The 71,916-nt window shown below is 44.7% G+C and overlaps 1 protein-coding gene across 2 annotated transcripts; it reads left to right on the top strand.

The window, feature by feature from the left end:
* The first annotated feature begins 27,152 nt into the window (after positions 1-27,152).
* Positions 27,153-36,164, top strand: PDCL3 (phosducin like 3). 2 transcript variants are annotated; one of them, XM_004435856.3, is made up of 6 exons: positions 27,153-27,251; positions 29,448-29,580; positions 32,020-32,110; positions 32,384-32,527; positions 33,306-33,514; positions 35,785-36,164. In XM_004435856.3, the coding sequence occupies exons 1-6, from the start codon at positions 27,246-27,248 to the stop codon at positions 35,925-35,927; spliced, it is 726 nt and encodes a 241-aa protein (XP_004435913.1). In that variant the 5' UTR covers positions 27,153-27,245; the 3' UTR covers positions 35,928-36,164. The 2 variants fall into 2 exon arrangements, with proteins under 2 accessions (XP_004435913.1, XP_087282354.1); XM_087426228.1 differs by lacking the exon at positions 27,153-27,251 and adding an exon at positions 28,124-28,189.
* Positions 36,165-71,916: the final 35,752 nt, after the last annotated feature.

Below are 71,916 nucleotides of genomic sequence, written 5' to 3' on the forward strand. Positions count from 1 at the left end.
GAGGCAATGTAGGGAAGAGGTTGAGGACACCGGCTGTGGAGCCAGACTAGCAGGGTTTAAATCCCAGCTAGGCTACTTAGCTGTGTGACTTTCAGGAAGTTACTAAATGTCTCTGTGCCTCAGTTTTCTCATCTGTAGAATGGGCTAATAGCACCTTCATAGATTATTGTAAGGATTAAATAAATGATCACACATAAAGCACTCATGGTGCCTCGAACTCGAAAATCGTTAGCTGCTATTATCAAAGGCACATACTTCTGAAAGAAGTCGTAATTGATCAGTTTCCACTTTAGAGAAAGTCCACGCGATCTTTTCCTGAATGTAGGTTTGAAGGGAGTGAAAGTAAGGGCCTTGGGCATATGAAGCCTCTAATGCAGGGGTTCTCTAACTTGGTGTGTTTTGGAACCCCCAGGAGGGCTTGTTAAAATATAGTTTCTGATTCTGAAGTTCCGGGGTGGAGCCTGAGAACCTGCATTTCAAACAAGTTCCCAGATGACACTGATGCGGCTGGCCGGGGACCATTCTTTGAAAGCCTGCAGCCATATCCATTTCCTCTTAGGATTCGGGGGCTGCTGCAGTGGACTTGACCAGGAAGGTATGCAAATCCTGTGGTGGACACAACCCGCAAAGAAAGATCTAGAGGAGGGACAGGGAAGTGCTTGAGCCAGGCCACCCTGCAGCCCCTCTAGACCACTTCTGGAAAGAACTGGTCTCTTCTGGAAAGAACTAGTTTTGCAAAATGACCCTGAAAATCTTCTCTGAGGCTGGACATCTAATTTTGGGTTTCCCTAGGCTTGTCCTAAGGCAGAAAGGAGAAGCACGGGGCAAGGCCTCTGGCTGTTAATATTTCACCTCCAGTCTCACAGATGAGTGACCTGGGGCCATTTGCTGCTTTCTCCGGCTCAGGGGCCCACACGGCAGTTGCACAAATTTGGGAAGACATACTGCAAGTGCTCACATACCAGTGCTTCTCCAAGTTGGCCGTGCACCATAAACACCTGGGGACCTTGTGAAAATTCAGATCGCTGAGCCCCCACCCCAGAAATTTTGATCCAGTAGGTCTGGAGTGGGGCCCAAGAATTTGCATTTCTAACAAGTTCTCAAGTGATGCTGATGCTGCTTGTCCAGTGACCACTTTGAGAACCACTGCTCCAAGGTAAGCAAAGGTTGTCAAGGGAGACTGGCTGGGATGACGAGCTACTTCCTGCACAGTCCCTCTGAGGGCCGACCTCGTGTAGCAATACTACCTGAGAAATGCCTGGCCTTTTCAGGCTTACAAAGTGCCTAAATCATTACGTACCTTGTACTATGAAGCAGCTCAAATCCAGAAAGCAGTACAGGCCTCTGACTTCCAGCCCAGCTCCTGTCCGTCACACCGCACACCCAGGGGTGAGTCAGGAACTGTTCAGTCAAGCATGAGCGACGTCGATAGCACACCAACATGACAACTGTTTCCAGTATTTATTTTGCATAACACTAATATATTTTCCCCTACACTTTGTTCCTCGGTTGCTGACCTACCTGAGAGAAGGCCAGCATCCCAGAGGCAGGTTCCTGTGCCTTCTGGTGTGAGTCTTTCCAAGTAGCACGATTTAGGGCAGAAAGTCGTTACACTAGAGGAGGATGGCAGGCTCCGAGACGGTGGCTCTCAACCCTGGTTGCACATTGACCTCATCTGAGAAGTTTTAAAAACAATGCCAGGCTCCATCACCCCCATAAGCCAATCAAATCAGAATCCCTTGGGGTGGAGTCCAGACATTGTCTATTGCAACCTTTCCAGGTGATTCTAATGGACAGCCAATTTTGGGAACTACTGACTTTGCTAGTCACAGTGTGGTCTGGATGCCAGCAGCGTCGTCTCACCTGGGAGCTGGTTAGAAATGCAGTTTTAGGCTCCACCCTAGACCTGCTGAATCAGAATCCGCATTTTAACAAGATCCCTAGGTGATTTGCATGCATATTATAGCTTCAGAAGCCCTGCTAAAGAGAGTAGAATTTGGCCTTAGAAAACAAAGAGGGTAAGGATGAAGGACAATTTAACTCTGATGACAAAAAGGTCCTGGGATTCAGAGGCAGGCCCACATTGGGCCTGAGACCCTTGCCTCGCTGTCCCTCCCATCTAGGCCCCCAGCCTCTTCCCATATCCCCTTCCTTCCAAAATAGCCCTTAGGTCAAGAAATGGAACGTGGGCCTGGAGGATATAAGGATGATTTGATTCAGTAACAAGAAACCTGGGAAGGGTTTTAATCAGCGGAGCTGTGTGGTGAGACGGCTGCCCTTTTTTTATTCTAAATATTATTGCCACTCCAAACTCTGGATAGGTCGCAAGATTTAAATAAATCAGATTTCAGTTTTTTAAAACACTGAAGCGATAGTATTACATCTTCACAAATACTAGTATTTTGGTACTTAAAAAACATCATAGTATAAATTCCTAAACTGATCTTTCTAAACTCTATCAATCCATTAACCCATCTTTGGAACATGGTTCTGCAAATTGCTCATAGCATTTCATCCTGCCCAAGAAATTCAATTTATTCTTTTCCTTCACTGCGTTAATTTGTAAGTCTTTGCTCATCTGATTAGATGAAACGTTTCTAAAACCCAAATTTGATTCATACTTTCCCTGCTAACCTTCCCCTCCAGCCCCCAACCTGAACAGCTCCTGATTGATGGCATGGGGGCACTTCATTTTCTGCCCTAGCTCTTCTGCCTTAACCATCCCTGAGCCCCCCTCACACTCAAGGCTCTCATTGAAGAGTATCTGGTAGCTTTCTGCCTGGTTCCCTCGCTCACCGTGCCTTCTCCTCCTGCAGTGTCAGTGTCTGCCTAGTCAGCTCCTCTTTTCTCTCGCTCTCTTCCTAGTAGCACCTCCTCCATAAAGTCTTTCCTGTCTCCTGCCCCTGCTGCCCCAACAGAACCGACTTCTTCATTTACATGCCCTATAAATTTCCGTGACAGCCCATGTATGAGAGTGCCAAAATGGTCAAAAATTATTCCTTTTCCTCCAGGCAATATCTCCCTCTTCTTCCTCCCACCTTCCTCTCCCTGCCACTGATTCTGCTCAGGTCCTGTGATTTGCTTTGGCCAATGCAGAATAGCAAACATGTCACAGAAGCTTGTAAAGTGCATGAGCACTGAGCTTAGTCTCTCGTTGCTTTTCAGAACCCTGTGACTCGCATGTGAAGAAGTCCATGTTAGCCTGCTGGATGATGAGCGACACATGGCCTATCAGCCACTTGTATCACATTGGTTGTGCCCGTCAATCAGACATCTATGTGATGTGAGAGATCTCACTCACATCACATAGGAGCTGACCCAGCCACCAGCTGACCATAAGACACACCGGAGCTCATCAGAGATCAGTACAGCTGGCTCAGTCCAGAACCATCCAGCTGAACCTCAGAATCATGAATTGAATAAATTGGGGGTGGTTTGTTACACAGCAAGTGCTAACTGATACAACATATGTAACACTTGATTAAACTTATTCGTTTATATGACTGCCTATTCAATAGTGAGCCCTTGAGAGTAGGGATTGTGTTTTATTCATCTTTGGACCTTTAGCACCTGCCACTGGGTATGAAACATGGTAGAAGCTTGACAAATGTTGAGCTCAGTAAATGTTCCTTATGTTCCTAAATGAATTTATGTAGACACATTCTAATCAATTAACTCTTGATTAGGTGATTTGTTATACAAAGATGAAAGAGCACTTACTGCTTGCTTTTTTTAATCCTAAATTTCCAGATTTTGTTGTTTACAAAAGACCTAAGAATTGAGGGAGAATGGCCTCCAATGAGTTTGGTTTTGTGTGTCTATTTTGTCTGGCTACCCATGCCTCATATCATTGGGTGCTCCAACATCATTGAGCAGGGACATCACAGAAAATTCTGCTGCAGTCATTGGTGAATTGGCTTAGGAAGAACATTCCTCCACTTACTTCCTTCAGACCCCTGAATCCTTCCCTAGTATTGGCTCCCATCAGTTCATAAGCTCTTTGAGCGGGTGCCATTGGCCTTGGCTCAGACCCAGTCATCCCATAGAGCACTGCTGCAGGCCATTGCCCATCTTCCCTGTGTACCATGGACCACAGAGTGGACTTGATGCAACAAGTTTCAACAGCTGGCTCAGGTCCTATCATGCTTCCCGCTGGCCCCCCGGTGGCTCGACCCAGCTGGTCAAGATAGAGAGATGGAACATCCCAGTTCTGGCTCCCTTAACTTCACTCACTTAAGAAGTCAGAAGCGGCAAACTCTTGTTTTGAAGATGAGCAAATTTTATCTTAATTCCTTAGAACAACTTTATTTTCAGTACTATAGAAATTAGCTTTAAGAATATTGAGAAAAGCTTTGAATTTTGATGTGATTAGTTCAACTAGTTTCCTTCCTTCACAAAGGTATCTAAACACATTTCCTTATTGAATATGCACAAATGCTAGAACAAATGACGAGAGACATTTAAGTAATTTTCCTGGTAAAATGGAACTTGCAAAGCAAAGCAAAGAACAGGTTTATTGTAAATGTTCGCAGTAAGTATGAACTTCCATTGATTTAAAAGCCCTGTCTGAGATGGCTGACACAAGGAGGAAACAGCTAGGTTATGTTCACCTCAAACAATGAAAGCATGTAGCATTCAAAACACTTTAATGGTTAACGGTCTCTTCCTCAATTCCTACCCTCACCCACCAGAGATCTCTCAGTCTTCCTTGGCACAAATGTTTACACTGGCAACCATATATTTCACCTCTTCAGTGAGCTTCCATCCTCATCTCCTTAATCCCAACATACCCTTCCAACCAACGGCACAGGTATTAGGTGCCAGGTGACAAAGCCAAGTGTCTTCCACCTGATTCCGGCTTTGGCTGGGCCAGGTGTCCAACTCAGTCACCCTCACAGTTACCTCTAACATGGGTTTTGGTTCCAGCCTGTGATATGCAAGACCCTGTGCTGTGTAGAGTTCTGAGCTAAGTGTGTGCTGGGAAATCTGATCTAGGAAGACAGCCATGGGGGGTTTAAAGTGTTTTCTAGGACACTCGTCTTTGATTTACAGACACTTGCTCTCTAGTTGTTAGCACATGTCTCCCACATTCAGGTTGTATAAGTTCTTTGATTCAAGGAGGGAGCCTTCCCATCCTCTACTTCTTCATACAACAATAACACAACAGATGACCACGTTTAATTAAAACTGTGCTGTCCAATCCGGTAGCCAATAGCCATGTGTGGTTGTTTAAATTAAAATTTAAATCAAATCAAATAAAAAATTCAGTTCCTCAGGCACATGAGCCATAGTTCAAGTACTCAACAGCCATCAGTGGCTATAGCTACCGTATAGGACATCACAAATAGAGAATATTGTCGTCATTGCAGAAAGTTCTATGGGACAGCATTGCTCTAGATATTTCAATAAAATACAGATTAATACAGCGAATTTGTGACAAAGGTATTGCAAGGGAAGAAGCAACAAAAGGTGGCAAGGTGGTATTACCCAGGGATCAGAAGCTGCTACCACCCCTGGGCTGGATTCCAGCCCACTAGCCCACTTTCCACTGATGGTGCTGGAACTGAGTGGGAGCCAGTGCCTTTAACACAATAGAGACACCACCAGAAGCAGAGGGCTTTTCTATTCTTCCCATTTTAGATTGGAGGATCTAATTAGAACACAGCTGGCAAGGGAGTTTGGGAAATGCAAAATGTAGTTTTCAGTCTTCCAGCCCCAGTGGTAAAGGCGTGATTGAGAGAGGGTAGATGGAGAGTCTGAGTATGGGTACAAAATATCTAGCACGTTAGTGTTCTGTAATTTCACTGCAGTAGCTCTGCGTGTGGATTTATTTTTGTTCGTCCTGCTTAGGACTCTCTGTACTTCCAAAATATGAGAGTTCGTAACTTTAATTTGGACAAATTGTCAATCTTATCTCTTGAAACATGTCTTCTCTCCTGTAACAGTCTGACTCCGTTTTTGATGTTTGACCACTAAGAGCTTTGAAGCCACACTCCTATCTCTTCCCCTTCTGCTTCATACCTGGGCAAGCTGAGAAGAAAGCCTGAGAGCTCTCTTCTTTGGTACCAGCAGGAAGGTCAAACCACACAAGCTATAGCCTGCTTACTGGAATCCTTACCCCACCCTCTAACCACCACGAAAACCTCCAATCAGTCTCCCTTCTCTCTTTTCTCCAGACATTTTTTCAGAATAGCTTGGGAAGCCTGCCCTGCTGTCCCAAGAAAGCCTCATTATAAGAGTAACAAACCTTTCACACCATCTTGGCATGTGTGTGGCATCAGTTTTAACAGCTGAACCAAAATTGGAGTGGGGGTCAGTCCGTCCTGCTTCTGTGGGGGGCCACAACACCCCTCTTTCTATTTTCTTCTGAAACGTGTATTAGATATGTGTTGACCTTCTCATTCTTTTCTCTATGTTTCTTAATCTCTTTTTGTCTCTGTGTGCCATTCTTGGTAATTTCCTCAGCTCTTCTAGCTTACAAATTCTCTTTTCAGTTGTCTCAGTTAACATGTTTAACATGTTCATTGAGTTTTAAATTTCAATAATTCATTTTTACTTAAAGAAATTGGATCCTTTTCCAAATATGCCCAGTCAATTTTGTAGTCATTCCTTTCTTATTTTTGAAAACTTTCATGTCTGTATTTTAAGCATTTATTTTATAGTCAATAGTTTAATAGCTGAAATTCTTAGAGGTCTAATTTTACTATTAGCTATTTAAGACTATGGGGACACCCTTTTCTCCTATCTGGGGACTGTGATTTAGATGAGTAGCGTATATTAGAGGAAAAATTTTATTTATTTATTTTTGAGAGGAAGATTAGCCCTGAGCTAACATCCGTCGCCAATCCTCCTCTTTTTGCTGAGGAAGATTGGCCCTGGGCTAACATCCATGCCCATCTTTCTCTACTTTATATGGGATGCGGCCACAGCATGGCTTGACAAGCGGTGTGTCGGTGGACGCCCAGGATCCGAACCTGCGAACGCTGGGCCACCGCAGCAGAGCGCGCACTTAACCACTGCGCCACCGGCCTGGCCACAGAGGAAAAATTTTGAATGGTTAATTTAAGCTAAAGGGAGATTTTTGGATAAAGATGTTCTTCCTTTAAAAACTCTGATATCCCAAACCTCTCAAGTTGGAGCTATTTAGAAACTTGAGAACAGTCTTTCCCTCTTTAAAAACACTATTTTCACCTTTGCAACAAATTTTATTATAACATGATATAAACTTCAATCGTTTCACATTAAAATTTCTGAAGGTGGTCAGCTCCTTATAAAAAGTTTCCAGGTGGGGCCAAGCTGCTTTCCACCTTCCCCTGGAGGGCCACCAGAAAGATGGAAGATTGTCACGGGGTTTTGGCTCCATATTTGGGGGAAGTAGCTTGGGATGAATGCTGGGCATGACTTTACCCTCATGGATGGTCACAGCTTGAAAGAGCTTATTCAGATCCTCATCCATTCGGGTTCCTAGTTGGATGTGGCAGGGCATGGTCAAGCTTTCTTGGTCTCACGAGCAGCATTTCCAGACAGATCCCGAACGTTGGCAGCCTGACATTCTATCACTGCTGCCTGGGAAATGAAAGCCAAACAGCCAGCGATCTTAGTGTAGTTCTCATTTTTCAAGTGCTTGTGAATAGCCCGAAGGAAACTGAAAATCAGTTCTGGAAGACTGAGAGCTCTTGGGAAGCACATTTATTTTTAAAATCCTCTTGCTTTTTGCCAACTACCAGACTACCAACTATCAGCTACCAGAGGTAAGAGAAAAAAAAAAAAAGTACAGTGAGCTTGGGTTGGAAGGAGGTATTATTTCAGAGCTTAGATTTTTCTGCAACCCAACATCAGCATTTCCCAGCCTATTCTAATAAACTTTTCAAAGTTGTAGCTTCTTGATGTGCTTGAGAATCAGGGAATCAAAACACAGCCTTTCTCACCCATCTAGTGTTGAGTCAGCTATGGTGTGATGGAAGAAGGGCAAGACCAGCAGATAAAGCTTGGGTTCTGCCACTTAATGGCTTAGGTTTGTCTCTTGAGGTGACCTTAAGTTTCCTTGTCTATAAAACAGAAATAGTACCACCATGTTCACATGGGTGTTGAATAAACAGAAGAGTGCTGTGCCAACATTGTGGTATGATCAAGAATGAGAAAGAATGCCATGTTTGGTAAGTGGGAAAGCTTAGGCATGGCGGTGGCTGAATATGGGCTCAATGGCTGAATATGGGTTCGAAGGCTGTCTGGGGTTTTTGCCAAGGCTGGCTCCTTAAGACCCCACAGTTCCTACTTCTCTAAAACAATCATTTAACATCTCTTTCCTCCCAAATCTTCCATTCATACCCTAAAGGTTTACAGCCTGCGAGATGCAGAACTTAGTCTGGGGCAAGGAGTGGGGGACACTATGGAGTCTTTGAAAGCAGACTAAATCATGGGTCCCAGCTTCTAAACATTGTCTCTGTTTACATCAAATAATACATTAAGTACATTCATGGAAGGTTGTGTGAATGTATATAGACATATTAAAAATCAGATTCCTTTAGGAGTGGTAATGAATTCATAGTAACTTCTGATTATTTGACATCTCCTCAGTTATATCCTTAATGTGCTAGAGGATTGGTAGAATTTCACTTTAGGGAGACATTCTTATACTCAAAATGGTTGGGAGCTACTGAGACAGTTTATAATTGAGGATTCCACTCAGGACAGGGTCTTTCCTTACCGAAAGTCTACACCCTTCCCAGTGCAGTATCAGTGAAGGTCAGATATCCACATTTTCTCCAGTTCTCATTTTCTCAGCTGTTAGAGAGGAAAGAGCAAGGGCTTCATTTAAAACGTGTTTCTTTGTTTTCCAACTATGTAACCTTGCGCACATTACCTAAGTTCTGATTATTTCTTTTTGCTCAGAATATGATAAGTACCCGCCTACCCCACAGAGGTGCAGTGAAGAATCAAGTGAGAACACATGGGAGGTGATTACCTCCTCAGTGAAGTAATCAATATTGACAAGGGCTAACATGCACGTCAGATGAACCCGACTTATTAACTCAGTTGAATTCAAGGAGAGAAATTGCAGCTTACTCATGGAATCTTCTTTGAGCAAGATAAATGCCTATCTCCTCTCAATCAACTTAGAAGTCAGAAGATTTCAAATGTGAAGGCCATCACTGTCATGGCCACGTCACGTCTCCAGTCAGGTGCTTCGTCGTCTGGAGGCTCAGCCTCCAACCAGCGTCTCCCAATTGCTTTCTACAACAGTGTTCTTGTTATTTTTCCTCTTTTGCCTCCCCTGCTTTGAAGGGGTTCTTTCACCAGAAAAACTATATTAATCATTCACTCCTCCAAATTGTTTGCCAGAAATGTCATATATATATATATAATCTGGATAACATTTGACATCCTATAAAAGTAAATAATGTGACATTTTGGTGAACCTCAGATACATTTTCTGCCAGGCTGTTGAAAAATAGGTAACAGCTTACTGGTTCCTATTTCTACCATTTTTACCTAAATGCTGGCTGCAAGCGAAGAGCTAGTTCTCACAACAGGCCGGGGATGGCAGGCCTCACCTGAGGAGCTCACTTCCCGCTGGAGAACCAGACTCTGAGGAGCACTGGGTAGGTAACTGTTACCTGCTCTTCTCCATCCCTTTCAACTTCTTTTTGCTAGGCAGCATGTGATCCCGTCTTCTGCCAGGAATAAAAGTCCCTGAAGGAGGCAGTCCACCCAGGATTGCTCACAGCTCTAGCCTTTCCAGAGGTACCTGGCGCCACTGCTGAGGATCAACATGTAGGTGTCAGTGTTAAATGTCCTAACAAAATTTTATATCAAACACTTGAGCCACCAAGCTCGGCCTAAGCTTGGCCTTCTCCTAGCCAATATAATATTTATGGTCCCTAGGTTTGGCTGAGAACTGCCATGTGGATTTATCTGAAACAGCAGCAAACAGGTATGACTTATATTGATGTGGGACTTGTTCAGTCTGATTCTCTTCCCACCACCATTCCCTAAAGTTTTTCTAGGAGAAAAACAAAAATTTAAACCACATAGAAATTTTTCTTAGGTCTCAAAACAAAGAGAAGCTAATGTCCTCCCAGTCAAATAGCTTGTTTTTTTTCCTTGGAGACATTGTGAATCTTGAAACTGATGGGACTCCCCTTGTTTTCTAGGAAGCTCGGAGTCAAGTGTTTAGCCATCTTTGGCAACTGGGTAAGACACTGCAGCACATGTTTTAAGTAATAACACTACTCCTGGCTTCTTTGTATTTCCCAACCTCTTATACTCCTTCAGTCTGGAATTTCTCATTTACTTATTTTTCATCGTATTGTGTTGTATATATCTTTGAAACCTATCTTTTGAGGATAAGGTGAGAGGTAGAAAATGATCCAAATAATAATTATAACAGTTAATATTTCTAGAATTTTTAAGTGCCAAGGACAGTTATAAGCATTCATTCAATGCTCAACAGTGCCCTTATGAGGAAGCTACTATTATCATTGTCCCCATTTTACAGATGAGGAAACCGGGGACCAGAGAAGTTAAGTAGCTTGCTCAAGACTACACTGGTAGTGAGCGTTTGAGCTGGAATATGTACCCAGGTGTTCTGGCTCCAGACAGGGGACAGAATCATGTATGCATGCAGGGAGGGATGGATGCGGGGTTGGCGAGGGAACACTAGGTTTCTAACAGAACCTCAGTTATCCGTGTTGTTGTTATTTGAAGAAAGACCAAAAGTATGCGTGTGGGTGTGTAAGTATATATGCATGAATATTTGTTAAAGTAGTTAAACAAAGACGCCATTGGGCTGAGGTGGCTCTAATACTCTGGCAGCCTACATAAGCAAACCAAACCTAAGCCAGAGTCAATACACTCGAATCTGAAAAAAATAAAACTCAAGAACAAGCAATCACAAACAGCCAAGTAGTCTTTCCCAAATAAGGCAACTGCTTAAGTTATGGCCAATCAAATAATTGCTTTGCTTTGCTTCTGCATCTTCTCTATAAAAACCTCTCCCCTAGCTCCCATTGGTGGAGCGCTCCTAGCCACTGTCAGCTTGGTGCTGCCCGATTTGAATGGATGTATGCTCAAATAAACTCTTGAAAAAAAAAATGTTAATGTGCCTCAGTTTACCTTTTTATAATAAAAGCCTGGTGTGATAGGATGTTAATTCTTTAAGAGATTCAAAATAATTTTGACTTCCACACATCAAGAAGGCAGCTGAGTTTGTGTTCTGTGCTCTGGGTTCTCCTATTCCATGTTGCACTGGGGGCAGGGAGTAGTTTCTTTCTGTTTTAGGAACTCCCCTGAACACAGTCTACAGGTGATGTTTGGGAGGCAGAGGCTAATAAGGAGAATCAAGGACACTGATGTTGCAAGCCAAAGACTAGTTGGGAGAGGAGAGGCAACTTCCCTGAGCTTGGGAAGGGGATAGAGATTTGAGGATGCTGGGAGTGGCGGAGACTTGCTCACGGGGTCCAGGTGCAGCAGGGCTGTGGGCTGCCTGTTGAGGCTGTGCAGAAAAGCTCTGTTGGGTTGGAAGCAGTGGGGTTTCAGGGACTGGCCTGTGGTCAGTTTGGGGACTCCTCTTCAGGGCATTAGCTCCTGTCCTGTGGGGCCAGGTCACCAGGAACATCATGTAGCATGGCAACAATGACCACTACGGTCTGTGGACTGAGACACTGGCTGCTCTCTGTGCATCTGGTAAATCTCCGGGGACAATGACCACCACGGTCTGTGGACTGGGACCCTGGCTGCTCGCTGTGCATCTGGTAAATCCCCGGGGACAATGGCCACCACGGTCTGTGGACTGGGACCCTGGCTGCTCTCTGTGCATCTGGTAAATTCCCAGGATTCTCCTCCAACCTGAGGCGGGCAAGTGTGAGAAAGAGGCTGAAGTCCCTCTACCCAGAAGTCAGAGTAAATATGACATGGAAAAACTAAGTAGGTGTCATTTCTTATACTGATTTTTTGTTGTTGTTGTGAGGAGGATCAGCCCTGAGCTAACATCCATGCTAATCCTCCTCTTTTTGCTGAGGAAGACCCGCTCTGAGCTAACATCTATTGCCAATGCTCCTCCTTTTTCCCCCCAAAGCCCCAGTAGATAATTGCATGTCATAGTTGCACATCGTTCTAGTCGCTGTATGTGGGATGCGGCCTCAGCATGGCCGGAGAAGCGGTGCGTCGGTGCGCACCCGGGATCCGAACACGGGCCGCCAGTAGCGGAGCGGGTGCATTTAACCCCTAAGCCATGGGGCCAGCCCTCTTATACTGATTTTAAAAAGAGAGAGAGAGTGAGCTATTTGTGGGGTTTCTTTATTTTTACTGAATTCAAAACTACAACTCAGTTTTGTCAATGCAAATAATCCATAATCAATCTATAAACCAAAATTTGGGGTGAGTTTATTGTGCACTAGGTCTCAGGACTATAGCCCGGGGCCTTCTTTCCCCAAGGAAGGAAGGCACCAAAGAAGTAGGGTGTACAGAGTGGTTACATACTGTCTTGGAACAAAGGCTATACATCACATATGATAGGAATGTTCCTTTTATAATAGACATGAGATTGCTTTGCTGGGGCAGCAGGTCAGCGGTCACAAGGTGAGGACAGCAGGTTGGAAATTGATCCTTAGTTCCCAGGAAGAGATGCTTATCCTTAAGGAAATGCCAATATAGGGGGGAAGCCACATCCCTGGCTTTAAGGGCATCATTCTTGTCTTTGGGACATTGTAAATGTTTAAAGCAGATGTGTGGTGCATGCTCCACAGGCCACGTCAGGCCCTTTTGGAGAAACAAGGTCAGGCCGAATTAGTTTTAAACCAAATGGCTTCCTCATGTACTCCAACACATCCTATTGCCTTTCATTTATTTGTCAGTTTGATTTAGAGGAATAGGTAATCAGATTAGATGATTTGGCCCTAAGAACCTGGGATGTGCCACCAAACAGAGAGGGAGGGGAAGGGAGAAGAGGAGCCTCTTCTCTTAAGGGGTTTCAGAGCAAGCTGGCAATGCAGGCGTGGAATTTTCCAATTTGATTCTGTTTAGAAGCCAGAGGAGAGGCTCCTGAGGGGTTTTCAACTGGTTGAGGCCGAAGCCCAGCGCTTGGCTGGGGAGAGGAGAAAGGCTAAGCCAGATGAAGGCTGAGTGGGGGGGCTTTCCTCAGCCAATTCAAGCGGATACGTGTCATGATGTGAAAGGGGAGAAAGGATTCCATTGTTAAAACCAAGCTTGAAAGCTGCTGTCACTTGGCATCCCCATCCACCAACAGGGTGTGCTGTGCCAAGTACTGTTCTAGGCTTCGGGGACACAGTAAACAAGACAGAGGTGAGACACAGATAATCGTTAGATAATAACGACAAAATATAGTGGCAGGAAAGTTCTATGAAGACAAGTAAAGAAGGGTCAGGAGTGATGTGGAGGGGAGGAGGCTGCTATTTTAGAAAAGGTCATGGAGAAGCCTTCTTGGGGGAGATATCTGAGCAGAGAACTGAGAGAAGTGAGGAAGTGACCCACACAGAGATCTGGGGCCAGGTTTTCAGGCAGAGGAAACAACAAATGCAAAAGCCCAGACAGAATCGTGCTTGGCATGTTCACAGAGCAGCAAGAGGCCAGTGTGGCTGGAGAATAGACATGGAGAGAGAGGCAGGGAAGTCGAGGAGGGGCCAGGGGCCTGAGTATATTAAGATTTTGGAGTTTATTCTAATTGTGGTGTGGAACCAAAGGAAGCGCGACAAAGGTAATATGATCTGATATCATAACTGGACGGGTCCCTTCTTCTCTAGGGAGAATGGACCATGGAGCAGGAGGGGGAGGAAAAATGGAGCAAGGAGTGGGGCGGCTCGGTGGCATAGTGGTTAAGTTCGTGCGGCCTGGGGTTCGCAGGTTGGGATCCCAGGTGCAAACCTACACACTGGTCATCAAGACATGCTGTGGCGGCGTCCCACATACAAAATAGATGAAGATGGGCACAGATGTTAGCTCAGGGCTAATCTTCCTCAGCAAAAAAAAAAAAAAAAAAAAGAAAAAAAATTGGAGCAGGGAGATCCGTCAGGACATTGCAGTGTCCGGGAGAGCATGAAGTGGCTTGGTAGAATAGAGGGGGTGCAGGAGGGGAGAAAGGATGACAGAATTTAATGCTGGATTACATATGGGGTGTGAAAGAAACCGAGGCATTGGATCTGAACTTAATGCTACCAGGATCAGAATACTGGAGGGAGAAGATTGGGGTAGGGTACCCAGGGCTGACATGTTAAATCTGAGGCACCCAATAGAGATCCAGGTGGGCCATGGGTCTATGAGCCTGGAGTTCAGGGGAGAGTCCAAGGGGGAAGTTTCATTTCCAAAGCCTTCAGCACATAGATGGCATTTATAATCATGGCACCAGTTGAAATCCCTCAAGAAACGGGGGTAGATAAAGAGAGCTGAGTCCTTGTGTAATCCCAAGCTTAGAGTTTAGGAAGAGAAGAAGGAACCAGCAAGGGGGCTGAAAGGGAGCAGCCAGTGAGGTAGGAGAATCAGGAGAGCATGGAGTTGGGGGTAGCCAAGAAAAGAAATGTTTCATGAAGGAGGGAGGGTGCGACCAAGTCAAATCTGCTGAGAGCAGAGGAAGTGCATAGAGAATGAGCTATTGGATTTCCCAACGTGGAGGTCAAGGGTGACCTCAACAAAAGCCTATTTAACGGGTGAACAAAAGCCTGACTGAAATGAGTTGAATAGAATGGGAAGGAGGGGGTGGAGACGATGAGCATAGTCCTCCAGAGCTTTGCTGGAAAGCAGCTCTGAAGAATGTGTCTGGAGCCAAGAGGAATGTGGGGTCATGGAAGGGTTTTTTGTCTTTAACATTGGAAATATTTCAGCATGTTCACGTGTTGATGAGAATGATCTACTAGAGAAGGGAAAGCCTACAGTGGGCAGAAGTGTGGGAGGAGGAATGAGTGCCAGAACAAAGTCCAGCTGCGGACAAAAGATGGCAGGGGGCTCCAACGCACAAGGGGTGAGGGGGTGCTTCCCTATCTCAGTAGCACAGACAGGACAATCTCAAGGCAGGAAGACTGTAGAGTCAATGGGGTCTGGTGCACATGGATGGGTAGAGCTGGCAGTGGGAGCATGGGAGTTTCTCTTCTGATTGCTTTTCTTTTCTTGGTGTGATGAATTCAAGATCGTCTTCTGAGAATGGGGAGAGGGAGAAGGCACGAGGATTTTGAGAAGAGAGAAACTATGAAATAGTTCTCTAGGACAAAGGGAGAGTGAATAGACTAGGGAAATGAAGTACTGGGAGCCCGCTAGAAATGTACAGTCATAAATTTAAAGCAAGACAAAGTCAGGTTGGTTGTATGTGTTTCTAGAGCTCAGTATGGGCCCAAAGTGGGCAAGGGATGGGATATAACTAGTACTGGAGTATGGTGTGCAAGTTGGATGAAAGAGCAAGGGAGTCTAGAGTGATCAGAAAGAAAGGTCATGAATTCATGAATCCTCACTTCCCTTCTTATAGCTTGAGGAGCCTGAGAAACAGTGAAAAGGTGACAGGTCAATGGGCCAAAAGTGGTTGGAGTGGAGAGAGTAGAGGAAAAGATAAGAGTTGGGATTCAGGGAGTGGAGCCCTGTGGGCCAACTTAGATCCTGCTTCAGTTTGGGGTGAGGTGTGGGTGAGGGAGACTGTCTTATCTGGGGCAGGAGAAGCTCTAGATGTGCCCTTCAATCCTGTCAGACAAGGTGAGGCCAAGAGCATTCCCTGAGGCGTTCCACTTCATGTTTATTTTATAGCAATGCAAGTCCTGTACCATGGCCTAATAAGAACATCGAACACTGGGCACCGACCACATGCTGAGCGCTGTTCTGAGTGTTTACATGAGTTAAATCATTGACTCTCTACAACAACCCCATGACGTTGTTGTCCCCATCTTACAGTTGAGAAAACTGGCAAAAGAGATTAACTGGCCTTTACACATGTTAATTCTTGTGTATAAGCCATGATCATTTTTGGCTTGAAGTGGTTTTAGAGTGTTGACGCTGCACAAAGCTGTCTCCCTGTGTGTAGCAGAGGGGTAGGCTGCTCATTTTGGGGAAAATTGCACCAATGAGATAAGGACCCTGTGCTTTGGAAAATACCACATCTTTTTTCTTACATTTTAAGAAATGCCCTCTTTGTTGGCCTTAGGATTACTGAGTTGATTTTGAATATATCAGCTTGACAAGGTTGGGTTATGGCACTGGTTTCCAAGGAGGGCAGGGATGGCCCCTAGGGGACATCTCAGAAATTAGTGGGAGTTTTTGGTCACCTCCGTGACTGGATGGGGAGACGGGCACTGCTGGCATTCGTGGGTTCAGGAATTCTAGCTGTTCTACAAGGCATAGGACTTTCACATAGCTGTAAAAACTCCTTAAATGTAAGCATACATTTTTGTCCAGTTTTAACTGAATTTTTCTAGGAATACACCAGATTTTCTAGGAGAACAATTCTCTTTTAAATTTAGGGAAGATTGTACTTTGTTTTTATTGGAATTTTACCAAGTTGTTCACTATTTTAGAAAATTGTCACTCTGCCTGTAATATTTCAGTTACCAAAGCAACATCCAGTATTAATCTACCTTTGTATCAGTTGTACACACAGTGATTCTACTTGTGTATAGACAAATATATTTATTTAACTCATATTTCAATGTGTCAGAAATAAAGAAAAATGAATGTTTTTCATTAGAAATCTGACTATTTGATTATGTATCCTAGTGTAGGTACATTGGAGGCTTTACATATTGAAAATATATTATTCTACTTTATAGTTAAGGCATTATGTCAATTTTTAAAAAATTGCTCTGTTTGTAATTATGTTGCCTACAAACTTCATTTCAGAATAGTAAGGAGGATATACATGATATCTGTTACCTAAGGGGTGTAGGGTCTGGCAGGGTTGAGAACCACTGTGGGAAAGAGAAACAAGGAAAGAGATTATTGTCACACTTGGGCTGAGGTGGTGGACTACTCCAGGAGCTTGTTGGCACAGAGAGAACCCAAGTGTGATTTGGAGCAAAAGAGAGAACTGTGCAAGGGAGGAACCCCAAAAAGATGGGCAAGACAGTTGGAATGCAGAGTTGGAGAGGCCGAGGGAGCTATGATAATAGAGAGAAGCGAGGACTGTCTGCTACAAGACCTTGTAGGGTCTATTAAAGGGTTTGGACCACCTTAAAAACTCATTGAGAGCCATTGATAGGTTTAAACAGGAGAATGATGAAGTTTTCATGCTAGGAAGAGCTCAATATGTAGAATGGACTGGAAGAGAATGAGATTACAGTAATTCCACAGGAGGCTGTGCAGGAATCTAGAAGTGAGATAATGATGGTTTGGATTAGGGTATAGGCAGGAGAAATGCTGAGATGTGCAAGAAGAAATTCCAGAAAAACTCAGGAGGTAGTGAGTGATGCCGGCCGTGATGTCAGTTCCCCTACAATACACTCAGAGTAGTGGGATTAAAGCCAAAAGAACTCGTTCCCTTTCCCTGCTTCTCTGAGTTACATTCACATGTAAACATTGGTTTTTTAAACCTTTGTATCCCTGAACTTCGCAAGGCAGATAGAAGTTACAAATTGGTAAAAGCCCAGGCGGCCTCATGCTGGGCTCACACTGATGTTTTAGCTAATTGCCGGTTCTTGAGGATTGTTACAGGGAAACTGATATCCAGAGAATATCAAGATGCTGAAGCCTCCCAGACCCCAACTCCTTGGCTTCCTGGCACCAGAATCCACCCTCCACCACGGAGGCAGATGACCAAGGACACCTACCTGTGGATTCCCTTATCTCGCCATCCTCCTCCCTGCCAGCAGCCTCACAAGGCCAAATGCAGGCTGGTGGGAAAGCGCCGACCAACAAGGCCACAGGCTCCCCATCCCTACAAGCAGCTTCATTCCTCGCAAACTTTAAAACCCCTTTGCCTACCATCTTTTGGAGAGAGGGGGTGGATTTGAGGGCTCGCTCTCGTCTCCTGGCTGATGTCGCCTGAACTAAAAACTCTTTCCTTGCCATAAGCCTGGCATTCCAGTTTTCATTTGGCCCCTCTTGTGTGGTGGGTAGAGAAACTGTGTTTGTATCTGGGTAATAGTAGAATAGGCAAGACTTGGCAATTTCTATGAGGAGAACCCTGCAACCTGAAGCTCCAGCTCCTTGTCTCTCAGCATAGCAATTCTTCAGAAAGAAAGTACAGACCAGCCAAATCTGCTCAAATTTGAGCACCTTTTACAATAATCAGATTTATTGAGATACAATATTGAAAGCAGATAATTGACATACAATAAACTACACATTTAAATGTACAATTTGATAAATTTTCACATTTGTATACACCAGTGAAACCATCACCGCTATCAAAATAATGAACACATCCATCACCCCCCAAAGCTTCCTCATAATCCTTCCCTTTTGCCCCTCCATATACTCTTCCCATCTGCAGGCAACCACTGATAGGCTATCTGTCATTATAGATTACATTGCATCTTCAAGAATTTTACATAAATGGAATCATACAATATGTATTCTTTTTGATCTGGATCCTTACAAAGATTCATCCATGTGGTTGTGCATAACAATAGTTCATTCCTTTCACTGCTGAGTAGTATTCCATTATATGGATATACAACAATTTATCTACTTATCTTTTTTTGTGTGTGTGAGGAAGATTGGCCCTGAACTAACATCTGCCAATCCTCCTCTTTTTGCTGAGGAAGACTGGCCCTGGGCTAACTTCCGTGCCCATCTTCCTCTACTTTATATGGGACGCCGCCACAGCATGACTTGATAAGTGGTGCATCGGTGTGCGCCCGGGATCTGAACCGGCGAACCCCGGGCTGCTGCAGTGGAGCACACGCACTTAACTGTCCATGCCACCAGGCAGGCCACTATCTACTTATCTTTTGATGAGTATTTGTGTTGTTTTTAGCTTTTGGCCATTGTAAGCATTTGTATACGAGTCTTTGTATGGACATATGCTTTTTTTCCTCTTAGGTAAATACCTAGAACAGGAATAGCTGTATCACATGGCAGCTAGATGTGTGTTTAACTTTCTAAGAAACTGCCAAAGTGTTTTCCAAAGTGGTTGCACCATTTTACGTTCCTGCCAAAAGTGTATGAGAGATTGAACTGCTTCACTCCCTTGTCAACACTTGGTATAGTCAGCCTTTTAAATTTTAGCCACTCTTAACAGGTGTATATTAGCTTGATGTGGTTTAATTTGCATTGACTTAATGAGTAATAACACGGAGAGATTTTTGTGTGCTTATTTGCTGTCCATATATCCTTTTTGGCGAAGACTTTTGGCCCATTTTTTCATTGGGTTTTTTGTTTTTGTAACAAGTTTTGAAAGTTCTTTATATATTCCAGATACAAGTCCTTCATCAGATACATGATTTTGAAAAATTTCCTCCTAGTCTGTGGTTAATCTTTTTGTTCCCTTAACAGTGCCTTCCAAAGAACAGAAATTCTTAATTTTGATGATTTCTAATGTATCATTTTTTTTTCTTTATAGATCCTGTTTTTGGTGTTGAATCTAAGACCTCTTTAACACAAAGTCACAAAAATTTTATCCTTCGTTTTCTCCGAGAAGTTTTGTAATTTTAGGTTATATAGTTAAGTCGATGATCCACTTTAAGTTAATTTTGGTTTTTGGTGTGAAGTATGGCTCTATATTCTCCTTCTTATTCCTTTTTTGCATATAGATATCCAATTATCCTTTCTACACTGAATTGCATTCTCACCCTTGTTGAGTATCAGTATATGTATGGGTCTATTTTTGAACTCCTCCCCTCCTCCCCTCCTCCTCTCCTTCCCTCCTTCCCTCCTCTCCTTCTCCCCTCCCCCTCCTCTCCCCTCCTCTCCCCCTTTCATTGAGCTTCCTAGGATCAGAACCTCACAGGCAGCCAGCTGGGAAGGGAGCAAGAGTAATTTGTTTGCAGATCCCAATCCTCTACAGCACAGCAGAGCTCTGAAGGGTGGGAATGGGGAAGGAGAACGGTCAATGACCGTCCACCACAAATCTGACACAGTTGTGGCTAACATCCTGGAATTTATCCTAATTTCATTTTTATGGTGAAACTGTTTTAGGTGTTGTAATAATGCTATATTTCCAATTTATACGTGCCTTTTTCTATATTACATTATATATGGTATGGAAAATGCTTATGATAGTCTTCATGAACACCATTTTTCAAGACTATATAGAACTCCAGTGAAACACTGAAGTAGTATTTCACAAAATGTGGTCTAAGGGCCACCAGTTTCAGGATCACCTGAAACAGTTATGCAAAAGATAGATTGTTGAGCTCTACCCCGCACCTACAGAACCAGAATCTTTGGGTATGGGATCTGGAATTTGCATTTTAACACTCTCCATGTAATTGTTTTATACACCAAGGTTGGTGAACCACTCCTTATGAAACCTAGGAAAGCCTAAATACTAAGTTATCCTTCAAATCAAAAGCTATGCTATCTTTCCATTTTGTTTCTTGTCCTAGAAAATCGTTGCTGAAATCCAATAGCCACCTAGCTTTCTGGGAAAACAGCTCTCCCCGTGATCATGGTAACCAAAATTTTCCCCTAAATGTTTCTTTCATAGCATATGCCTTACTGGGTTCTATAGTCCTCAAGGTTCCAAAACTTCCAAATGTTTTCACTGTAGACATCATCTCAGCATCTAGTCATACCTGCAGCTCCCACCTCTTAATCATCTTCCAGCTAGTCTCAAAATTGATAGAGGCTGGCAGCCATGCTGTTATCTCTTGTAATAACACCCCAGCACATTTTTTCTCTTCTTTCTTTTTAAGACAAGTAAGCAGGGAATGGGAGGCAACGAAAAGAAAGGAAGGGGAGATAAGTGCAGTTTCTCACTAACTGAGAAATCATACACAAGCACATCTTAGAAAGACAGTTGCCTAAAGATCAAATATAAACCAAATTTGGAATATGGAATTTCAGATTATTTGCCAGCAGCCATGGACTGCCAAGTTTAATAATAGCTCATTAAAATTGCTCTTTTAACCACTCAGCTGAATCTTTATACACAGGCCTTTGTCTTACAAAGAAATGAAATTTTGAGATTAGCCTATTATATGAATCTACTTGTCTGCTCCCCTGGGACAAGAAGAAAAAGTGGGTTAATAGCACCATTTCTATATTCAGATCCTATAAAGCAAAGACTCACACTCACCAAACTTTAAAGCCAGCTGTAGCTTTTCCAGCAATTTGTGCAAGAGTCATTAATATCAGGCATTTTGCTTAGAAAAATGCCTGGGTAAAGGGACGGTCATGTCGTATGTGGCAACACAGGGGAGAGCAGGCACAGCTCCGCTCATCACAAGAGCACCAGCCACAGCCCCACGGTGAAGGAGTCCAGGACATCTCATAAGTCAGGGGCACCAACATACAACTAGTTCTACAACTAGGAACTTCAAAGACAGCCCTATTACGAAGCATGTGGTAGAGAGGTGCATGTTGTGCTGAGACTATGGAGGGAAGCAGCAGTGAGGCCGTCCTGGGGCCAGCCGAGGGGACAGGGCTGGAAGCCATGGGTACCAGGCCATTTGAGACCAAAGAGACAGCAAAATTTGATGCCCAATAAACAGATATTCCCAGGGAGCAGACTCCAACTCACAGTGGACTTTCTCATGTCAACAAGGCTGAAGCCTGAGACCTAGTGTCCAGTTAAGCGGAGCCCCACGTCACATCAGAGCCCAACAGAACCAGTAGGAATGCTGCATCTTGCATCAACTGCTGTCACTTTTGGTTCCCCAGGGCTATGGCTGAAAGTCACAGTCTGTGGGCTAGGAAGTACCATCTTGCATGGACTGAATTGTGTCCTCCCTAAATTTGTATGTTGAAGCCCTAACCCCCAGTGTGACTGTACGTGGAAGTAACAAGCCTTTATGGAAGTAATTAAGGTTAAATGAGGTCATAAGGGTGGGGCTCTGATCCAATAGGGTTAGTGTCCTTACAAAAAGAGACACCAGAGAACTCGTCGCTCCACCACATGAGGACACAGCAAGAAGGTGGTTGGCCGTCTGCAAGCCAGGAAGAGGGCCTTCATTATGAACTGAATCAGCCAGCACCTTGATCGTGGACATTCCAGCCTCCAGAACTGTGAGAAAATAAATGTCTGCTGTGTAAGCCACCCAGTGTATGGTATTTTCTTATGGCAGCCCAAACAAACTAAGACGCATCTCTCTCTCCTCTTTTCCCTGCCCCCACCCACCAAAGATCCCTAAATATAGACATTTGGTCCAGTCCACAGACTAAGCAAGGATAGGACTCATATCCCTCACGGAAGGTAGGAGGGGTGCAGTAGCTTTTGCTGGCAATCAGAATAGGAAAGTTTATCTCGTCTGACTTAGCAATTCCATTCCTAGGTATACATCTTACTTAAATATACATATTCCAAGAGATGATGCTGAAATTGTGTATAGCAAAATAATTTGTAATAGCAAACACAGCCCAAATGCCCATCAATAGGGAAACTGGTAAATTGTGGTATAAACATATAGTAGGATATTATACAACAATGAAAACAAATAGTCACTGTACATATTAGCAGTGATGAATCTCATATAATATTGAGTTTAAAAGGCACATCCAAAGAATATATATGACATTGTTTCATTCATCCAGGACTTTAAGACCAAGCAACATATTGTATATAACTGCAATAATTGGAGAGAAACACAAGGGAATGATGAACACAATATGCAGGTTAGAGGCTCTTTCCAGATGGAAAGAAGAGATGGGTACACACAGGGCTTCAGTGGTGTTGGGAATTGTTCTATTTCTCAAGCAAGGTAGTGATTGTCCGTGTGTTACTGTTTTTTTCTTTTTTGCATTTCAACATCTCTGAAATTAGGAATCTAATAATCTTATAATCTCTGTCAGCCAGGTGACAATTGTCATGTAATTGTCATTTCCTTAGATATGCCTTAAGCAATTTATTTCCTTTTCATGTATGCACAAAAGTAACACGGAACAAAAATCTGTCTAAGTCTGAACGACTCCATTGAAGAAGTGAAAAATAAAAATTCCAAGTGACAAAAAAATATCCCAAGCCCCTCATTTGTTCAGGCTTCTCCAAGGCACTGGAAGGGGCTCCAGCAATGTGTTCGCATGTACTGTATGTCTTCTTGTGAACGTTTGTGAAAGTAGGCTATTTTAACCACAGTCAATTAAGATCACTGTTGCCTTCTACTGAGCTTCCCCTCAGTCACACTGATCCTCCACTTCTCTTTGTCAGATGGTATTGGAGCAGTCATGCATATTTTGGGAACCTGGCTAAGGGAAAGCTGAATGGGGGTGTATTATATACGTTTATGTGTCTGCGGTTATTTCCATGCATGGTATTGCTGGCCATCCAGGGCGGAAAGTACTTGCAGGAATACTGCCATCAGCCTCTCACCCAGCGATGTGACATGAAGTTGCAGGGCCAGAGAACACAATGTGATATGACTGTAATCGCTGGAGCTCTGGCCTTGGAATGAGGTTCTGGAAGAATAGGGGCTTGATGTACACAAGCCGGAAGTTAGTCTATGACAACATATAGAGGTGTCAGACAGGTAACACAAATATTATGTTATTTTTCTAGATTTTGTGATGTTTGTTGTATTTGTCAGCTTTTTGAACTTGGCAATTTGTAACTATTTCTTTTTCCATTCTAAATAAATGTTCATATTCATGCCTACTTTTATATTCATAATTTTGTATTTTTTTTAACTTTCTATTTTTTATTTGGTCAAAATGTCATCATAATATTTATACAGGCCAATCTCTATTCAACACAGAAATTATACTTTAGTTCTCCCTTTTTTGTATGTTTACATTGTATCACTTAACAAATTATAAGGACAGGAAATATAGAATAATAAAATTACTATTCTTGCCATATCACAGCCAATGTCATTTTAAAAAACACTTATTGAATGCCTATTCTGTGTAGGCATTATTCTAGGAGATAACATCTCATTTAATCCCTAGAATAACAGTTCTTAAAATCCGTCAAATGGGGTCTCAGGACGCCTTTACACTCTTTTTTTTTTCTTTTTCCTGATAATCTTTTTACTAGTTTTATTGAAAAATAATTGCCATACATCACTGTATAAGTTTAAGTCATACAGCACAATGGTTTGATTTACATATATTGTGAAATGATTACCACAATAGGTTCAGCTAACATCCATCTTCTCATGTAGATACAGTAAAAAGAAGAGAAAAGAAAAAAGGAAAAAAAATTCTCTTTTTGATGAGAACTCTTAGGATTTACTCTCTTAACAACTTTCCTATATATGATACAGTAGGGTTAGCCGTAGTCATCATGTACATTACAGCCCTAGTAGTTATTTATCTTATAACTGGAAGTTTGTAGCTTTTGACCATCTTCCTCCATTTCCCCCTCTCTCCGTCGACCTCCTCTGGTAACCACAAGTCTGATCTCTTATTTCTATCAGTTTGGGTTTTTTTTTTTTTTTTCCAGATTCCACGTATAAGTGATGTAGTCTTAAAGAGGACCTCCAAGATTGAATGTGTTTTGGGCCCCACAAAACTTATCTGCCCCTAAATAAAAGTTTATCAGAGGATTCTCACTCCCAATTTTGTCACTACCACCTCATCCCCACCCTCCTCTTCATCCCCACCCCACCACCATATTAGCTGTTTCATTAATTTCTGATTTCTTCTTTCCGTGATTCTTTTTGCAAAATTAAGCAAATATGAATATATACATTTGTGTTCTTATTTAACCCTTTATTTTACACCAAAGGTGGCATGCTTATATTCATTATTCTTACGCAAAAAAATTTTTTTAGGTTGTCAAATCTATCATTTTTTTTATTTGCTTTTCTGGATTTTAAGTAATAGTCATCAAAGTTTTTTTTCCATTTTTAGGTTATAAAGAAATTATCCCATACTTTCTTCTAGTACTTTTAGTTTTTAATTTTTAATCTGATATACACTAAGTATATATCCAATTTTATCTCTTTTCAAATGGCTGTCCAATTGTCCCAACACTATTTACAATAAAAAGCCCATCTCCTTCCCCCAGCACATTGAGATGCCATCTAGAGCATACACTAATGTTTGTGTGTACTTGGCTATTTCCAGACTCGTTCTGAACTTGCTGCTCCATTGATCTATTTGTCTATTCATGAATCAATACCACATTGTTTTAATATCTGGTAGGCCTAGCTATCCCCTCAGTTTGCCATTCTTGTTGTTTATTTTATCGTAACTTTAGAATCAACTTCCCTAGCTTCAGAAAATAACTTCTTGAGTTTTTAAACAAAGATTATGTTAATTTTAACACACTAATTTTGAGAAAATTGACATCCCTGTGATGTTGAGTCATCCTATCCAAAAATGAGGGATTTCTTTCCATTCATTCAATGTGACTTTTGTATCTTCAGGAAGGTTGTATAATTTCTCCCATGTAGGTTTTTGTGCATGTCTTGAATTTATTCCTAAGTGCTTTTTTCTTTTCTGTTATTACTGTAATTAGGGTTCATTATATCTTCTAATTTGTTATTGTAAATACACACTAAGGCTACTTTTTGTATGTTAATTTTACATCCTGCTCCAATACTGAATTCTCGTATTGTTAAAATGAATTTAAGACTTGATTCTCCCGAGGTTTTCCGATTACGCTATCATATCAAATCATCCACAAATAGAAATAATTTTTTCCATTTCGTTTCTTTTCTAATTCTTATGGCTCTAATTTTTTCTCCTGAGCCCTAATTACTTTCTCTCTAGAGCCAAGAGTGATGGAATGATGGCCAGAGGTCTCTGGGGAGGTGGGAGGGACTGTGATCTGGAGCACAGGAGGAAAGGGCAAGTCTTCGACAAAAGTAGGAGAGGCACATTTCTTGCAGAGAGAAGGCCATACAGTTTGAGCCTTTGGCTTGTTAATCTCCCTTGGAGAGAGGGATCATGTAATGGAGGTGAGTCTTGGTCTCAGGAAATAGCTAAGGCTGGGAATAAGCAAACGGTATAAGGGCACCTACACTACTGCTGTGGAGGACGCAAAGCTTAGCACAGGGCCAAATCCACCCGGAACTAGTCTGGGTCCTGATTTCGGTGGTGAGACCAGGGAAAACTCATTCAGTTCACTGCCAGATAAATGAATAAACAAATATTTTAAGAGGCCTATAATTCTATGGGCAGGGGTTAGGTAAATCTTAAGGAGCCTTATAAATTATTAAATGAAAGCTCCTTGCCCTCAAGGAATCATTTATGCATATTAGCAACACCAGAGGATCTTTAAGAAAATATCAGTTTCAGGCTCCATCTCCAGGCATTTAATTTGACCGGGGATGGAGCCCCGGGGTAGCTGCAGTTTTTGAAATCTCCCAGGTGGTTCTAATGCGTAGCCAAAGTTGGGAGTCCTAAGCGTACCCCACAGACGTCTGGCTCCCTATTATCTGTGTCTGCTTGGTTGCCAGAAGGCGCCAAGTTAGCCCAGGTGTCCAGGGAAGGATATTTCTTTCTTAACTCAAATTCGGAGTGCTCCACAGACAAAAGCCTGGAGCCCAGCACCTGCATTTTACAGTTCAGCCTCTGCTGATTTTCACTCAGCGCCTCCCTCCTGTGTGCCCCAGATAGCGCTAAGCACTTTTGCAAAAATGGATCGCCTCAGGCTCAACCAGGTGAAATGACTCTCACCTTTCTGGTGATTTTTCTGTCGTGATCCCTGTTGTACACGCAGAGCCTAGAAGAGTGCCTGGTACATAGTAGGCTCTCAATAAATATGTCTTCCTAATGAATTGCCTTATCGGATGCTGAAATGATAGTGAATTCGAGGTGGCCCTGCAACGTTTTTCATTGTAACATCGGATCACGGAAACACTCTACTTCTGACTTCCGGGGCCGAGACCTCTTGTCCACGCCCGGCCTGCGGCTGGAGAAGGCGCACGGACACCGCACACTCTGCCCCAGCCGGCCCCACCGCTCCAACGCCGAAAGCCTGCCCTAATAAGGCAGCGCCCGGGATTGGCTCCGGGTCACGTGAACGCCGAGGCTGGACACACGGTGGGCGTGTCCTGCCTCGCTCATGCGCACATCTCCCGCTCCGGCTCCAGAGGAGCCGACGCCGACTCCGAGGCCTCGCTTCCTCCCTGGCTCCGCCCCGCTCACTCCTGGGGGGCGGGGCGAAGGCCGCGCCGGGAGAAGAGGCGGGGCGGCGGCTGCGCGCGTGCGCGGAAGAGAGCTGAGGGGCTGCTGGGGTGCCGGCCGGCCTGGCTTGAGCGATTTGAGACAAGATGCAGGTGAGCGAGCCGGGGGCGCGAGGTCTGGAGGCTGCGGCCATTCGTTTACCCCGTTGGGTCCGCGCCGGCGGCCGACTGTCTGGGCCCGGCCCGCGGGAAGCGCCGGGCGCCACAGGCACTGGGAAGGCCACGCGGGTCGGGGCCGGGCGCAGGCGCAGTGCGGGAGGGCGGGCGTGGTCTTGCCGGGACCTGCGGGCTGGGCGTCCCCACCCCTGTGTGTCCCACCCTCGAAATCTCAGTCCTTTGGGGCTACCTCTCCTTGAAATCAGATCCCGTGGGGCCTGTGAAGGACTCGCCGATCCCACCTGACAAAGTTACTTCCTACTAGTAACTCTTTTAGTGAGCACCTGAGCAGGTGTGTTAGGGACCCATTGTACAGATGTGGGAGCTGAGGCTTGCAGGAGTGAAGGGTCCCGCCTGGGGCCCCCAAAACGTGAAACAGTGGCGGAGCCCGTGTTCCTGACTCGTCTTAGAGCTGGGTGAGGGGTTAGTTACACCCTCTTCCCCCTAACGTTGGTGTTCAGGTGGAGGTGAGCTCCCTTTCGGGCTCCCTGGCTTCCGGAGCTCAGCCGGAGGGTCCCTCTGCTGCTTAGTTACTTTCTGTCATAAAAGGGATAAAACCAAATCCCCTTTTGTCCTTTTATGGTATCTGGAATTTGCTAATGGAGTTTGACTAAAACGCAAAGAAAAGTGAAAGAAAATAAATGAAGACACCACGGAAGTGGATGCTTTTATGAGCAAAAATCGGTGACAGCTAAATTTTGTCACTGTCCAAAGACCCTCCTCTAAAGGTCATTCTGCTGCCTCCCAGATCTGGCTGTGGTCAGGAATTCCGGCAGTGACAGATGGCAAATGGAGTTAGTGTGGGTTTGTTGGGGCTGGAGAAGATGATCCTCTGCAAACGCAGTGTGTCGGCCTCAAGCCAGACACTCGTAATGGTAAGAGGGAGCTAAGGGCTGCCCTGCCCTCCTTTGCATTCTCTATCCTTCAGGTCCCTGTTTAGAAATGTCACCTCTTCAGAGGCCTTCCCTGACTATCCTGTTGAAAGGATTCTGATCATCTTTCTTTTGATATATCTCAGCAAGACCGTGACACGGAGCTGGGGCTGGAGCCGTGTTATCCCAGCGCCCTTTCCACATTGCTCTTTCATTTCATGTTCCAAACCAGGTCTATAGCGGTTCCTGCCAAGCCATGCAGACCAGTGTTCGGGCAGCTGGGTTCTGGAGCTGAGAGCCCACTGTGACATTTACCCTTCTGACATTTGGTCCTGGTAAATTTGACCTGTTCCAGCGTGGCGGTGTCTCTTAAATGCCATGTCTCTCTTACGCTGGTGAGGATTAACTGAGTAGATACAGGTAAAGGGCTGAGGAGAGTGCCCAGCACCTAGTACTCAGTGAGCGTTAGCTGTTGTGAGCTATTCCCCAGGCTCTCAGCTCTTCCTCTCAGATTTGGCCATCAGAGAATTTCTCAGCCCCGCATCGGGCTCTCCTCCCTCTCTCATTCTATTGCAGCCACTCAGAGCTTGAACATGCTCAGTATCCCTGCTCTTGGGTCCTGTACATATGCTGGTCCCTCTGCCTGGAAAATAACTTCCTAAATTCTCACTCCTCGTGTCTGATTCCTTCTCATCTTCCAGTGATGGTAAATTGTCACCTGTTCTGAGAGAACGTCCCTGCCCATCCTGTGGCATACAGGCTGCCTGTAACTATCTAGGTCAGCAGCCTGTTCCCACAATTCGTAATATATATCTGTTTGTATGTTTAATTGTTCATTGCCTATCTCTTCCTCTCGACTGTAAAAAGGTGACTCTGGTGTTCACCATGCTTCCCTACCGTATAGTACAATGATTTACATATAGTAGGTGCTTAATAAATATCTGTTGGATGAATCACTCCGAGTCATTAATAAAAATATTGAATAGACACCAGGTCAGAGCCCTGGTATCAGCACTGATGCCAATCTGCACATCATATCCTGATTTTTACCCTGAGCTAGCTCCTCGGTGGGGTGTGGAGTGGAGGACAGGAAGAATGGAGCAGGGGCCGTGGGTCTCTTGATACTTTCTCGGAAATAGGCCACAAAATAACTTGGTTTGAATTCCTCTTCCCACCGCCTTTCCCGTTTGACCCCTTGCCCACCATGGGACCCTGCATAGTGGACTTGGCACTCATGGTATCCTTGGTCCACCTGCCCTAGGACCCCAACGCAGACACCGAGTGGAATGACATCTTACGAAAAAAGGGCATCTTGCCCTCAAAGGAAAGTTTGAAAGAACTGGAAAAGAAGGCTGAGGAGGAGGAGGAGCAGCGAGCCCTGCAGCGGTCAGTCGGTGAGCTTGCTTTTATTCTTTCTTTCTTCCGTGTCTGTCTGGGTCAGGAAGCAGCTTTCTCAGCCGCTAACTGGTTTGATAGGAAGGATCCTCTGAGCAGGAGTCGGGAGCCGGGGATTGGAGTGCTGGAACGGGTGTCCTCTGTGGGAACTCAGGCGAGTCCCAGGATGTCTCTCTGGCCTTCGACTTCCTGGGCCACAGAATTAGGGGGACTTGCGAGGCTCCCTTCATTTCCACAGTTCCTTGTCTGTGTCAGATGAGCACATGATAATCCTGAAGAAAGTATTTCTGAGTCTTGACTTTCTGGTCTGCGATTCACTTTGGGTAATGTCATGGAAATTTGCTCAAAGTTTTTAGTGTTTGTATTGTCCTGAGTGTATACTTTATTGTCTTTGTGGTATGAGAATATTACAATAGCTTAATTTGGGGAAGCATAAGATGTTTGCAGTATGTAGGGTCTGGGAGAGGGGTTTTCTCAAAGGTAGCTATACTCTCTGAATTGGAATCCTTTGGGGTGCTTGTGAAAAACCCAGCCCCTACTGAATCCGAATCTCTGGGGGCGGGGCCCAGGAATCTGCGTTCTAAACACGTGCCTCAAAGGATTTCTGATTCACCCCAAAGTATGAGAACCATTGATCATAGAGGCTAGTACTTTTGTCCCCTGTGTACGTTAGAGCTAAGTTAGGGAAGGATTTATTACAAAGATTTATCCAGCAAATGTTGAAAGATTACTGTGTGCCAGGTGCCATTCTAGACAGTGGGGCTTTAGCTGCCTACAGGCCAGACAAAAGTCCCTGTCTTCGTGGACCTTACATTCTAGTGGGAGAGACAGACAGTAAACAACACATAAGTGAAATGTAGGAACATAAGGCAGGGAAAGGGCCTAGAAAGGGCTGGGGTGGTGAGTGTAATTCTAAATGGGATCAGAGAGGGCCTCACCGGGGATGACATTTGAGTAGACCTGAGGGAGGTGAACTGAACTACGTTAGCAAGTGAAAAGCATGTTGGAGAATCCTTGAGGAAGTCAGTATGAATGGGAGAGAGCAGTAGTAACTTCAGAGAGGCAATTAGGGGTCAAACCATTTAGGACCTTGTAGCTTCTAGGAAGGACTTTGGCTTTTACACCTAATAAAGTGGAAGTTGTTGGAGGTTTGATCAGAGGAGTGACGTGTCCTCCACGTTGACAGCACCATCCCGTTGCTGCCTTAGTGAGCATGGACTGAGGGGGGCAAGGCAGGAAGTAGGGAGACTAGTCTGGAAACTACTGCAGTCATTCAGGCAAGAGATGCCGTTGTCGTGGACCAGTGTGGTGGCCGTGAAAGTGGTGAGAAGTGGTCAGATCTGGATCAATTTTGAAGGTAGGGCCGGCAGGATTTGCTGACGGATCCTGTGAGGGGTGTGAGAGCGAGTCAGTCAGGGTGACTGTAAGGCTTTGGGCTTGAGCAGCCTGAAGGATGGAGTCACCACCAACTGAGATGAGGAAGGCTCATCTCCTTTGAGATTTTTATTAGACAAATAGAGATGGTCAGTGGGCGGTTGGGTATGTTTTTCTCTAAATCAGAGAAATGTGGGCTGGAGGCATAGACTTGGGAGTTGTCAGCACATTGGTTGTATTTAAAGCCATGAGATGCAAAATCACCAAGGGAGTGGGTATAGATAAAGAAGAAAAGGAGTCAAATCAGCAAAGAGTCTAAAGGAGGGGCAGCGTAGAGGAAGGAGGAGAGGAGGCGTCCTGGAGGACGCCGGAGGAGGACGGTCTTTCAAAGAGGAGGCAGTGATGGATTGGGTCAAATGCTGCTCATCAGTTAAGAAGTGAAGGTCATTGTTGACCTTGATAAGAGCAGTTTTGTGTAGTGATGGGGTGGGGGTCAGGGGACAAAAGCCTGATTTGATGTCAGGAAGCAAGTGTGTTTATGGCAATAAAAACAAAATACAGATTTTATAGCAGTTGGGTAAAAGCAAAGATAGAGCTGCCTACCACTCTCAAGACAAGACCAAGAAGTTTGCGTGCTAATCCCTTTAACTCTAGAAGGGGTGTGCTGAGAGGACACCCATGGTATCCTCTCGTCTCCTCGGAGAGGAGAGAACTGGTGATACACCAGTCCATGCCTGTGTGTGCTTGAAGAGCCAACCCGGGGAGTTCAGGCAAACACAGTTCTCTTCTTTTATAAACTTGGGAAACCTCTCGTTCATATCCTCATTATGTGGAGGTAAGAGAGTCAAGCCTGCAGGTATCCACGTAGTTCTGTCTTTTTAAAACACCCTCAACTTCTTATCTACTAGTGTAATATCTTAAGTACTTTTTATTTTGGTTTTGGTGTGCTGGGGGTCTTTTGGTGTTACATGTGCATCTTGAGGAGAAAAGTGAAGGAAAAAACCAAAATGTGTGTTCGTTCATCTTTTAAATTTTTTGGTTTTTGCTAACATAACTACATTCAGTGAAAACATATGAAGATATGACTTTGGAAGAACTGGAGGATCATGAAGACGAATTTAATGAGGAGGATGAACGTGCTATTGAAATGTACAGGTTAGTGCCGCCCGGGGGGCTGTTTGTTTTTTTCGTGTGGCATAAAAATGTATGTCCTTTGAAAAAGTAATTTTCTGACTGAGATAATGTTTGGAAAGAACTATAATTAAATAATAATATTATTGATTTCTGGTCTTAGACTTTTGCCATGGGGCAAATAAATAAACCTGGACCTTGATAAAAGTTGCTGTCTGAAAGGTGTGTGTGCAGATGCGTGTGTGTGTGTGTGTGTGTGTGTGTGTAAAATGTCTCTCTCCTCCTTCTGTTGTGCAGGCAGCAAAGACTGGCTGAGTGGAAAGCAACTAAATTAAAGAATAAATTTGGAGAAGTTTTGGAGATCTCAGGAAAGGATTATGTTCAAGAAGTTACCAAAGCCAGCGAGGGCTTGTGGGTGATCTTGCACCTCTACAAACAGGGGTGAGCTGATATTATCACTGTCTTTCAATGTTAATTCAAATTTATGTCTTGAACATCTCGGGCTTAATCCACATTGGAGGGGTTTTTTACTAGTGTTTTATGTGTTTTTGTTGCTGATTTGCCCAAACCTTAATGCCTGATTTTTGCCTTGAGACTTTCAGATGAGTATTTGTGACGAATAGGAATGCCTTTGTTACAGTGTAGCAGTGAAGACTTTGCTTTTATTGAAAAAGAATTGCTAAGTTACTTACCCCTCTAGAGAACTCTGGCATTTCAGAATCCCATGTGATAAATCACTCTCGTAGATGACAGGGGAGACCTTTATAATAGTTGTGGTGAGTGAGGCAGTGGTCCTCCAGTGTTCTCACCTCCTGTCTGTGCTCATCCTGTAGAGTCGAGTGCTGTGTGCTAGTTTCTTTAAAGCAGGAAATGCTTTCTGACCTGTTTCACACATTCTAAATCTTGAATGTTCTCTCATATAGAAGGGTAGAACAATTTTCTTTTACATTGAAGCTGTTTTCCTGACTTATTGTTGGATCAAATTAAATTAGACTTTGGATATTGAGTTCTTCACTTTCCTTGAACATATTAGAAAGTTTTTAAAAAATGTTAGTCCCTCTTGGCTAGAGTAGCAGAATCATTTGTGAAGCTATTGTGAGGTTTTACATAGGGTGGAGGGTAGTTGAGCTTTGTTCTGTATAAATGCAGAATCACAGTTGCTTCTATTTCTGCTGATAGGATTCCCCTCTCACCATTGTTTCCTATTTCTGTTTTATAGGATTCCCCTCTGTGCCCTGATAAATCAGCACTTCAGTGGACTTGCCAGGAAGTTTCCTGATGTCAAGTTTATCAAAGCCATTTCAACAACCTGCATACCCAACTATCCTGATAAGAATCTGCCCACGATATTTGTTTACCTTGAAGGTGACATCAAGGCTCAGTTTATTGGACCTCTGGTGTTTGGTGGCATGAACCTGACAGTAGATGGTAAGGGGCCTCTTTGACATGGTCCAGGGCACGTGAGTGATGCCGGTGCACGTCAGAGATGGCGAGGGGATATTTCTCTTGTAGAGGGTGACTGTTTCCTAGACATGTGTTACGATGATTTGTCAGATTCGCCTTTGTTCCTGTATGAGTGATTGTTAAAAGGGAAGAAGCACATTTAATCTCTCATCTTAGACGAATCATTGTGGCAGTTACAACTGGACTCGCCTAATTCTCAGTTGAAAGAGGGCACAATGGACTTTAAAACATGTATTTAGTATCGATGTCTAATATGTTTTATTTGTCCCGACAGTTCAGTGTTTTAATTTGTAGCTCGAGATCACATCATTCATGTTTTGTTTAATTCACATGAACCTATTATTGACAGAAGCTTATATGTATATATATGTATGTATATATAAATCTTCTCCATAGAAATATTTTCTCAGTGGAGTATCTTAGTAGCTTTTAAATTAAATTAAAATTTTATTTAATTCTGCCCCTTAACTCCTGAAGGGTGTGTCTTTTTATTCCTTTCCACCACCTGTCACACATGGAGGTGTCAAATGACGTATGCACACATAATGTGAAAGAGAACCTGAGGCCTGAGGGCTTCCTGCTAAGTGAAATTCTTTATCTCTTGATTGAAATAATATGTCCAGCTATGCTTTAGCAGTCTTTAAAAACATGTGTTAAAATATGACTTTATATACTACTTAATATAACTGTTTATATAAGGTATTCAGCTGGGAAAAGTGTAAACATACACACATCCGTACATACACGAGCAAACGTTACATCAGTTATGCACTATCCCGGTGTGCAAAGGCATACAGCATTTCAAACTAAATACGCATTTACATCTTAATTTGGTCCTTTGGAACGTACCATGAGGGGAGAAAGATAGGTATAGGATAGTAGTGACAGTCTTTATTTCTAGAAAAAGTCTTATTTTTAGGATTAGTGAACTTATAAAACAATGATTACATTGTTCACATATAAGTGAACAATAACATCAAATGCATACATGTGTATGTGTACGTATATGTGGATCTAAACATATTCTTGAGTCAAGAATCAGAAATTGTAAGATTTTTTTTTTAAGAAATTTCTTGAATTATAACATTCAGCTGAGGTACCTAGAGCTGAAACTACTAGTGTTATTCATGTCCATGGAGCACTTCAAATTAATATGACTTCAGTAAAATTAGTTGTCAGATTTGTGCAGAAGTACCTAATTAGCAGAGCATCACTTTTAAACCAGGCTCCTTGTTGTAGAGTCTCTCGTAGTCCCTTAGTTCTGCCTGGGGTCTTCTCTGCAGTGGAAAAATACATTAATTGATTTTGCTTCACAAGGTCTCACATCCGTGTGGAGTTTCACTGATTATAAGAGAGTGAAATATAGGAAATACAGTCACTCATTCTTTATTTTCTGGTCCTTTTTTTTTCTTTTTACTTGGAACAAATGTATCAGTTCTAGAATATCATCATACATTTATCCTTTGACTCTAATAGATTGAGATATTGGACATGAGGCTTAAGAATTTCCTTTTGTTAATTAAAATTAGATTTAATGATTAGATTGCCAGCAGGACTGTGAAAAGTATTTCTTTTAAATGTTCCATGCTGATTTCTTTCCTGGGAAATTGTGCAAGCTGGAAAACTGTAGTTGTTAGAAGACAAGTTTAGACTTTGTTTTTTATTTTAATTACTTTATGGTTTCAAATGTATGTAATATCTCATTTGATTTCATCTTGTGAAAAAGTATTAGAAAGTTTTTTTTTTCTTTTTTCTTTTTGTGAGGAAGATCAGCCATGAGCTAACATCCGTGCCAATCCTCCTCTTTTTGCTGAGGAAGACCAGCTCTGAGCTAACGTCTATTGCCAATCCTCCTCCTTTTTTTTCCCCAAAGCTCCAGCAGATAGTTGTATGTCACTTCTAGTTGCTGTATGCGGGACGCGGCCTCAGCATGGCCGGAGAAGCGGTGCGTCGGTGCGTGCCCGGGATCCGAACCCGGGCCGCCAGTAGCAGAGCGCGCGCACTTAACCGCTAAGCCACGGGGCCGGCCCTGAAAGTATTTTTGTTTTCCTTCCTAAAAGTCTGATTGTTTTCCTTCTGGGTACCTACCTTATAATTATGGCACTAAAATTAAATTGTCATCAAATGCTGATAATTGTAGTTTCTGCTTAGAAAAAGAACTGTGGCTTGATGGACGTAAGGGTGAGGGCCCGTGCAGACTGTCTCAGGCGATTTGCTTTTTCTGTGTCGTGTAGAGTTGGAGTGGAAATTGTCTGAGTCTGGAGCCATCAAGACAGACCTGGAGGAAAACCCTAAGAAACCTATTGAAGACGCGTTGCTATCTTCGGTGCGGTGCTCTGTCCCTGCGTGGAGGAACAGCGATTCCGAGGAGGACTGAGGCTGTGGCTGCGGTGACATGCCAAACTTTCTTGATGTGACACATCATCTGGAATTTTTAAAAAGGAAAAAGCAGAAATGTATCCTTTGGTTTTTAGCCTTTTATAACTATGTTTCAAATCTCATAGATCTCAGAAATAATCATTGCTAGGAATCCTGTTAAATTTCCTGGAACTCTCTTTTTAAATTAATAATGTTTCCTTAAAAAAAAATAAAAACCAGCTGTTAGTATGGCAAATGTCTATGTTTTCCTCACTTCGATTTTAACTAAGCTGTAAAACTATTCACTATTTGTTCACAAATAACTATATAAAAAGGAATATGAAGTTTTTTTTAATAATATGAGTAAATTATATAGCGGAAAAATTGCAAACTAAGCTTTGCAGTTACATTATTGTTTATTTTTATTCTTTTATAAAGGTAGCAGCAGGGTTATTAATTCAAAATAAAGGAATGATTGATAAGAAAAAATCTTATTATTTATCCTATTTAGAAGAAATAGGCAATAATTGTTATGAAAGAAACATTGTCTTATCAAAGCAATAACTGAAAGATTTCAATTTACTGCCATTTTGAGCAAAATGTTTTTTTCTAGTTAAAATAATTTTTTGTCTCAGAGTGTTGAGATGTTGCTTAACCTAAATTACTATAAAAGTCCACTTAAATTCTTTTTTTGGAAATAAATAGATACAGGCACACACATAAATAGATAAACCGTCTCTCAGTCAATCAATAAAAAGCATATCAAGATGTTTTCTGAACCAGAGTCCTCTTAGCATTTATCACTTCTTGTCAAATTGACATTAACAGAAAAATTAGGGGAAATGTTCCCTAATATTGGTGTTGAGTGAGGTAGTACTAAATGCTGGTTTGAGTCTTAAAAATATGAATCAGAGAGGGTACAGAGTTCCTTCAGATTATTGTAAAATTTATTTTTGCTCTAATTCAAAGGACAGGCAGCTGTGACCCATTTTATCCATCAGAAGTGTCTGTTGGTGAATATTTGTTTTCCTACACACATAAGAGCCACCACTGTTAATGAAAACACACTCGGTATAACAGTTCACCTCAAAGGGTTTTGCATGAGACTTTAGTTGCAGAGTTGAAACAAGCTCGGTCAGTCCTATCGGTTTTGTGCCAGGCTCCACGAGTTCTCTGGGAGAGCGGCCTTCTTAGCTTGTCTCTTGTTAGCTGGCGGTGAAATGACGTGCTGTGGGAAGAACAAAGGTGGAAATCTCGAGTGCTGCATTTGCCTGGGAGCTGCAGTGCGCACAGCTCCCAGGACAAGAGAAGAGCTGGGCTTGAACGTGGTGGGAGGCAGCGTCCACGGTGACAGAGGACAGCAGGCTGTAGGCCACTGTGCAGCCCGTACAGAATGTCGTTCTAAATGTTCCCTTCGCCTCTTTGATCCGTGTAACTGTGAAAACTGCCTCATAATCTTGCCTCCATGCCTGACTCAGGTGCTTAGTTTGAACTCAGCAAAAGCTCAGGCATCCGTGGACTTGGTTAACGAGCCCTGTCTGGCACCCAGGCCCCAGGCAGCTGTTCAGTCATGCTGACTGAACTTGATTTAGAAAAAGGGAGAGAGAAGCATCTTTATCCTAAAATTACGATTGTGGTTTAGAACCTGACCTGCAAATTTCTCCAGGTTAATTCATTCTGCGAGACTTCCCTGTGAGATTTACCATTAACTTCTTTCTGTTTCACTTGGAGCATTCATGATGTGACAGAGGTGATGCAGACTTGGCTCTTAGGCATTGAGTTCATCTAATTCGCCAGCAGAAATACGTAGTGACCAAGGGGAAGCAGACAAGAAAGATACCTGGAGTCTGTCTTCTGGTATTTGAAGGAAAGGGTTATGGGGAAGAGTGTTCAGTAAGTGCCAGGTAGCCCTTTCTTAAGTGACTGGTGAGAAATGCTTCCAGAAAGTTTGGATAATAAGTTATTGGGGAAAGTGAAATGGAGTGAGACTGTATAATCAAATACAATTGATTACTCCTTATTTTCTTATTTGTAGTGGAGAAAGAGGGTGTCGCTAGGTTATGCACCTATCTCATTGCAAACCTGAATTCACATTCTCGCTCACCAAGGTTGCAGACCACTGCTCAGGCAGAGACCTACCACAGAGCGGCTTCCTGGGGGTCAGAAATACTTCAGAGAAGTTGTACTGGATAGGAGAGGCTCTGGAGAAGAGATGTGAAAGGGCTGTTTAGAAAGGTGTCCTCGGTCACCGGGGCCTAAATTTTTTTGTCATTTATTACCTCCAGCTTTAAATTCAGTTTTCTTATATAACAAGCCCAGATTTTCACAAAGTGCTTTTCAAGTGTGACAGGCCAAATGTGTTGTGACTGTGTTACCTATTTTAGAAACATGTTCCTATGAAAGTGATTTTGTCCTGCTTTTGGAAGCCAGTTGTTACTTGTGAATGTAACCTTTTTGACAGGTGGCTTTCTTTTTTTTTTTTTAAAGATTTTATTTATTTATTTTTCCCCCAAAGCCCCAGTACATAGTTGTCTGTCATAGCTGCACATCCTTCTAGTTGCTGTATGTGGGACGTGGCCTCAGCATGGCTGGAGGAGTGGTGCCTCGGTGCGCACCCGGGATCCGAACCCGGGCCGCCGGCAGCGGAGAGCACGCACTTAACCGCTAAGCCACGGGGCCGGCCCTGACAGGTGGCTTTCAACACACATTCTTGATATTGTTTACATTCACACAGCAGATGGTCCAGACGTTCCCCCCTCTGCAAGCTGCCCCGACACTCAGCGACCTCCACAGGAGACCTTGTCACTTGCGTGCTACGAGGAACCTCGGCTTCTGGCCTCTCCACCCCATACCTGCACAGAAGCCTTGTCTTCTCTTTCTGTAACGTTCAGTCTCAAGTGAGGATGTGTCTACTTTCCAAGTCTACACCCTCCCTCTGTGCTTTTAACCCTGTTCTCTCCCACATTCTTCTTCTTTTTTTTTTTTTTGTGAGGAAGAGTGGCCCTGAGCTAATATCTGTTGCCAGTCTTCCTCTTTTTGCTTGAGGAAGATTGTCCCTGAGCTAGTATGTGTGCCAGTCTTCCTCTGTTTTGCATGTGGAATGCCGCCACAGCATGGCTTGATGAGTGGTGTATAGGTCCGCGCCTGGGATCCGAACCCACAAACCTAGGGCTGCCGAAGCAGAACGCGTGAACTTAACCACTACGCCACCAGGCTGGCCCCACTCCCACATTGTTTAGGACTTTGTTCCAGTAAATCATCATCTTAATTTCAGTCTCTCCCTATTGTGGGGCCTCAGGCAGTAAAAGTGTTTAGGTCCTGTGGTAGAGACTGCTACTTGCCTACCAAGTATCCAGGATTCTTCAGTTCTGTTCGAGCAGCAGTGGGACCAGCTAAAAGATTAAACTCCCAGCCTGCCTTGGAGCTACGGATTGCCAGGGGAAGGTGGGCAGAAGTTGGCTGGGAGTTCCGGGCAGCTTCTTAAGAGGGACAGACACCTCGCATGTGCCCTTTTGGGGCTTGACCTTCTCCTGCTTTCTGACTGAATGTATGTGATTGCATCCTACTGGGGCCATAGGGTGTCTTTATAGAAGCAAAGCAGTAAGGATAAACTTCCGGACGACATTGTGGAGCCACTGTCACCCAGCTCTTGACCGCCCTCTCTGGACTTCTGTTACTGGAAAGAAGTAACTTCCATCTTAGCTAACTGCCCTCTCTTAGTAGCAGTTGATGCATTTCCTGAAAAAGCCAACTGCCCATCGCCAAAGAAAACCTCAACCATTCTAGCTTTCTCCTCCCCACTCTCCAATTGCTCGACAAACAGAGCAGTCTATACTGCCTGCCTCTGCTTCATCATCATTGCCTTTCAGTAGCTTCATGAACCAGACTTTCGGACTTCCGTTTGAACATGTGAAGGACTAGATACTCTGAACAGCTCACCTGATAATAACTCAAAATGTTGCATAAAACTTTTATTTAACAAATATTTTAGTTAAATTGACCTTTTTTTTTTTTTGCAGGGAAAGACTCGCCCTGAGCTAACATCTGTTGCCAGTCTTCCCTTTTGTTTTTTTCCCGCCCCAAAGCCCCAGTGCATGGTTGGATATTCTAGTTGTAAGTCCTTCTAGTTCTTCTGCATGAGCCACCGCCACAGCATGGCCACTGACAGATGGGTGGTGTGGTTCTGTGACCAGGAAAGGAAACCAGGCCGCCGAAGCAGTGAAAGTGCCGAACTTTAACCACTAGGCCATCAGGGCTGGCTGTAAAACTTTTTTTTAGTGTTCTTAAACGTGCTGCTGAGCTGGCAAGAAAGGAAATTCTCAGAGGCCAAAAACAAAGTGAGAGCAAAACTCCACTCAGCTTGTTTTCTCCCCAGGGGCACATACCAAAGTCTTGGTGATGCTGAGCTTCTATTAGAATGGACTTGTGGGGTACAGGTAGCAGGAGACGATCCTGGGGAGCACCAAAGTTGGGGAGTCTTGATAAGACATCCCCTCGCAGACAGCTGGAATCTCAAAGGGCTGCCTTTAGTATTAGGGGGAACTGGCATTAGTTAGAAAGGAGAACACAGTTGTCCCTAGGAGGTCGCTTACAAGACTTCCCTCACGTGGGTTTGCAGTTTGAAGTCTCATGGTACATGTGGTCTAAAAATTTCTCAAGCCAAGTTCTTAAAGGGATCCTAAGTTGGTAATGCCCCTGAGCCAAAGCACCTGCATAACCACACTAGAAGAACACAACTTTAATTTAGTCCTCAGACACTCTCCACAGTCAAGCTCCAAGGAGCATGAGCTCATTGTCGTAAATCACAGGATGCCTCAAATAAGGCATCCTGAATGGAAGCCAGCAGAAAACGGATAATACAATCAGACCTGCAAAGACTTAGGGTAGTGGAAGTTTCAAATATAAAGTATAAGATGAATACATTTTAAAAAAAAGAGTAAAGGACAAGAGTTCTCTGTTCTTTAAACTATTTTTATAGAGAAAAATATAAAATATAGATAAAAAATAATAAAATATAGATAAAAATATTTTTATTTTATATAAAAATAAATCCTTTGTAAAAATAACCAATGGAAGAGAGAATTAATGACCTGAAAAGTAGAGCCAAATAATTACCCAGTAGGTAGCACACAGAGACAAATAGGTAGAAATGTAAGAGGTTAAGAGATGTGGAGGAGAGACTGAGAAGGTCTAACATGTCTCTTAGAGCTTTAGAAGGAGAGAATTGGAACTAGGAAATATTTGAAAAGATAAAGACAGTTTTTCCAGAACTGATGAAAGACACCAACCCACAGATTTAGAAAGCTATGCAAATCTCAAGTGAGTTAAATAAAAGAAATGCACACTCCTCAGAATATCAGAGAAATTTGTAAAAGTAGTCAGTGAGAAAAGTCAGATTACCTACAACACAATAACAATAAGGCTTACTGACATCTGAGCAGCAGCAATGAGCCAGAAGACAGGAATAGTATCTTCAATGGGCTAAGAAAAAACCATAACAAAAACTGTTAACCAAGAATCGTTAATACTCAGTGAAGCTATATTTTAGGAATGAGGATGAAATAGACATTTCAGACGTAGAATGAGTACGTTTGTCACCAATAGACTCTCACTAAATGAAACTTAGAAGATTAATTTTGTGCAGAAGGACAATGATTTGATGAAAGGTCCGAGGTTCAAGAAAGTATGGTGACCAAAAAAATACGAGTAAATCTGAATGATAATTGACTTGACAAAACAATACAAATAATGTCTTATTTGTGACTTTAAGAACAAGTTAGAAGTGAAAAACAGGACAAAATAGCATTCGATTGAAGAAAGCATAATTGGAGTTCAAATGTTCTTAGGCCCTTAAAAAATATTGAAGATGTTGACATTGATATGCATGTGAAAAATATTTTATTCACAGTAACAGTAAAAGAAAAAGAGTAAAACTTTTAAAGTAGTGGGGCTGGGACGGCCCCGTGGCTTAGCAGTTAAGTGCACGCGCTCTGCTGCTGGTGGCCCGGGTTCGGATCCTGGGCGTGCACTGACACACCACTTCTCCGGCCATGCTGAGGCCGCGTCCCACATACAGCAACTAGAATGATGTACAACTACAACATACAACTATCTACTGGGGCTTTGGGGATAAAAAAAGGAGGAGGATTGGCAATAGATGTTAGCTCAGAGCTGGTCTTCCACAGCAAAAAGAGGAGGATTAGCATGGATGTTAGCTCAGGGCTGATCTTCCTCACAAAAAAAAAAAAAAAAGTAGATAGTTAAAGTAATGGGGCTGAGGGGGGGAAACATCAGTTAATTCAAAAGACCAGAAGGAAGAATAAAAAGAAACAGAAAAGGCAGAACCATATAAAGTCCAAAATAAGATGTAGAAATAAATCTAAAACAGTAATCCCGGTAAAGGGATAATACTCTGAGTAGCCTTACCATATGATCCAGAAGTCATGCGCCTAGGTGTTTAACCAACTGATTTGAAACTTATGTCCACACAAAAACCTGCACGCAAATGTTGATAGCAGCTTTATTCATGATAGCCAAAAACAAAACAACCAACATGTCCATCGATAGAGGAATGGATAAACAAATTGTGGTGCATTGATACAATGGAATGTTATTCCTTGATGAAAAGAAATGAGCTATCAAGCCACAAAAAACGTGGATGCTAAATGAAGGAAGCCAGTCTGAAAAGGCTGTCTACTGTATTATTCTAATTATATGGGATTCTGGAGAAGGCAAAACTATGGAGATGTGAAAAAGATCTGTGGTTGCCAGGGGCTTGGGGGAGGGTGGGAGGGTTGGGTAGCTAAAGCACATGGGATGTTTAGGGCAGTGAAACTATTTTGAATGAACAATAACGGTGGAGATATGACAATATGCATTTGTCAAAACCCATAGAGCTTTACAGCACACAGCGTGAATCTTAATGTATGCAAATTTAAAAGTTTTCATTTAGGGAGTCGGGATCCCTGGATGGAATGCAGAATGTGTCAAAACCATCTAAGACAAATAATGTATGAAACAATCTAACGGGAGGGGTTGAGGGTAAGGGGCTGACCTAAGTAACCTTGGAAATGAGTGGAGTCTGTAAGATGAAAGGCAAAATAAACTGAACATAAGCGCTGTACTCTACTTGATAAAGTTGTTTCTCAACATGGGTAGGGGTGAACACTGCTGATACTGCTATAGTACGTATATACTAGAATTGAAGAAATAAACGGATAGCAGATGGTGGGAGCAGGTTTCGCACTGTTAGAGTGTGAGGTTACAGAGAAGAAGGGGAGGAGGTTGGAATGATCCATGTGGATTAGAGTTGGAGACATCGGTATGAACTCGTGTTTAGCCTAATATAGATACAGATGATTATATATTTAGATAGTGTATAGACAAAGGTTAGTAAACACACATATTTTGTTGTTCTGTCAGCTGAGGGGGCCTAAAAGCAAAGACATCCCAGTAGCAAAGACCACACTTACCACTCAGATATTGGTTTCTAATACTGTTCTCCAAAAAAAGGAACCAGGATTCTTTAGAGAAATGGCTGATTCTAAAACTGGAGCAGGAAGATACAAGATTAGCCTGGAGCATCTTGTAGTGTCAGAATGTAAAGTGCTAAAAACAAAACCCACAATGATAGGAATGTGTCAAAAGGATGCACGAGCCAACTGAAAGGTCTGATGGCTAAAGCTGTAACCCTTTGAGCAACAAAATAAATATAACCCAAAGTATAAAGCAAATATCCATGAGTCCATACTGATAAATGATTGGATAGACAAATAAGTGGGGAAGAAGAGACCATCTCCCATGCGGAATTCTAAATAATTGTAGATGCTCCAGACTTAAGATATTCCACTCCAAGTGTAGGTTGCACGTAGTGACTTCCTTCCAAAGTGTACAGGATGGGAAAGGGAGGAAAAAGAGTAACCTTGCTCTGCAGAAACCTGACAGACACTGTCTCAGCCTGGGGATCAAGGTCAAAATCAACAGTGATAAGTCACGTTGTGAGTATGGACCCTGGATACGATGTGATGAAAATGACATTTACCTCTTTGGTCTTCCTCACAAACCTCTGACAAACCCCAGTCGAGGAACATTCTACAAAACAGCTCACCAGAACTCCTCAAAACTGTCAAGATCCTTCAAAACAAGGAAAAATCTGAGAAACTGTGACCGCCAAGTGGTGTCTGAGGAGACGTGTCTACTAAGTGTACTGTGGTGTCCTGGATGGACTCCTGGAACAGAGAAGGAGCAGTAGGTAAAAACAAAAGAATTCTGAATAGAATATGGACTTTAATTAGTAATTATGTATCAATATTGATTTGTTAATTGTAACAAATGTACCACACTAATGTAAGATGTAGTAATAGAGGAAATTGGGTGCAAGGTATATGGGTACTCCGAACTGTCTTCTTAATTTTTCTGTAAATCTAAAACTATACTAAAAGATAAAATTAAAAAAATATGGTTGTTCATGAATCACATCAACATGGAAATTGTAACTAGTGTAAGAGAGGTGGTGCTGAGTTCCTGATTGTCATATGTCTGTGGTGAAGTGCAAGCACTCCAGGGCACAGGTCTGAGTTGGGGTCTGCCCAAAGCTGAGCCTGCACCAAGGATCTGAGTGCAGAGTTTGAGGGGACATCCCAGGATGCAGGAGTGAGGGGCTGAGAGAGGGAGGCAGGGAAGGAGAAAGGCCAATATAAGGGTGGGAATCTGAGGTCAGTGCCGTGGGCAGTGGGAACTCAATCCCCTTGGGTCCTCTAAGAAGCACATAGAGTTGTCCACTCACAGACGGGAGTCTGGGTTATTTATCTCCCAGTCCTGGCTCTCACTGCTCGAAGGCTGCTGCCAGGAGAGTTAACTCCCGTGCACTTCTGGGCTGTGCTGGCACAAAGACTGAGCGAGTGTCTGCCTGGGAGAAGAACCTGGGCAGACAAACACGGTGAGCCTTGGAGGTGGGATGCTGGTGGTCCAAGATGAGTCTGAACTTGCCTGGAAGTTAGTTCTATTTTATACATTTGAAAGAGCTTGCTTAGACACATTCAAACATAAGATTTTTGTCATATATCACTCTTGTGCATACATCGAAAGGAAAACAGAAGAAAAATAAATCAGCTAAGGTATTCCTAAAACGTCCTTTCATTAAGAGTCCAGTCCTGCCACCGTGTTCTGCTAGTTTTAATGCAGGCACTTCCTCGATCCAACCAGAAGGTGGCAAGCAATAACAACCTGATCCCTGTTGCCACCCGGCCCACAGCGACTGCAGGATGCACCCTGACCTCAGAGATGTTAAAAATGAGGGGGAAAGGTGCTTAGAATTGAGGAAATGAGGCAGCTCTTTCCTGCGGTGGATGAAGGTGCAGTGGGTTATTGTAACTTGACCATTCTAGCTTTTAATTTTGCAAGCAGATCATTAACTCTCTGATCTGTTTATTAACATTTAAAATGTTGAAAATACCAACTTCCTAATAGGAAAAGTGCTGCTATTATACCTTGTATACCTATTAAAGCAAATGCTTTTTTAAAAAATTAAAAACCAATACTTCTTTTTTTGTAACTTTCTCTGAGATTGTGATTAAAACATTTTAAAGATACGTTACAAAATACATATACGTATTTCATAAAAAGCTGTAGTTAGTCAAAAGTTGCATAACAAATCAGTCCTTTGCCTTTTAGCAAATGTTATAGAAAAAAAATTAAAATTTGCAACTTTTTGTTCCATCCTGGGACTTGAGATACCCAAATGAAATAGTGTAATAAACACACACAGGAAAGCAAGCTATACCATCCTGGCCTGTACTGTAACTGCAGGAACTAAATCAGACTCAGGGTGGACCTGTCAGCCCCACATTACCCCCCTTACTGACTTTGGGTCCCAAAGGCTTTCTGATTCTGTTTTGGTTTCCCAATGTGACTGGGAAGAAAATGAGAAATCCAGTACACTCGGCAGTTATATTTCTTACGGTAAATTAATGCAGTTTGCAAACTGTGCACTGAGGTACCGCATACCCCACGGCAAGTTCATGGGAGCAGGATACTCTAAGATTTCAAGGGAAACACAGCAATACTGCACATTTACTCAACACCACAGAACTGCCAGCTCCAGGTAGTTCACAGCTTCAACATGAGCTTGCACTACACTCCTTTTGATGATGTCGTATCTTCCCAAAGCTGGGATTTTGGCAGTTGCTGTGATAAAAGCAAGTACAGCTCAAAAATCAACATGGAGCAGGAAATGAGGATGGCAAATGCTAAGGTTGGAGAAAGTATGCAGTGTCCCACAGGCATGCACATCACATTAATAAGTAATAAACGAAGTGTGTTATTTTTCTTTCAATTTTCATATGTATATATACTTTTTCAAACAGCCACAAGTTTTTAGGACATAGTGCTTATTGTTTGGCCCTAACTACTTGATAGAAGAAACCGTTAGAGATTTCTTTTGGCTCAGGGGCACAGTCAAAAATTACTGAGCCGGGAACCAATGGAAGTTTAGGAACCTCTGATAAATTGGTATTCTAGTTTGTAATTAAATCTGAAATTATGGTGGTTGGTACAAATCCATCTCTGAGACTTGATTACCTCTGCGTTAATAAAGGGTATTCTTGAATGTGTCAAGCTGAGGACTACACCCTGAAACCTGGGGTGATTCCACATTCCCCCCAAGGACCCACCTTCGTGGAGCGAACGGCTACATCTTTATCATCACCTGCAGCAGAGCTGGTAGCTTCTCACGGTGCCGTGTGAGTCTGTTTAATCTCCCTGTGCCTCGGTTTTCTCATCTGTAAAAAAGATCAAACTCATATGGTTATTGTGAGGATTAAATGAGCTAAGGTTTGTAAAGTGCTTAGGACAGTTTGCTGATCTTTTCTTGTTGATGTTGTAATAATAGTAATCGTCACTGACAGCAGTAGCAGCATCCTATTTTTTGAAAGCATTGAGGCTTTGGTGTCATGATAGATTTGCTCATTTGAGATTAATTGCTTGGTCCTACGACTTACGATCATAAACTGGGCCTCACGTGACCCAGAAACTTGAAGGTAAGTTTGTCAGTACAACTTGGGAAGAATCTTAAATTACATCTTTTAATGTTCATATTTGGGAAAATTCCTGTAGTTTTCTTCCCTTTTATATTGCGTAATCCTCCTTGTATACTCTATTTTTTTTCCCTGCTCTTTTACATTTTCTTAGGATGAGAAGAAATACTCATCTCTCTACTTTCTTGGTGTCGTAGCGAGTAAAAGTCTCAGTATAAAGCATATGGGAATTTTATGTTCTCAGTGTTTCATTTATCCCTTTCCAAGACAGCTCTCCTCCACATGGACTAAATGCTTTTCTTGCATTGATTTTTCTCTGTCTGAAGTCTCTACTGTATTACAGTTGATTGGGTTCCCAGACTGTTCATCAGCCCTCTTCATGGATGAGTCCTGCAAGTTACGGGAATGGCATCCACATGGAAAGAGAGGGGGGCTTTGAGCAACATCAGGCCACCTGCTGGGCTGTGTAGCATCTGGGCTGTTCCTGTTCTCTTCCGGGATTCTAGATGTGAATTCTTTTAGAATAATGTATGGCTTGTAGAGGCATGTGACCACATTCAGAGACAGTAGGATGAAGATCATTGGGGTTCAAGGCACATTTTCCATTTTCCATTGTGTAAGAATGAGTCTGAGAGAGAAAAATAGAATCAGACAGCAGCAGGTCATGAAGAAGAATGAAAGTTCTCTGACTTGAGAACTCCCTCCCAGGCCTCTGGTTTCAGCTCTCCTAACTTGCCTCAGCAGGTCCTGCTGCCTATATTCTGCCCAGCTTAGTCTTGGCAGTGAGTTCTTGGGAGAACTTTCAGTGTCTGTGTATACATTTTTACGTTTCAATCAGTAAGCGGTGGGGGTGGGGGAGGTGAATCTCTGCATAATGAATTCTGAGTCATATCGGATCCGCTCGCGGTGATTTTGTAACCCGTGTGGCTTATATCAGACAGATGCAGTTCCTCCCAGCACTCTCCCAGCTTCCACCATATCTGTGACCTTCCATAGTTCTTACCCTAAACCCAATAAGCACAGAATTTAAGAAAAGAAAAAACGGAAGGAGGGAGGGAGAGAGGGAAAGAAAGATGGAAAAGAGGAGAGCTGGAAGGGGATGGAGGGAAGAATCAATGATATTTGGAGGCCATGTGTTGACAATTATTTTTAAGTTAATGAGTTTGTCTCTTCTCTTTTCCAAATAGAACAGTAGGTAAGAAGCTATGCTATTTTTGTTCAGAGTTTTTATTTATTAGGACAGGATCAACCAAAGGGAAGGTTTTGTTAATTTTCACTTGGTACCTAGAGTAGAGGAGACGTCTAGTGGTTAACATTTGGTGCTTTCACCAGCGCCTCCCGCATTCATTTCCCCCTCAGGGAACCATACCACTCGTCTGTTGGTTGTCATCCTGTGTCAGCTGTGTGTTGCTGTGATGCTTAAAGCTGTGCCACCAGTATTTCAAATGCCAGCAGGGTCACCCGTGGTGGACAGGTTTCAGCAGAGCTTCCAGGCTAAGACAGACTAGGAAGAAGGATCTGGCCACCCACTTCTGAAAAAGTCGGCCATGAAACCCCTATGAATAGCAGCAGAGCGTTGTCTGATATAGTGCTGGGAGGCGAGAGGCTGGTGCAAAAAGACTGTAGAGGGCTCCGCTCTGCTGTACACAGGGTTGCTAGGAGTCAGAATCAACCTGACTGAACTAACAACAAAAAAACCTAGAGCAGAGGAGACTTCTGCACAGGATTTTTGCGTGATCTGATGGCACCACAACCAGGGTTTGACTCCACGGTTCTAGGAAAAACTTTGAAATATAGCAGAAGTAGAGTTTAAGAGAGTTTCTGCTAAAAGACCACGAAGCATTATCCTTTATTGATCAGGATTTGCCTGTGGGTGTGTATAAATGTTTACAGAAGCAAAGAAATCCAACACCTAGGAGCTCCTGAAGGCCCTCCAAGGGCCTGTTAAGGCAGTGTCCTCTTTTGGAGACAGCAGGCCTGCTGAGTGAGCACATAAGAACTCAGGGAACTCAACATGTACCCAAATAAAACGACTGCTAAGCAGGGCCTTGCAGCTCAAGAAGCAATCTCTGGCTGCACGTGTGGCTGCAGCAAAGTAAATTAGCCCCTGCCTGGGGCCTGCAAAAAATCAGGTCAGGACCAGGAGTCACTGCGAGGCTGGTCTGAAAGGTGCACAATGAACTTGCCCTTTGCTAGAGAGAAGGGGTCTTTTCATTAGATTTTTCTCAAGGTGTGCAAAATAGGTGAGTTTTCCTGGAGCATCCGATAACAACTTAGCAAGGCAAGGCAGAAACAGAGGATGCTGAGTGGATGCTGGGGCTGTACGTGAGTGGATGCAAAGTCTAGGCTACAGAGATGTGGGCAGAACCAAAGCACCTACCGAGTGGTTTGAGAGTGTGCATTCTAGAGCTAGAGCACCACAGTTTGAAGGTTACCTTTGCTACTTGGTAGTTGTGCGACTTTGGGCAAGTTACTTAACTTTTCTGAGCTTTAGTTTCTTCAACTGTAAAATATAGACGGTAATAGTATGGACCTCACAGGCTGTTATAAATATTAATACTATAATTACAATACAAATTAATATTTGTATCTTGCTTAGAACAGGGCCTCGCACATAGCAATCACTAGGTAAGTGTTTATTAGGTTAACCATGTAGCCTTTTGTGATGGAGCCCCAGACATCACAGCGAGTCACTCCCACTGCATTCTTCTGGTTGAAGTTGTCACCAGCGGGCCGAGATTTAAGGGGAGGTGACAGACTCCACTTCTTGATGGTATTTGGTACAACAGGAGAGCCTCCACAGCCCCGTCTGCTGTGGAAGTCCACGTGCATTGCTTGAGTGGGCAGAACTGCCACCCCGGGATCCTTCCAGAGGAGCAAGAGCCTGGGGTTGACTTTGGTCCACCCCCGCTGGGTGGGCCTGCCTGAAAGGAATCTGAGAATCAGAGCCCCTTTCATGGGGACTGCAGCGCAGGACTTTGAAGTGACTCACAAGGCCACAAAGCCAGGATCAAACCTTGCTTTCCGTTTCCTGCCGTCTAGCACAGCGGCTGATAGATCCCGTTACCTGAATTCAGGGCTGACTTGCTATTCTTATCCCTCTGAGGTTCCCTGTGCTCCATTGTTTTAATTACAGGCTGTTATTTCATTTAAAAAATCAGCGATAGGATTAAGGGTACTGTCATTTAGAAGCCAGACTCCTGGCCTAAAAACTCATTAGTGAATCAGAGGACAAATGTTCCCATTGTGCTGGTTAAAAATAGGAGCTATGGAAAAAGTGACAGAATGAGATGAATGCCATTAAAGTGTAATTACATTTACTGTAAATGTGAGCCTTGGGAAGAGTCTATTCTGGGCAGAGGAGCTCTACCAGAGCCTGTGACATGGAAAATGCACAGCCTCAGCCGACGGCGCTGTGAGTGTTTTGAATTGCTATGGTCTGTATCATACTGGATCATTCTTAGTGTCCATTAGCCTTATTAGGGGTATTTGTAAGAACCGTGTCACTCCAAAGGAAAATAAGGACCATATAGCTCACCTTGAATCTCAAAAGGTAGCTTTTCCGTTCTCACAAGGCAATGTTTCCACATATCTATAAATCTATATACCGTATGTTTCTGTCTCTCTCTAGATCTCCTGCCTCAACAGTCGAGTGTAATAGCTGGATTGGACGTATTTGAAAGGCAGGGCTCAATTGTTTATTTGTTTTTTCATGAAAATAGCTTGTGTTTTTCTGATTTTAAGACAATACATTCTTGCCATATAAAATTTTAAAAAATATACGAAGAAAGTAAACTATCCTAAATCCAGCCATACACAGATAAGACTCTGTTAACATTTTGATGAGTGAACATCCTTTCAAGTCACAATCTTTTTGTGGATTTAGAGATAGCTCTAACTTTTTTGTTGCTCTTGTTAAAGCTCAACAATATATTCTGAACGTATTTTTGTGATAATAGAGAGTTACATTATCATGCCTAATGGCTAATAGGATAGAATTCCATAGGATGAGGATACCATAACTTATTTGTTTAATAATGACAACTAGGCATCCTAATGAGCCAAATAAAATTTTAGCTGATAGCTAAAAATTATTCTTTTACCTTATTGAAAGACAACTGATTTCAAGCATGTATATATACACCATGCTTTGATGAACATGTTGCATATGCATCTTTATGTAGTTAGCTGATTATTTTCTTAGTATATATTCCTGGATGTGGGATTGCTGGATAAAAGATACACACATTTCCTATTCTGATATCTCTTACCATATTTCCTTTGGGAAACGTACCAGTTTATACTCTCACAAACACCTTTGCCAGCATTAGGTATCATAAGTTCTATCAATCAAGCAAACAATTGTGTTGTAATTTTCATATAATTGGCCATTTGTATGTCTTTGAAAAATTACCTGTTCTTTACCCATTTTTATTGTGGTATTTCTTTTTTATTGATTTGTAACTGTTCTTTACATATTAAGAATACCAGCACCTTGTTGTGTTTACTGTTATTTTTCTCAGTTTATCTTTGCTTTGAACTTGTTTGTTTTTGTTTTGTTTTATTTCATTTTTGCCATATAGAAGGGTTTCAATGTTCAATGTTTCATTGTTTTCACTATGACTTCTGGCAGTACACAGAACTTACCTCGGCCCAGATGAAAAATGTCACCTATGTTTTTTTCTGGTATTTTAATGTCTTCATTTTGTTTTGTTTTGTTATTAGTATAAGCAACCTGGCTCTATTTTTGCTTCCCAAGTGGTTATCCAATTAGGATTTATTTTTTAGAGCTTGGTTGGAGAGGTAGAGGCAAAAGAGTCTGGAGAAAATAGAGGCTAAAAAGTTCTCTCTCAGAGTCTCCATTCCCAGCATCCTTTCTCCACATGGGAGGAGGAATGAGGGAAGCCAGGGCAGCTTTAGGTGTTGACTGCCCAGGAATGTTGGATAAAGCCAGGAATAAAATTGGGAGAGTACCCCTAAACTTGGAACCCAAATTACCTTTAAAGGGAAAGATAAACAGGATGGTGTTAAGAGGCAGCTCCTGTGATAGGAAGAGTTCCCACTTCCCTCAGAGGCCGCCCTTCTCCACGCTGAGTCCATGACCATTACAGCCTACGTGTCCTCACTCTCCAGACAGTGTTGTAGCATTAATGCCCATGCTGACCCTCTGTGGTGGTGAGCAGCAGTCAGTGCTTTGGCCTAAAGCCCCTCGAGGATAGGTACTCACCAACCCATCCATGTGGCCCCTGCGCTCACAGGGTCTCTGGCACATAGCTGGCACTCAGAAGGCCTTTGCTGGAAGGAAAGGAAATGCACTGATGGTAGTTATGCTGATTTTGTTGGGTCCACAATGGAGATTAGTCACCACTAGGTTTCATGATGAGTCAAGCAAAATTTGGGCTCACGGCTAAAAATTATGCCCACCTTCGCTCATCCTAACCCCTGACCGCCACCATTCTAGTTTCTGTTTCTGTGACTTTGACTACTCTGGTAGTCACTAGAGTAGTAGATGACTTTACTACCTCATGAAGTGGAATCGTGGAGTATTTGTCCTTTTGTGACTGGTTTATCTCACTTAGCATCATGTCCTCAAGGTTCATCCATGTTGTAGCATGTGCCATAATTTCCTTCCTTGTTAAGACTGTATAATTTTCCATTGTATGTATAGACCACATTTTCTTTATCCATTCGTTTGTTCATGGATACTTGGGTTGCTTTTACCTCTTGGCTGTTGTAAATAATGCTGCAATGAACATGGGTCTACAAATATCTGTTTGAGCTCTGCTTTCAGTTCTTTCGGGTATAACCCAGAAGAGGAATTGCTTGAAAATATGGTAATTATAAGTTTAATTTTTTGAGAAATGGCCATACCTTTTTTGACAGCAGCTGCACCATTTTACATCCCCACCAGCAATGCACATCCTCATCAAGACTTATTATTTTCAGTTGTACACGTGGTTCTTTTAAACGAGCTGAAATCCAATGCCCTTCAGCTTCCTCCCATTGCTCCAAGAGGTGAGCCCTGGAACTATGCAAGCTAAGTCTGGTCTTCACTTTGCAAGAAAGCCATTCATGTGGTACTGGAAAGTGCTCCAGATAGTCTGTGTTCTCAGGAAGATCCCTTAGGACTGAGGACAGATAGCCCGATGTAATATGACCCCCATAGAGTGATGGAGAACCATAGCTTCCTTTGTGCTGGACACTTTGCTTATATTTCTGCAAATTTGCATTTGTTTTGCCAACAACCTGGCGTGTGCTGGCTCATATGGAGCTGTATCAATTAAGATGTCCAGGCCTTTTAAATAGGAGCTGCTGGTAGACCAGATAACTCCCTGACTCACTTATACAATTTGATTCCTTTTACTTTATTAAGTAAAAATTGACACATACAGAGGTAGATATGTAACAAATGTTACATTCATGTAAATTGTGAGGCACAGTAATCAAAGGAATGCTCATGAACTTGCCATCAATATAAGAACTAGAACATTACCAGTATATTTGAAACTACTGTGTGCTCCTCCCCGCTCCCATCCCCATCTCAACCCTGGAAGTTACCACTTTCCTGGATATTGTTTTTCATTGTTTTGCTCATTTAAAACTAGCTTCACCATATATGTGTGTACAGCTAAATAGTGTATCATATCATTTTGCTTCCTTTTAAGCTTTATAAGAATGTTGTCTTCTGTGACTTCTTTTCTCACTCAACTTTATGTTTCTAAGATTCAGCCATGTGGTTGTGTATGGCTAGAATCCAGTCATTTTTCACTGCAGTGCACTATTCCTTTGTATGTCTCTGCCACATTTTGTTTATTTATCTTTTCTTATAGATGAGCATTTGCGTTATTTCCATTTTGGGGCTATTGCAAACCGTGCTACAGCCAGGTATCCTTTTATTGCCTCTTAGCTCCAAATCCACACTGCTCTGCCCTGCTTTGTGATCCTGGAGCTGGACCCTGTAAACATTTTTCTTTTGCTAGATTTGTCACTAGAAGATTCTGGAAGGATATTGCAGAAGGAAGGGCCTTCTCTTCCTGGTTCTGGGTGCTCTCCCCCTTCTGGCTTTATGGCATGGCTGCTAGTGTTGTGTGTGACACCCCGGGGCTCTCACTCTCCAACAAACTTTGTTGACACCCTGTGGTGCTCCCTGACACCCTGGGTCCTTCCTGCCCACCAGCTGTGAACCAGAGGTGGCCCAGAAAACCCCATGGACCCCCTCTCTGAGGTCTGAGTCCCAGTCAGTCTGCTCCTTCCCTGGATCTCTCCCTTAGCCCTAGGGTATTCTTTAGAGCTCTTTTATTCCTTCTCACTAGTAAATCCCTTGTTACTAGTTAATACACGTTTGTGTTACATTTTTCCTGCTCAAATGACTGGTGTGGTTCTGTCTCCTGTCTGCACCCCACCTGATGTTATTTGTACTCAGGTCCTTTGGTGCCCTATTGATGAGGCGAGGCTGAGGGAGGTGTGTGCAGCTGCAGGTGGAGGTGCGGTGGCCCCAGTGTACACGGTGTCACACTGACTCGTCTTGCTGCCTCTGTGCCATGGGAGCTGGTGGCTGGCCCCCTCAGGCTGGCTTGAGCTCCAAGCTCTCAACAGATACATATTTACTATTGCCTCTTAACTTCAGTCATTATTGCAAAAACTAAATCATTCCTGTGATCATTTTTGAATTTCCAGTTTTTAAAAATACCCTCATTCATAGCTAATCTCTGAGCTTCACCACTCACTGGGTTTTCATCAATTGGTAACAGTGTGATACACCATGAGAGGCTGAATTCTGGAAACATCAGCACGGGTGGCCCAGCTATGCTCAGGTTCCACCATCTTCTGAAAGATGTTTTACTCAATCTCACTTCCTGCCATGGTGGGGAGAGGGGAGGATTCCCAAACAAACTCTTCTCTCGGGAAAGCCAGGGAGATGTTCTTCTGGACAGAAATTGCCTCTCTTTGCTTGGGATAATGGAGCTCGGAGGTCACTGGCTGCTCTTGAAATCTTTCGTCCAGAGTTTTTGTTCCTTGTCAACTTAAGCATCTGGACATCTTATGTGTAGCCCAACATCCTTTTAGAAATTATCTCCAGTGCCCAGGCTCTGATGTCTGACAGACCTGAATTTGTATCCCAGCTCTGCCACTGACACCCGAACAAGTTGGTTCACTCTCTGAGCCTCCACTTCCCCCGAGCAGGGATAATAATAGGATGAAACTTCGAGATAACTGTGAGCACAGGGGACAGTGCACGTAAAGTACCTGGGGGCCCCAGTGCCTGACTAAGCCCTGGTTTGACTACAGGGGTGAGAGTGCCCGGTGTCCAGCATCAAGGAACAGAATTTGACCAGTCGGGAAAGTCTGCCTACAGGTGTACCTCCGTTAATGAATTCCTTTTACATGAAAATCTTCACGGAACAGAAAGAAAGAAGGAAAAGCTTCTCATCCCAGGCACACGTTCAGATTTGTTAAAAGTGGATAGTAAGGTCATTTTATTGGTCACTCTACTTCTGCATATGTGTGTAATGTTTTGTAATAATAGAATAAAGACAAAGTTATCTGCCTAAAACAAAAGAAAAATTCCTCTGAAATCTGCCAGTCCTTTTCGTTTCTCTGTCTTATGTTCAATTCAATGAAAACTGAATTTAATGCTTTTTCTTTTTAAAAAGCTGTGTACTAAAATGTCATTTGATATCATTATTTCCAGAAACCTATTCTGCATATAGATTTGGGGAGTTGCTGGAATAACATTCACAAAAAGAAATTTGTTGTTATTTCTAGGTGGTGGGCTATGGGGTAATTTTAACTTTCTATTTTGATTTTTTTCCTTTTTTTGAATAGTTTTACAGAAATAAAGTTAAATTTAGTAAACGCACAGAGAAAAATAGAAATAAAAAAGCGTTTTCCTCATGGAGGCCACGCCAGCTGGGGCAGCAGAGTTTGGAGGGCTGTGGGATCCTGGCTCAGTGGGAGAAAGAGGATGGAGAGTCTCAGGGTGGTCGCTAGATGGACACGGCCACGGCCACAGGGAGCAGGGACAGCGGGCATTGGCTCCCGGAGCCTCCGGATCGCCCACCACGAGTTCCCCTGGACCGGCTCAGAACCGCATCGCCTGCACTGACCGCCCGGCCCCCCGCGGCCAGAGCTGTCACGCAGAGAAGCGGCCGCACGGGGGCGCGACCCACCAGGGAACCGTGTTGCCTCCTCAGTGCGACATTTCCTCTGCAGTCACTCACCCCGCTGAAGAGGGGGTTGGTGGGGAGTTTGGGAGAAGCTTGGGCTCCCCTGGGAGCGGGGAGCAGCATCCTGGGAGGCCTTTTCACGCATGCTTTCTCAGCTGGGTCTCTTTTTCACACAGATGGCTCATAACTCATTAGTCACCCATAAACAATCTATTTAACAATGACGTCCTGCACTCATGTGCTGCCTTAACCCCCTGAACGCCCCTTCGTGGCTGAGACATTTAACACAACGTCCCTATGGCCCTGTAAGTATACCCCATTTTGCAAGAGAGGGAATTACATTTCAGAGAGATTAAGCATCCCCTGGAGTTCTACTAGCAGAAGCAAGGCTAGAGCATAAATTACCTGACTTGACTCAAACAAATAGCAAAACGTTTCTCACGTTGAATTTAATTCCGAAGGCAGCTGGGTGCGTCGGGGCACCCGCCAGCATCAGTGTCGCATCTGTCTACGTGCCGACAGCGCTTCCAGCACTGCCTGCTCTGCCGATCCCCCTTTACCATGGCAACATCTCGGTGGCCATCGCGGGCGTGGGAGGACTCTGTTTCTCCTGACTGCCTGGTGCACTCTGAGCCTCGTTACCTCTGCCTGTGGAGGGAGGCGGGTGGCCCACCCCCGTTTGTGTCACCCCTGCACCCCAAGGAGAAGGACCCAGGCTGAGGCTCACATCCCCAAGGCTTGGGGTCTTGCTTAGAAAGTAATACAGGCCTGTGAGTTCTGGACAAAGGGTCTAGGGGATGCTTGCCTCAGCTCCACAGAGACTCCTCAGGAGACAGAAACCCTGGAAGGGCTAGGACAGCGGGTGGAGGAGAGGGTTCTGCCGGATCTCTAGGCATCTAGGAGGCACCAAGCTGCAGGGGCCCCTCGTCCCGCTGGGCCTGCAGGGGCTCTACAGAGAAGGAGTGCTGGGGTGGGAGCAGGCCTGCCCACCAGACAAAGGGAGGATCTGGCTGAAGCCATGACCAGTTGAGACTGCTTTCTCCTCTGGGTCTGCTGGTCAGGAAGAGTGAGGTGAGTTCGAGGAGGAAACTTTCACCCCGCAACCAGGAAGCTCTGATCACACCATGCTGGGGAGCCCCGGGAGAGAGGACACAGACATGGATGTGAGAGCCCGGGAGCGCCCACGGTCCAGCCTTTCTGGATCCAGGAGTTCCTGAACCCACAGGACTCTAACACTGCAGGCCACTGAGGAAAGCAGTAGAACAATCTTCCCTCTAGCAGTTGCTGACAGAGGCTCAGAAAGGTGCAGTGACTTGTCCAAGGTCACACAGGGTTAGCCAGAAATCAAGTCTCCTGGACTTCCCATCCACTCCCCTCCTATCGCAGCGCGCTACCCACCTCACCCCACCCTGCCTCCTTCTCGCCCTCCTCATGCTCTGTTACCTCCGTGGGTACCAAGCTCTCAGAGCTCGGCACTTTTCAGCCTGAGAACAGACAGCTGCAGGGAGCAGGCGGTGGGTGTGGGGGCTGAGGCCCGATGGCCCAGGGGTCTGGGCTTCCCCACCGTCCCGGGTTCAGAGATCTCACTTCTTCAACGTCTCTCCCCTGTGCTTGGCTCCTCTCCATCCCCACGCCTCCAAATTGAGCCAGATCAGCGTCCTCTGTTCCTGGTTTACTGCCGTTCCCTAATTGCTCTTGGCTTCCAGCTTTGTCCCCTTGCAGTTGATTCTCCACAGGCCACAGAGTGAGTGTGCTAGGGTCCACACTGATGTCACGCTCCAGTCCTCCCGTACCTTTGCACAACTGGGCTCCAGGGGCTCTGCTCTGGAAAGCGGTCCTGTCTCTATAGCCCGGCCCACCTGGCAATGGCATCACTCACCGTGTGTGTGACACTGCTTTGTCACTGCCCATTGGCTTCTCTGTCCCTCCCCAACAGGGAGGGCCTGGAGGGCAGAGGGGGGTCCTCCTCGTCCTTGGGCCTGGGACAGAGAAGTTGCTCAACAATATCACCCTGAGGAGTGAGTGTGAAGACCTAGGAGCGAGGCCATCTGTCGGGGATCCAGGCCTGGTCCTGGGGGCGGTGGCCGTGCATGAGACCAGGGGTCTTCCATGGTGTCCCACAGGCTTCTCTGCTCATTTGATGTGGGGTTATGTGTCTCCCTCTCTACATCTTCCTTGACAGAGCAGGCTGTCTGGCCACTGTGTCAAGCACACAATTTTTTTCTTGGACACAAGAAGGAAGGAAGGGAGGGAGGGAGGGAGGAAGGAAGGAAGGAAGGAAGGAAAAGAAAGAAGTGAATGATTGAAAGAAGGAAAGAAAAAGGCGTTTGTATGCTCTGGCCTTCCAGCTTCTGGAGTACTTCCTGTAGTCAGAAGATTCTAGGTGTTCAGGAGGCCCTGGGCACTTTTGCCTTTGTGGGCTCCTTCCTCCATAAAAAAGTATTAAAAATTATATTTTTATGACTGCGTTGGTATAAAGATGAACATAATCCAGGCTAAATTCATTATTTTATATTCATTATTGTTATACTAATTTTTCTTCTGATTTTAAAATTAAAACATTTCCGTGAGCTCCTCACAGTATCGTGGGCCCCAGGCACCATGCTTCCCGTGCGGGTGGATGCGTTGCCCTGTTGGCCTTGGAGTGGAGAGTGTCTGAGCCCCCTCTTCACAGAGGGGGTCCATGTTCCCCGGAAGGGGACAGGCGCGGCGGGAGGCCTCACGCGGTTCTGAACGTAGAGTCAGAGAAAGCGAAGACGGGATGCGTGCACCTGAATGCTAGAAATCTAGAAGCATGGAGACAAGCACACTCTGGGAGACCTGCCCGAAGCTTGTCCATCGTGTGTCCACGCTCCTGGCCTCTGCGCGAGAGTGGTCACCCAGGTCTCTCTAACTGGACTCTGGGTGGGTGGCGCGCACCTGGACTCCACACGCTGTGCTCAGCCTCTTCTGCTGGTGCTCTCAAAAGCGGTTTGCAAAAGTCATGAATCACTGAAGAGCCCAAGCCATGTAGATCCGATCACAAATGTGGAAAAGAACTGACGGTGGAAGCTGCTTTAAATACCTTCGGAATAAGGCACGGGGGACAGATGATAATGAAGGGTGCACGGACTCCGGAATTGATTAGTTCTTACGATTCCCTTGACTAAAATTATAGTTTCAAATCAGTAAATTCTGGTAAGGTCTCCTGAACTGAGCACTGGACTTGTTAACAAGGCTTCACAGAGAAGGAATTCCTTTTTGAAAGGGGTGTTTTGGATGAATGGAGAGAGGATGTAACCTTCGTGGACCCTAGAGGTGTAGCCACAATCCTGCGGTGTCCAACTTTTCTCTCCAGGAAGGAGAAGTCCCGCATCATCCAGCCACTCACATCTCTACTGAGCACGCAGTGTGTGCAGGAGGTGGGGCAGTGTCCCCGGTGGATCTGGATGGCCTGGAAGTCAGAATTCTGGTGAGTCCCAGTTCTCTGCTTTGTAAATAGTTAAGCTATGTGACTCTGGCACCCTCATCCCCCACTTGCAATTCAGAGGTGACTAACATTAGTGTATTAAAAAAAAAAAACTACTGGAGCGATCAAAAAAGAAAAAAGATTTACTGGGGCAATGCCCAATTGCATCATCTTTTGGTTTCGGTGAATAGCTATGGGTCCCAAACTGTAACTTTTTCACCTGGAAACTGAGTTTGGCAAATCCAAAGGACTGGTTCTCCAATGAGAAGGATGGAACCTAATTTTGCTTCCATATCTCTTTTTTTGAAACATTTCCAACAAAGGAGGATGATGTTAATTATGTCTTCCACTATCTGAAGCCCCTTAGATGTGTGGAGGCCCCACATCGGGGTGACTGCATGAGGCAGACATCCTTGGGACCCTCTCCCTCTCGAGGTGCCCGCAGCCCAACACTGCAGAGCCCAGAGGGTGCAAAGCACCTAGTACAGACTTGTGTCCCAGCCTTGAGTCAGGTCACCTTTCTTTAGTAGTCGTATGGAAAGCCCATGCAATCCCTGGGTGGATCTAATGAATCACGCAAGCTCTTGTTGAAACCAGGGGTTGTTTCAGAAGATGACCCCATTGCCCCTTCACTCAGCCTACTGAAGAAGCTGCTCGAATCCCATTTGCCCTGGAACAAAAGTGACTCCTAATAGACCGAGCCGAGAATCTGATACTTCTGTGCTTGGTGCCTGGCTCACCACCCAGGAGTGGCTGACCTTGGCAAGTCCTCATACACAAATGCAGATGACGGCACCACCTCATGGTTGTTGATCAGGGCCTTCCAGACCATGGGGCCAACAGAGACCGTGTCCAGTTGGGAGGAAATTGAACTGAACTATTGGCATTACTCCAACCAAAAGCTTTAGGACCTGGCCAGAAATGAAGAGATTCACATGCCAGGGACTCACAGACTCTCTGAGAACCTCATTCCAAAGTCAGCGAACTGACCAAGCTATGGATGAGGCTGCTTTTCTTGGTTTTGCATTAATATACGTGTTTGAAGAACGAGATCTCAGAATGCATTATAAATTCCACTCTGATTCCTGCACAAACTGAAACACAGCTCATTGTAGCTGAGCTGGGTCCAACCATCAGATCAAGGGGTGCTCTTTCCTGTTGAAGCTGTATTGACATGAGATGGAATCTAATTGTTCCCACTTATTCATTTGTATAAATGTTCTCTGATGTCTGAGGACGAGGTAACCTGAATCTACTGTCATAGTCATTTGCTAACATTTTCAAGGAGAGAGGCCAGGACCACTGAAGGCAGTTGATTATGAATATTGCCATCTGGACTTATTTGGATAAAATCATTTTCTAACGTAGGAGTCCTTTGCCTCCAGAAATTGAAATCGTGATAAGTCATTCACCTGATTTTGTGATTAGATTACAATCGCAACTTGATGATGTGATCCAGCTTGGGTCACATGCCCACTGGAGCCTGGGGAAGTCAGGTCCACCCAAACCAGATGAATTAAATTGAGAATGGGAAAGAGATGGGACATCACTGGAAAATCAGGGTGCCAGTCCCTGAAGAAGGTGGAGGGGATACTGGCCAGGCAGAACCAATAGATGCCCACTGAGGCAGAGTGGGATTCACTCCCGGTGCCTTACTCCCAATCCCCGCCTCCAAAACCTCCCAGGCAGATACTGTCATGCCAGACTCTGAGGACACAAACTTTGCTCCCTTATTCATTTATTCAGCAATCATTCACTGAGAACTGACTCCGGACAAGGTCCTGGGCTAAATACTGCCGATGATACAAAAGAAGCAGAGTGTGGTTCTAGTTCTTAAAGATCTGAGTTCTTTGCGTGGCTCATGCTCATATTCATATCATGAGCCATAAGCCAAGAGTGAAAGGATGCCTTCCCCCTGGCTGGAATCCCCTCATTTCCTCTTTCTAGCAAAGAGGGGTAAAGAAACCTGTCCAATATACAGGAGGCTTCTGATGTTCCCTGAGATAATAAACTGTCCTTGTGACTCATGTGGAAAGGCAGTTTCAATGACAGTGTGCGCTGTGGTCATCATAAGAAGGACTGGACAGAAGGTGGCAGCACAAAGAACATGCCAGTCTCTGTCTCCACTGTCATGGTCTCTGTATCCAGGGCTGCACCTGCCCCACCTCAGCAGGGGACCAGCCATGACCACAGGGTGGGGCCAGACAGTGGGTGACTGTTAGCTGGGCCACAACTGGGGTGTTCCTGGCTCCTTCAGTTTTCAGTTCCCTTCATGCCAAGCATGTTTTGGATTAAAAAAAAAAAATCAATGTTTTTTTCTCTTCCAATGAACTTATTCATGCTCTTTGAACTTCAAGATGGAAAAATCAAAGCCAGAATCCATAAGTTTCTTAGGAGCTCCTGACCTACTTTCAGGGAAACCAATTCTTGTTGGAAGTACGAGAGGGAACGGCTTCCAAAGGTTTCACACAACCTGTTGTCAGAAGCATCTTGGAAGCTGGGTACTCCGGGGGCCCCTAAAATCAGTGCATGAGCAACCATGTCCAACCGTACTCTTTGCTGGGTTTTCCTGCACAGTGTCCAGACCAACACTGTTGGCCTCATGTGGGACCTGAGGTCTCTCTCCTCCCAGCCCTGCTCCCACACCTCTCCATGACCTGCACCTACAGCGCAGCCCTCGGCTCTTACCGGCCTGAGTCAGGGGACCCTGGACGAGCTCCTCAAATGGAAACAGGGGACTCACTGTCCATTCATCTTCCCTTCTCTTGCAGTTCGCTCCTAGCAACTGGGCTTCTGCCTTTCTCCTGCCAAGTTTCCACCTTGCTGCCAACTGGGTAACTGGGTCTTTGTGCTCAGATCCCCGCCTGGATAATCTCTCTGTTCCCCCACAATCTCCTGGCCCTGCCCTTGCCTATGCCTCCTGCCCTGGCACTGGGAACTGGAGGCCCACTCCTGTACCTCTGCATTTGGGGCCTTGCCCTTCACCCCAACGACACACTGAAGCTCGGATGTGGCCTGTTCTGGGGTGCCTCTCAGGGCACATCTTTATTCTCACAGCTCCTTCCTGCGTTCCAAGGCCAAAGCTGGCAACCTGAGCTCCTTGCTGCATATGATACCATTAATGTACCTCGTAGTCTCCGATGCTTCTCTCCTGGAGAGAAAAATTAATTTTCACATTTTGTGATTTCCTTTGATAGAATTGAGTGTTCATGTCACACACACACACACACACACACACACACACACTGGCTCACAATTTGAAATGAAGCCAGGAAACAAACTGGCCGGAAAGGTTCATACTTGCCCAGGACTCACAGCTCTAAAAGCCACCCTGCCACCACCATGGCCCACCAGCCCGCAGGTGGGAACTTGTCCCACTTCATGCTCAGAGGAGGTTAAATTGTTACCCTGAGTTAGAGCATACTCTGCCTTCCGGAAACTTCTGGGCACTGGGTTTCTGTGTACGAGATGGAGCTGGCCAGGACTATGATGTGGGGGTTTGTACACACTTTCAGATACACCTACCTCAGAGGTTTCTGTGAGGATGAAAAGAAATAGTTGGGGTGAGGCACCAAACCTAGAGCTTGGCACATAATCTATGTTCAAGTAATGTTGAGTATTGCTAGTATTATTCCTCGGGTAGACATCAGCTGGCCCCGAAGGGACTTGGGTGAGGTTCAGATTGACACTGCCACAAAGCTGATACTCCACGTGTTCTGTGTCTCCCTGTGGACTGCACTTTGAGGACGGGGCTTCCCTTGGTGGTATTCTTGGTCTTTTCATACCTGACTCTCTGGCTTACTCCACGGCAGTGTGGCTGTGAAGGGGCAGCAGCCACAGTCTGGGCTGCAGGGAGCCTTCCTGTTCTGACTTTGCCATGGTGTACAACTCTCTCCACGTCCAGGGAGCTGGTGAAGCCCAACTGCCCTGGAGTTGGAGAGACCCAGTTCAAATCCCGTCCCGCCCCGTCCAGCCGGGAGACCTTGGAGGAAGCGCTCCATCCTGCAAGTTCCATTTCCCTGTCTTTGAAATACTGATAACAGTACTCGTCTTATTGATCCGCTGAGGTAAAGAAATGACTGGCGACATGGGCAGCATGTAATTCTAGCTCAACAATTGATGGCTGCTGCTCCTGGGTGATTAAGTGGCTTTGCCCTACACATGCCTGCCATTGTTGTCGTCTGTGATGTCTTTGTAAAGCTCCTTGCTTAGGAGAAAACAAAGGGAAGTCCTTGAGAGGAACCAATATCAGGAAGAAAGTCATAGAATTCTCTTCAGAGGGTTTGCCTATAGCCCAGCCCCACCCCTCGCAGGAGGCTTTCCGAATTTGTATGAACAAGCACACTGGCTTCCCCACTTTGGGGCTTGCTGGGCCGTTCTGCTCACATCTATCTGCTCTTGGCTGCTGTGTTTATGTATTCCCTACTGTCCTAATCCCATAAGACAGGAGGCTCCTTGAGGACAGATCCTTTTCGAACAAAACATCCCATATATAATCTCCGTGATTTGATCTGCTCTATGTGGCATGACCTGCATCACTTCTCCACTCTGCATGGTGTAGCTGAGTGATGCTGAGAGTGAAGATGCCTTGATTATTGGCTCGAAGCCATGTTGCTCAAGATTGCATGCAGGGACCCCTCCAGTCCCTGACTAGCCTCCTGCCCCTGCTGGTCGTTGTCATCATCACCACCATCATCGTCTATTGAGAGGGCAGCCATATCATTTGTCACTCAAACTGGAACACTTTTGAATGTGAAAGTGGGTGCTGTTGACAATTACTCCAGGACAACAGATGGGTCCAACTGGGACTGTCAGCCCATTTATTGAACAAAACTATGTGGAAAGACTCCGTGTTAAGCACTTTGCCTACCTTATCTCTAATCTGCCAAAAGCCCCGTTAGGTAAGTCTATCTATTCCCATGGTGTAGATCAGAACACTGAGGCCTGAGAGAGGAAAGGAGTGAGACCAAGGTGGTGTCACCTGTGAGTGGCAGAACCAGGCTGTTTGTGCCCAGAGCCTGGGCCTGTGACCACCTGCTGCCCTGCGTTCTGCTCACTTAGTCCTTCACTCAGATGCATCAAACACCTGTGGAGTAGCCACATTACGCAGGTGCTTGGCTAGGTACAGAGGCTACAAGGGGAATGCAGACATCTGGGATCCCTTGCCAGGCTGGGAGTTGGACAGCTCTCAGTGCCCTCTGTTAATCTAGCTCTCCACGGACTTCTAGAGCCAATTCACAAATGCCGGTGCAATGTGGGGAGCACTCTGGACTCAGGCTCTTGTACGTGATCTTGGCATGGCAGCCTCCCCGCCCACTCAAGTTCGGTCCAGGAGCTATCCGTCTCTGGTTCAGATCCACAGCTGGGAAATAGGAGGTCTTTGTTAATGTTCCCAGCCAGGGGAGCTGGAAATAGCTCAGGCGTTTCTCACTCTTGTCCAAAGCAGGGATCAACACAGTTGACCACAGTGGCCCTCTGCGGGCACCATGTGTCCATTAACATTGACTGCCAGCAGGGGCAACTATCACCGTGTGGGCCGTCACACGGTGATGCTGCAGCTGCTCTGTGCACTGACCAGAACAAAAGGCTGCTGGCAACTCCATGGTTCTGTAGTCCACCTGCTGTTCCTCCAGGCAGCCTCTCCCAACTCCTCTCTATTTGCAGCTCTTCCCCTCTCCTCCAGTAACCAGGCAACTAGGGGAGTGCATCCCAGGGTGATGACTGTAGGGGCTGTGCGCTCCACAGTGGTCATGAACCCCCAGGATTTTCTGGAAATGCACTTACCCAAGGTGTCAACGTAAGAGTAGACAATCAGGAAAGAAGACACAAAGAAATACCACAATCAAATCTAGAAAAGGGGTGGTGCATCAATTTCTTCACATTTCTAGGTAATTAAAAAGTCATCCAACATGGTAATTGGCACTCCCTTCCTAGCCTCCTGGCACAAGTTGCTAATCCCTCATCTTGGGAACTTTCTGAGTAGGGTACACAATTGTAATCATCATAAAAAACTTTTGTAATCAAAGACACAATCCAAAATATTCCGTACTTTTCTATTTTGTATTAGCAGTCAAATGTGGGTGGTCTGGGCAGTGGTGCTGAGCTATGGGCTGGACAAAAGAAACTCCGCATCGTGTACACCTCATTGATACATAGCATTGAAATATACCACGTGATTTTTACATATGCTCCTCCTTCCTGATTACATGATAATGTTTTATTATTATTTTCATCACCAGCACTATTAGCTAACACACCAGGTGCTGACTCTGTACCAGGCACTGTGCTAATTCCTTTGTATTTATTAACATATTAAATGTTCCCAACACCCCTGTGAGGTAGGGTTTTAGTAAGGATAACAATAGCTGCTTTAAGAGAGAGATGCAAAAATGCCACGGCTCTAACCGGATTGAAGATTATTTCTCCCTCATGTGACAGTCTGAGTTCCAAGTTGGAAGGCAGCACAGTCAGGTTGATGGCTACTCTGACATTGTCTACATGTGCCTTCCAAAGTCGCTCTGGTCACTGCGGCTCGACCCATCAGAAGCAGAGAACAAGAGTGTGAGGGTAGACACCTGCTCTTCTAAGGCTCACCCTGGAAATAGTGAGTCATTTCCACTCATCCCATGGGAGACAATGAAGTGACATGACCATGCCACAAGGGAGTCTAGGAAACACAGGATAGCCGGCCAGCACCTGCCAGGCCACAATTCCCCTGCTCTAGAGAAGGGAGAACCGCGAGGGCCCTCCACCACAGAGAGTTGCTATCTTATTGATGTTTTACAGATGAGGAAACTGAGGCACAGGACGATTCAGAAACTCCTCCAAGAGTACAAATAATCAATGTGGAGTTGGGATTTGTACTCAGATTGTCTGGCTGTAAATCCATACTTTCAATCATATGCTACATTGGACTTATAATACAACATTAATTTTAACAGCTAATACAGGTCTTCAAATTTGACCACCTAACATATTCTTCTGCCCCAAAGCATGAAAGCCACTCATTTGTCAGGAAAGTGCCTCGAGATACCTGACATTGGATTGGAGAACTAGATGTCACCCATACTCTTGAATCTGAAGTGAGAGCCAGGACTCAGTGGTCAGAGCCCTGAGGAGCTGGCAGGGAGTAGATGGACAGGGGCTTCCTGCGAGACTGGCCGGAGGGCAAGACATACTCCTCAAGGGCCAGGAGGGGACTTGCCACTCAAGGCTTTGTAGGGAACATCACTTGGTTCTCTTTCAACTCCTTCCTGTGGCTTCAAGAGACTCATTGCCACAGCAGGAACTGCTGAGGGGTACAAAAGAGCCCACAGCAGCCCAAAGTCGCACAGTTAATACTTCCTGCTGCAAGGCAAGGATCTGGGAGGCATCTGTGCTCCTTGGCGGAATTTTCAGAGACTCTGTGTCTTAAGAGCTTGTTGCTACTCTCATCAACTGTGTCTTCTCATGGTCTCATTTTATATTTCTCTTTTTTCCCTTTGTACACCACCCTTAGTGCAGGATTAGGAGATGGGGAAATTGGGGAGTCAGAAAAACAGAAGAGCGTGTGCCATTTTGTAGCAATTACAGTTATAGAGGCGTTTCCCACGTGCTGTGTGGAGGGAGGCAGATCTCATCAGGCCCATGGTCAGAAGGGGTGAGGAGGCTGGCAGAGATTTGGAGGAGGCCATAGATCACCAGGGAGTAGCAGCAGGTCCATCAGCCTCAACTCCAGCCCCTTCACCCAGACCACACTGCCTCGAGCCCTCTGGAATCACAGTTTTCTTCTAAACTGGGTAGTTTTCCTTGCTAGGGATTGTCAGGGGCTGCACAGTAGATGGCCTGGGTTAGTTTTAGCAAACATCCCTATCCAGGGATTTATAACTTTTAGAAGGTTAAGAAACCAATATTCCCCAGAGCCAAGCACTTACATACTCACATCCCTAGGCAATCTCACGTGCACTTTTGGGGGTTCCTAGACACCTTGAAATCCATCCACAGGTTCCCTATGTAAGGACTAGAATCCCTTTTCTAAATTTCTCCACTTAACTCATTTGTTAATCACACCTATGAAAACGGATTGAGTCAATTTTTTTGTGTGTGTGTGTGAGGAAGATCAGCCCTGTGCTAACATCTGCCAATCCTCTTTTTTTTTTTTTTTTTTTTTGCTGAGGAAAGCTGGCCCTGGGCTAACATCCATGCCCATCTTCCTCCACTTTATATGGGACACCGCCACAGCATGGCCTGCCAAGCGGTGCGTTGGTGCACGCCCGGGATCCGAACCAGTGAACCCCGGGCTGCCGCAGCAGAGCGTGCACACCCAACCACTTGCGCACCGGGCTGGCCCCTGACTCAATTTTTTATCAGTAAGAGAACAGTTGAATAAATCAGAACAAATCCAAATGATGGAATACTATGCAACAATTCCAAAAATGTAGATAAAAATTATATAACAATGCAGAAAAATCTCCAAGACAGTAAAATATGAAAAGTAAAATAAAAATTAATTCATTTAATTAAAATATATATGGAGAGACAATCTTCAATGTTCTGGGGATACAGCAATGAACAAACATCCGTCCCCTGGAAGTCCACGCCGCTGGAGCCATGGCAGAAAATAGGACCAAGAGATGCGATGGGTAGGCTATGCAGAGCTTGGGTTTTGTTCTGAGGATGGCAGGGAGGGTTTTGAGCAGGGATATGACATGATTGCTTCTACTTTTTAAAAACTCAGTCTACCTACTATAAAAAGTGTTGCTTATGGGGGTGGTTTGAAGCGGGGAGAGCAGGTTAGGAGGCAGTAGTTCAGGTGAGGTATGATTGTGGCTCAACCATGGTGGTAGGGGTGGGATGGTGAGAAATGAGCAGATTCTGGGTGGTTGGGCCCCGGGATTTGCTGATGGTTTGGATTGTAGAAAGAAAAGAGAAGAACCAAGGAGGATTCCCAATGTGTAGCCAGTAAATGGTGGAGAGACTGGGAGAGGAGCAGGTTCAGAGGGACAAAACTAAAGATTCTGATTTGGACCAGTTTGCATGGCCTGTGAGAGGTCCAGGCTGAGATGTCAAGTGGGCAGGTCCAGCTTCAGGCTGAAGAACATATTTGAGAGCTCTCATCTTCTAGACATTATGCAGAGCCATGGGACTGGAAGAGATCAAAGAGGGGAGAGAAGTGGTCCCAGACCAAGCGAAGGACCCTCCCTCATTTAGAGACCACTCATATGGGTGGCAGAGAAGGACCAGATGGAGAGGTAGGAGGAGAGCTTGAAGAGGAAGATTCCCAGAAACGCAGGGCAGAAAGAGCTTCAAGAGGGAGGAAGTAACCAACCCTAACAAATGCGGCTGATACCACTTATGTAAGATTATATACAAACACACACTCGACACCAGACATGTAAATGCATGGAGAGTTCCGGAAAAATACAAACTAAAGGGTCAGGGATTGGGAAGGGAGGAGGAGGTAAAGGGAACTTCCTCTTCACACTCCTATATCAGGTGTCTGCGCATTACTCATATAATTTAAAAAGAAGAACAATAAATTTTAAAGGGAAGAAATACCTCCAGTGGAGAGGGTCTCTCCCTACGTGGGCCCTTAGCCTTGCATATCCCTTCCTACAGGAGGGCTCAAGGCACCCCACCTGGCCTGTGGGAGTGCTCCCTATCACTATCAGCAGGCACCACCCCATCCCTTCCTCCTCCTTGACCTGGGGCTGACTCCTGTTCCAACCCTTTCAGCACATTCCTGTTCTGAATCATATCTGGCCTTACTTCCCTGGCAGCTGTCTTCTTCCAAACCAGTCAACACAGGCAAGAAAAAGTAATTCCACAATTGGTTGCAGTTCTCTGTGAGGTATAAATAATATGTGACGCTGTGACATTTGTAACAGACTGCCATATTGATTTGATTTTGTCTATGGTTGTTGTTTTACCAATGAGCTTTTTCCTGAGCAATTTCAGACTCTGTTTTGTGCAGATGATTGAAGACATTCTGGAAATTTCTTTCTTTTTGAATGATCCATTCCATCCAGACATCCCAACCCTTTGAGGAAAAACAAATACCACACACCCACACCCCCCCCGCCACACACACACACACACATGCAGTTTTTCAATCTCTGTCAAGCTGAGAGTCTCCAATTTGTTTTCATTTAAATATGAAAGTGGGAGAAGTAAAGCTAATGGACACGCCTGAGAGAACACAGAGCCATAAGCTGGAAAAAAAGAAATACGAATTCATCACATCTCTCGTGATAAATGATGTTTGTGCAATTAAACAGAGCCAGGCTGGCGGCCGTGAACACCTCAGCGCATTATATTTTTATCTGCAGGGCCGTTACCCTCACGTTTCCTGTCACAGAATCTAAACATCACAAATCCGTGGAGGAGGGGTGCTTTGACTGCCAGGATGCTGAGTTACACCAAGCAGTACAGAAAAAGTAGGTCAGTGGGTCACCCGTGCAAACCTGAACAGAAAGGAAGTTTGACCCCTGCGAGACCCAGCGCTCCCGGAGCCCGGCAGTGGCGGATGGAAATTCTGGATGAAGGAGGTTGGATGTGAGGCAGCTGCATCCCGGGGAGCAAGAAAGCCCTGGGAAAGAACAGACCGCAGCCAGTGTTTCGGTGGAGATGCAGGAAGACGAAAGATGGGACTGGAAGGATCCCTCTGGAGCTACACAGCTGTAGACATGGGTACACAGAAAAGAGAACAGTGTACACAGTTTTAGTGCCCAGAACAGTGAGGGGCTCAGATTTGGAAGGCTTTGCTTGTACATTGCTTGGACCTTACTGCAGAACAAGTGGATGAATCATAGTTGGACGCAGCTTTTCAGAGCTATAAGGGAGCTTGGGGGTTTATTTAGCTCAACCTCCCACCCAGAGCAGGGATTCCCCCCCAGAACCCCCGACATATGGCCTGAACGTCCAGCTCCACCAAAACGCAAGGAGTGATGGATGCTCAGAGGTGTGTGAGTCAGGGGTATTGCTGTCTGTCGTGCTGAAGGTTCGGGGTGGGGTGGAGCCTGCAGGGTCTGCCCAGCCCCAGAGTGGATGGGGCTGATCGGCTGGACCGATCAGTACCCCCTTCCTGTCTCACGTTCCCTGCATGTGCCTTCCAGGCCTGCAGCTTCGTGCTCAGTCTTCCCGCATAGATGTCGTCCATCTTGGGACAAGTATGTGCAAGTGACAGCACTCCCCTGTGGAAACCTGCAACGAGGGCTCACAACCCACTGAGGAGACACTGATATCTGTTCCCCAACCCCCAAGTGGCCGCCTGTTGGTCCTGCCTCTGCCCTTGGAGCAACAAGGATCGGCCTCCTTCGCCTTCCACCTGATAACCCTGAGTCTGCCTGCCCTTCGATCTGCCCATTGCTCAGCGCCACTGATGGTTTCTCCTGTGCCGTGGTTTCTGGCACCTTCACCATCCTGGTCACCTTCTGGTCTGACTGTGCCTCCTTTCAAGTCCCCAAGTGTGACCTGTGCATCGAGAGGGCAGGGGAGCATTGCCCTTGTCCAGTCAGTACTCATCCAACTCCAGGAGCATGAATTTTTATTTTATTTTTTTGTGAGGAAGATCAGCCCTGAGCTAACATCCATGCCAATCCTCCTCCTTTTTTTTTCTCCCCCACTTTCTCCCCAAAGCCCCAGTAGATAGTTGTATGTCATAGTTGCACATCCTTCTCGTTGCTGTATGTGGGACGCGGCCTCAGCATGGCCAGACAAGCAGTGCGTCGGTGCGCGCCCGGGATCCGATCTCGGGCCGCCAGTAGTGGAGCGCGCGCACTTAACCGCTAAGCCACGGGGCCGGCCCCATGAATTTTTATTTTTTAAAACAAACCGGGAAGATTTAAAGCTCCAGAATGGAGTTTGGACTGAAACAATATCAGCAGTTTTGGGTGATTTTCCAGGACAGATTGAGAAAGACTGGCCAAGTCCCAGGAGCTAGAGAGGAGGCTCAGAGGAGGAGGATGGTCTCCTGGGCACCGGCACCAATGGAGGGACAGGGGGGCTGGAATTGCCCTGGCCCCAGAGGCTGTTTAGGCCAGGGAGGCCCCACCTCTAGGCTGTAGCCCTTGACCTCTACTTTGATGCTCCTTGGGGCTACTTTTTGATCAGAAGCAGAGCCTCTAGACCTGGGGACTTGGGCTAAAGGGGAAAAGGGAGGTGCTTTCTCTGAACCATGAATCTCCCTTCACATGTGGAGAAAATACTCCCAGTCTCGAATCCCGGGCCTCAGGAGAATGCGATCCTGTGAATGTGCTCACCATGTTAGCGGCATAGGGCAGCATGAGACCCAGGGCTCACCTCCTACTGTAAGCCTGTCTGACCCCGCTGTCCCAGGCTGCAGTCTCCTGTGAGGACATAGGGGCGACCCCCTCTGTCACA

This window comes from Ceratotherium simum, chromosome 40, assembly GCF_057802395.1.
Source record: "Ceratotherium simum simum isolate JZ-2026a chromosome 40, ASM5780239v1, whole genome shotgun sequence".
Taxonomy (NCBI): Eukaryota; Metazoa; Chordata; class Mammalia; order Perissodactyla; family Rhinocerotidae; genus Ceratotherium; species Ceratotherium simum.

What these genes read in the sequence shown, in the direction of transcription:
- PDCL3 (XM_087426228.1), top strand. Translation starts at nt 28,139, where the DNA reads ATGATCCTCTGCAAACGCAGTGTGTCGGCCTCAAGCCAGACACTCGTA. An exon ending in AGCCCTGCAGCGGTCAGTCG is followed by an intron (nt 29,581 to 32,019) that starts GTGAGCTTGCTT and finishes AACTACATTCAG; the next exon opens with TGAAAACATATGAAGATATG. An exon ending in CGTGCTATTGAAATGTACAG is followed by an intron (nt 32,111 to 32,383) that starts GTTAGTGCCGCC and finishes TCTGTTGTGCAG; the next exon opens with GCAGCAAAGACTGGCTGAGT.